The following is a 72,089-nucleotide window of genomic DNA, read 5'->3' on the forward strand; positions in this document are numbered from 1 at the left end:
CTGCTCTTCACACGCAAGCTTCTTAGCTAGCTAGCTACCTCTGGTCCAATGTTAAACCAACTCTCTGAAGTTCAAGGACATTCAAAGTTCCTCTATAGAATCCACTCCTCCTTAGATATAATTCTGTAGGTCTAATTCAGATTATACATGTCATAACAAGATGCCCAGCGATTCAAGCCAAGTCTCCTTCTTCCACCCTCTTTCACTCACTCCCCACCTGCAAAATTTCAGTCGCATCTCGCAACGTGCCCTAAACTTGCCTGTCCATCGCGCATGGAAACAACTAGCTATAGCTTGCCCGCTCAATAGCAAGCTGCTCTATCCACACTGTTTGGTAAAGTAATTTTAATGTTGAGTGAATGTAAGAAAAAAATATTTCAGAGGTTTAAAAGGAACAGAAGGGAACAGTATAAGCCGGTACTTTTTTGGGGTTCAAACTAGTTCAGAACTTTATTTTGCAGGTGGGAACAATGTAATCTCTATGCCTATAAACATGTCTGCATGTTCAACTAGTCTACCCTAATGGTATTATGCTGGCACAGTTCTACTGTCATTCATACTGTGTTCAACTGGATCCTGGACTTCCTGATGGGCCGCCCAATGTGGTGAGAGTAGGTAACAACACGTCTGCCACGCTGATCCTTAACACTGGGGCCCCTCAGGGGTGTGTACTTAGTGCCCTCCTGTATTCCCTGTTCACCCACGACTGCGTGGCCAAACACAACTCCAACACCATGTCAACACAGTGGTAGACCTGATCACCAACAATGATGAGACGGCCTATAGGGAGGAGGTCAGAGACCTGGCAGAGTGTTTCAGGACAACAACCTCTCCCTCAATGTGAGCAAGACGAAGGAGCTGATCGTGGACTATAGACAAAGGAGCTGATCATGGACTACAGAAAGAGGGCCAAACCGGCCCCCATTAACATCAATGGGGCTGAAGTGGAGCGGGTCGAGAGTTTCAAGTTCCTTGGTGTCCACATCACCAACAAACTATCATGGCCCAAACATACCAAGACAGTCGTGAAGAGGGCCCGACAAAACATTTTCCCCCTCAGGAGACTGAAAAGATTTGGCATGGGTCCCCAGATCCTCAAAAAGTTCTACAGCTGCACTATCGAGAGCATCCTGACCGGTTGCATCACTGCCTGGTATGGCAACTGCTCGGCATCTGACCATAAGGCGCTACAGAGGGTAGTGCGAATGGCCCAGTACATCACTGGGGCCAAGCTTCCTGCCATCCAAGACCTATAGAATAGGCGGTGTCAGAGGAAAGCCTATAAAATTGTCAGAGACTCCAGTCACCCAAGTTATAGACCGTTTTCTTTGCTACCGCACGGCAAGCGGTACCGGAACACCAAGTCTAGGACCAAAAGGCTCCTCAACAGCTTCTACCCCCAAGCCATAAGACAAATCGCCACCAGACAATTTACATTGACCCCCCCTCCTTTTTGTACACTGCTCAGTCCCTCCAGGATTCTGCGATTCTGCGAACGCATAATGCAATGCAAAATCAACCAATCAGCGCATATTATTCGACAGCTCGCAATTTTGACCAATCCCCGCACATTAAGTGCATAAAAGGTCCAATCATAATCGGATACGTAATCTCATTTGGCAACAAAAATAACAGCTAAAGACCAAGCGAAACAGTTTCCAAATGTTTTTGGAAACAAGAGAAAGTCGACAATCAACAGTCACTTGGAATCAGCAAAGCATATGAGAATGTCAGAACAGTTCCCACAGCAGCAGCAGCTCTCCTGAAGTGGTACCACTGAAGTGGTAGCAGGGAAGACTGTGGCAAGCACTGAAGAAATCAAGGTGAGTGGTGTTTTAATCAAACTTTTACTCCGCTAACCTTGGCTTTAGTAGGGTGGTCGGCACTCTGTTCTCCCTAGTCTGTCTATGGAGAGCGCTTTTCAAAGCACTGAGTGCAATTTGTCAGCTTTGCCGTTTTATACTCTGTAAAACTTCATACGGATCCCGAAAGCACCATCTTTCTGGATAAAAAATAAATAAATAGTAATACTGTTTTAAAAGTTCATTTCAACCACTAAACTCTATTTTTACGTTTTCTGTTCTTTATCTCCCTTACGACCCTTTCAGAAAAAAATCGCAATCTCAAGTATTTTGAAGACAATTTATGCGAAAGAAATGTCAATCATCAAATTGAAAGCGATTGATCAGCTTTGAATCTTTGTTTTTTGAGAGAGAGAGAGAGAGAGAGAGAGAGAGAGAGAGTGTGAGTTGGAGGTGTATCTCGTGTTGATAGCAAACCCCAAGCCTGATGGTGAGGAGAGGTGTGTGTGAGTGAATGTGTGAGTGGATTATGACAGAGCTGTTTGTTCAGGAAAATAAACAGAATTGAGAACTTTAGATGCCATGCTTAAAATCGTCCTAAAACTGAGCACATATTACTTTGTGTTGCTTTATGTGAAATTACCATGAAAAAACACATTGCAAAATGTATTGCAGAATTTCAGAAAAGCTGCCACAAAATCAAGCGTTTTTAGCTGCAGAAATCACCATTTTTTCCCTGCGAAATCCTTGAGGGACTGACTGCTGCTATTCGCTGTTCATTATCTATGCATAGTCACTTCACCCCCACCTACATGTACAAATAACCTCAACTAGCCTGTACCCCCATACACTGACTCCGTACTGGTGCTCCCTGTATATAGCCTCGTTATTATTGTTAGTGTTACTTTTCATTTTAGTTTACTTGGTAAATATTTTCTTAACTCTTCTTGAACTGCACTGTTGGCTAAAGGGCTTGTAAAAGTGAGCGTTTCACAGTAAAGTTGACACTTGTTGTATTCGGCGCATGTTGCAAATAAAGTTGGATTTGGATGACAAATGTGAGTGAAAAACAAACGTTGAAAAAGTCAATTGCTTAGAGACGTTCTTAGATTACTGTGTGTCTGTCATTCGAAATTAAACAACGTGACAAACCATGTTTGTGGGCATGCCTCATCTAGCCAGCAGGGTGATATCTGCATTTGCTATGAATGCTGGACTTTGTTCCACTGCGAACAGATAAATACACAGGAAGTCAAAACTTCCCGATTCTACCAGTGAAATGACAATGTGCTCGTTCTAGCTTTTGGTTTGGTAAATGTTAATGTTTACGAGAAAAACGTAATGTGGTTAATATAGTAAGGACTATATGCTGTGGCAGAGCCATGGTGAAATTCCCCTTTAACTTGTATTTTTTCATTTGGTACATGGGAATTTAACAGCAAAAGTTATTTGTATGTGCACTACGTCATCAACCGCAGCCTTTTATCCAGAAAAAGTACTTTTGATGGAAACACATCTGGTGGAAGAATGCGCAAACTCTTTTATTCAGAGTCTTGAATATTTGGATGAAAATCTATTGCAAATAGGATGGAAACCTAGCTCGTGAGATGACATATCAGCCAGTAAATAAAATAATAACAGGATATTTACTTTGTATGATTAATATAGCCTGTGTGTTTGGAAGATACACTGTATATAGTTTCATTCATAAAAATGTGAAAATTGCCCCTCAGTGCTGTACATAGAGGAGAGTGGGGTAAATTGAGCAAAAGGGTTAGTTGAGCCACCCCGTGTTTCTAGGAAACCATTGTTAGGTTCTGAACAGAGTATAAACTCAAACGGACGACTAGAAAAAGCTCAAACCACGTTTATTCAACAAACTGGGTGCTTCAGCTGCAAGCACACTTTGCACATGATCAAACAGGCATTTATATGTCAAAATGAGGTTAGGGGTGTAACTTCTCCAAACTGCTATCTGTTGCCCAATACTGCCTAAATGTTGCGCTGTTGCTCTTTATCCGATCACTACTCCATGATGTTCACAAGCGACCTTCTGTTCACATTAGTGAACAGACTTTGGTTATAGTCTCTGTTCCCCTTTGCTCTCACAGTAACTTTCCATAAACAAAACTCTTCCTAACCCTTCAGTTATCAATAACATATACATTCATTATCCACATGACATAATTGATAAGGCCTTATATAGTTATAGGAATAAGTATATTCAAGTTAGAAGTCCATACACAGAATTAATCATGTGACCAAATATTTAGGACAAGCCGAGGACATCATTTCATGGAGTCTGTGAAGGAAGAAACCACATGGAAATAATGGTTAGCAAGTTAGGTACAAAAAACAGATTTTCACAAAGTCAAATTAATTTATTGTGTTATAGGTTTCATGCTCGTATCTAAACCAAAGTAGATAGTTTAAAATGTGTTTTGTACATCAGTTAAGATACAATGTGAGGTCCTAAACCTACAGTATATACAAAAGTATGTGGACACCCTTCAAATTAGTGGATTCAGCTATTTCAGCCACACCCGTTGCTGACAGGTGTATAAAAGTGAACACACGACCATGCAATCTCTATAAACAAACATTGGCTGTAGAATGGCTTACTGAAGAGCTCAGTGACTTTCAATGTGGCATCGTCATAGGATGCCACCTTTCCAACAAGTCAGTTTGTCAAATTTCGGACCTGCTAGAGCTGCCCCGGTGAACTGTAAGTGCTGTTATTGTGAAGTGGAAACCTCTAGGAGCAACAACGGCTCAGCCGCGAAGTGGTAGGCCACACAAGCTCACAAAATAGGACCGCTGAGTGCTGAAGCGAGTAGCGCGTAAAAATCATCTTTCTACGGTTGCAACACTCACTACCGAGTTCCAAACTGCCTCTGGAACAACGTCGGCACAATAACTGTTCGTCGGGAGCGTCATGAAATGGGTTTCCATGGCCGAGCAGCCGCACACAAGCCTGAGATCACCATGCACAATGCCAAGTCTCGGCTGGAGTGGGGTAAAGCTCGCCGCCAGTGGACTCTGGAGCAGTGGAAATGTGTTCCCTGGAAAGATGAATCACGCTTCACCATCTAGCAGTCCGTTGAACGAATATGGGTTTGACCGATACTAGGAGAACGCTACCTGCCCCAATGTATAGTGCCAACTGTAAAGTTTGGTGGAGGAGGAATAATGGTCTGGGGCATTCATGGTTCGGGCTAGGCCCCTTAGTTCCAGTGAATGTCCCCGTACACAAAGCGAGGTCCATACAGAAATGGTTTGTTGAGATTGGTGTGGAAGAACTTGACTTGCCTGCACAGAGCCCTGATCTCAACCCCATCGAACACCTTTGCGATGAATTGGAACGCTGACTATGAGAAAGGCCTAATCACCCAACGATGTTCCAAATGTATTAAAAAAAACGGCCAAATCGGTGTCCAAAAATACCGATTTCCTATTGCTTTGAAAACGGCCCTAATTAATCGGCCATTCCGATTAATCGGTCAACCTCTACTCAAGGTAGTGACCTATGTGCACAAACTTAAAACAAGCAGTGATCTAGCCCCCCTTGAGGTTCTTGAGAAAGCAACCAAGGAAGTGAGAAGTTCATTTGAGCAGCAGCAAGGAATGAAAAAATTGACTGTGACACTGAAAAGGTACATTGACAAAAAAGAAAACGAACATGTACATTTTACAAAAGAGAGGCTATGGTAAAGTATGTCTACATACATTCTGATTATTTCCAGCGATACACAAGATCCTGAAATATATGTAGATATCTTTGTTAGGAAGAGTATTATATTTCCCTTGACGTAGTGATGCTGAATGTTTTTAAAAAATGGTTCAACATACCCAACTCTCCCATAGGTCAAATAACAGTCCTAGGGCCAGTTGCAGCATTTGCAGCTGTCACTGAAGACGAGGCCAGCGGGGCAGCTCTGGATCCAGGTGATGCCGTTAGCACAGTTATAAAAAGAGCTCGGGGAATCTGCTTTGACATACAGTCCACCAGCCCTGCCTGCACAGAAACTACCACTGGCCTTAGTTTTGGCCTTGACTGTGGGTGGTTCCCCTGGTATTGGGGTGTGTGTAGGTGGCAGGGGAGGTCGTTCTGGGTGAAAAGACAATTTAATATGTCTATTCAGAATAGCACTCGACCACAACAAAAAAAAACATTGACATGTTTGTATATATTTGGACAAGTAAGAAAGTTTAAACGTGATTTACCAATGTTGAGGAGTTTTTGAAGATGGCTGATCAGGGAATAGTTGCCGTGTCCACATGACTGTCCAGCAAAGTCATCCAGGTCTAGATTCCAAACCATAGCCCCTCCAAAGCCATTTTCCTTTAGGTAGCCGACCTTAGGAAGGGAGAGCATAAGAAAATAACAGGAGTATGTATTTGAGTCTTTTGCAATTTCTTAGCTTAGTTGAAAAATAGATGTTTGGTCCAACATTTTGGAATATAACCCAGGAATACTGCTGCATACCTTTGTGTCATAGCTCTCCCTATTGTCAAATCCTACCCACTGATTTCCTTTAGAGGCATAGGGAACCTTTTGATCCTCAATCCACTGGAAACTGGCTCCTTGGAGGAAAGTACAGATCTGGAAACATGAGGGGCAACAGGTTACCTCAATCGAAAAGTTAACTATCAATTTGATACCTTTCAAAGTTCACATAAAATATGCAATTAAGCCTTGCTACCTCATAATAAGACCAGAAACCAGCTTCCCTGGTGAAAGGTCCAGCTGCAGCAGCACCGTTGGCTGACGCTCCGACCCCACTATCTACAGAGGCGAGCTGGAATGAACGTCCATACGTAGCAAATCCCATCATCAGCTTCTCAACAGGGGCTCCCTGATCGCGCCAGTATTTCATGGCAAAATCCTGCCAGAGAGATTGCATGAATGTATACAGTACTTTCTTTACACTCACATTTGATGGGCTTTATTTAACATGTAGACTAGAAGTGTGATTTATGGCGTTTTATTCATTGAAAAGCCCCTTTCTCACTGTGTTGAAGTAGATATGGTCTCCTGTGTCATGGGATCCCTGGTAGAGAGGGCTGTTGTGTCCTGTGAAGGTCTCCCAGGATCCATGGAAGTCATAGGTCATCACGCTAATGAAGTCCAGGTATCTAAAGACAGAAAGGTCATTTCCATATGATTTCAGCTTTAAAATTATATCAAACTCAGCAGTTTCTCTTTTTTAGTGATAAAGACATGAATGTCTCATGGTAGGGTGGGGTATGCAAAAGTGGTCAACTTTGAGCACCTCTAGCTCCTAAATGTTTTGGCATTCAGGTCCAAAGTCACTTTCTGAACACTTCCACCATGGGCAAACATGAATGAAAGGTTTCGTTGAAATCAAAAGAGGTGCAGTCAAAACGTCAATGAAATTATATGGAATGACCCAGAAGACAAGTTTAATTAATACACATCCATTAATCCAAATGGGATCCTGTTCACTGTATTATGGTTTTCTAAAATGTGGCTACGGTGGTTATAATGTTAAAATCCATATTTACTTAGCAATTTCTGCAATTTCATAGCCAGAATCAATGGTCCCTTTCCCAGCAGCCACAGCAGCAGTAAGCAGCAGCCTGGGGCGGCTGACTGCCTTGCCCTCAGCCTCAAAGGCCTCGAGGAGCTCCTACAAAAAACAACAGATGTCTTTTTACTCATATGGCATTACATGTATTGCCATATGGAAAGGTCTGAACATCCCTAAATAAAAGTCTAGTAGCATTGTTTCCCAAAACTAGCTACACCCCGGCTCAACCATAACCCTAGCCGTAATCCTAGCTTCATGTCCACATCCTGGCCTAACCATAACCCTAACCATCACCTTGCACAACAGTGTGAATCTCTGCTTGTCCTCTGGAGGGCTTCCCCGTGCTCCAGGGTACTCCCAGTCCAGGTCCAGCCCGTCAAAACTATGCCTCCGAAGGAAACTGATCGAAGACTGGATGAACTTCAGCCGATTGTCAGGTGATGAAACCATGATACTGAACCTAGGGAGAATTAGGGATGCTCAAACAAGTTGACATTACTAAATGTAAAAGATATTATCAATCCTTCAAAAATATACTACCTTTTACCTATGTAAATATAAGAAATTAGATATCTCACTGTTGTGTGCCAAACTTCCATCCACCGACAGCCAAAAGTGTTTTGAGCCGAGGATTTCTGTTAGATGACAAAAATACAATTACTATTGTCAGTAAATAATTACCCCTGAACATCTCAGAATGTCTTGGTAAAAGATGCAAACCTGTCTTTAAGTCCATTGAAGGAACTGTAGAGGGTCTCATCATTCCACTCATAGGTGGCAAGCTCATTGGCAGGGTTGATAATGGAGAAGGCGTAGATCAGGTGAGTACACAGGTGAGGGTCAACATTAGCTGGCAGGAACTTCCCAGTTCCAGGTCTGTACTGGGACCAGTTGGTAAAGTAGCAGACCAGTTGGGAGGTCGAGCCTTAGACAGGAACAGAATGTCTATCATATTTGGTTTTTGCAGAGTCACAGTCAGAATTTCCCAGGGGGACACAACTTCATCGTAGCATCGTTCTTATATATCACCATTTTTAGATGACTGATACAAACAAACATAATTCTCTTGATGAATACTGAGTGACAATTCAAGTTTTAAAAAATCATAAAATGTTGATGTAATAATGTGTGGGAAATGTCATAATGTTTTTTTTAAAGTGGAAACTCACCCAAGTGGCACAGGGCGAAGCACAGACCTTCAAAAGCACATATTTAGAGTCAATAAAAATAAGAATTTCACACAAACAGAATATATGTGAACATATTAAGAATGTTTTTACCTGCAAGTAAAGTGAGCTTGCTCATTGTGCCTGCTTCTCTGCTAGATAGGTCAGGGGGCTTATTTATGTCCGTCTTAAAAAGAGGAAGAAGAAAAAGGCGAAATGACAACCGTGATTTTTTGTTCCACTCTCTATGACTAATTATTAACCCGGGTAAATCACCTGACTTTCCCAGAAACAGTTCTGTCATTGTATTGGAAATATTTCTACAGTGGCTTGTGAAAGTATTCACCCCACTTGGCATATTTCCTATGTTGTTGCTTACAACCTGGAATTCAAATGTATTTTGGGTGGGGGTTGTATCATTTGATTTACACAACATGCCTACCACTTTGAAGATGCAACATGTTTTTTTATTGTGAAGCAAACAAGAAATAAGACACAAGAACTGAAAACTTAAGCGTGCATAACTATTCAACCCCCCCCCCCCAAAGTCAATACCTTGTGGAGCCACCTTTTGCCGCAATTACAGCTGCAAGTCTCTTGGGGTATATCTCTATAAGTTTGGCACATCTAGCCACTGGGATTCTTGCCCATTCTTCAAGGCAAAACTGCTCCAGCTCCTTCAAGTTGGATGGGTTCTGCTGGTGTACAGTAATCTTTCATTCATACCACAGATTCTCTATTACCAGAATGCTAGCAGAATTAGCACAGGTAATAGCAAATTTCCATGTAGGCTACTGGCTAAATATGCTAAAGAGCGCAAACTGTAATAAACAAATTGCAAATACAGGTAATCCAGGTCATAAAGTTATACATATATGGGATAGGAACTACTGAATGTCATTTAGCTAGTAGCCTACATGGAAATTTGCTATTACCTGTGCTAATTCTGCTAGCATTCTGGTTATAGACACCCATTGGGCTTTTTCACATTTTTTAGCGCACCATTATGTACTAAGCAGTAATTGTCGCTATTAGTTACTCTTCTGCCATTTCTCCATTATTATTTGGAGTGTCATCACCAGTTACAGAAAGTATTTCATTACCAAAACATAACAACATTTAACTCAAGTAAGCCTAACCAACATGATTGTAATACAGTCATCAGCAATGTTCCTTCCAAGTTGTGCAGTAGCCCCGAGACTGCCCCCATGCAGAAGAAATATCAGCCCACGGAGAGAAGCACGAGAGTGAACTTCACCCAACTTTCTAGAGTTTTCCCTGTTAACAGTATCAACATTTCCCTTTTCTGTGGCAATAGTGATCGAGTCAACGCAATATGAGCCACTTTCAATGCAACATACCGAAGCAAAACTAACTATGCAAGAGATTTTGTTGCAGGCAGAACACATCAGAGTAGGATTCTATTGCATTGACACACATGACTGAGCCCGTACTAGTTTAACATCTCACTGGCATCCCATTTATTAGACTAACAGATAGAGATACAAATGAATGGTGCTTAGTGTGTGTGTTAAAGTATGTACAGTACCAGTCAAAAGTTTGGACACACCTACTCATTCAAGGGTTTTTCTTTACTTTGACTATGTTTTACATTGTAGAATAATAGTGAAAACATCAAAACTATTAAATAACACACATGGAATCATGTAGCAACCCAAAAAGTGTTAAACAAATGAAAATATTTAATATTTGACATTCTGCAAAGTTGGCACCCTTTGCCTTGATGACAGCTTTGCACACTCTTGGCATTCTCTCAACCAGCTTCATGAGGAAGGCTTTTCCAACAGAGTTCTCACATATGCTGAGCACTTGTTTGCTGCTTTTCCTTCACTCTGCAGTCCAACTCATCCCAAAAGATCTCAATTGGGTGGAGGTTGGGCGATTGTGGAGGTGAGGTCATAAGATTGCACCTAAATCAACCATTTATCGGATCATCAAGAACTTCAAGGAGAGCCGTTCAATTTTTGTGAAGAAGGCTGGGCACCCAAGAAAGTCCAGCAAGCGCCAGGACCGTCTCATAAAATGGATTCAGCTGCGGGATCGGGGCACCACCAGTACAGAGCTTGCTCAGGGATGGCAGCAGGTGTGAGTGCATCTGCACGCACTGTGAGGCGAAGACTTTTGGAGGATGGCCTGGTGTCAAGAAGGGCAGCAAAGAAGCCACTTATCTCCAGGAAAAACATCAGGGACAGACTGATATTCTGCAAAAGGTACAGGGATTGGACTGCTGAGGACTGGGGTAAAGTAATTTTCTCTGAATCCCCTTTCCGATTGTTTGGGGCATCCGGAAAAAAGCTTGTCCGGAGAAGACAAGATGAGCGCTACCATCAGTCCTGTGTCATGCCAACAGTAAAGCATCCTGAGACCATTCATGTGTGGGGTTGTTTCTCAGCCAAGGGAGTGGGCTCACTCACAATTTTGTCTAAGAACACAGCCATGGATAAAGAATGGTACCAACACATCCTCCGAGAGCAACTTCTCCCAACCATCCAATAATTGTTTGGTGACGAACAATGCCTTTTCCAGCATGATGGAGCACCTTGCCATAAGGAAAAAGTGATAACTAAGTGGCTCGGGGAACAAAACATCGATATTTTGGGTCCATGGCCAGGAAATTACCAAACCCTAATCCCATTGAGAACTTGTGGTCAATCCTCAAGATGTGGGTGGACAAACAAAAACCCACAACTCCAAGCATTGATTATGCAAGAATGGGCTGCTATCATTCAGGATGTGGCCCAGAAGTTAATTTACAGCATGCCAGGGTGGATTGCAGAGGTCTTGAAAAAGAAGGGTCAAAACTGCAAATATTGACTCTTTGCATCAACTTCATGTAATTGTCAATAAAAGCCTTCGACACTTATGAAATGCTTGTAATTATAATTCAGTCTTCCATAGTAACATCTGACAAAAATATCTAAAGACACGGAAGCAGCAAACTTTGTGGAAGTTAATATTTGTGTCATTCTCAAAACTTTTGGCCACGAATGTAGGCCTCCTTGCTCACACATGCTTTTTCAGTTCTGCCCACAAATGTTCTATAGGATTGAGGACAGGGATTTGTGATAGCCACTCCAATACCTTGACTTTGTTGTCCTTAAGCCATTTTGCCACAACTTTGGAAGTATGCTTGGGGTCATTGTCCATTTGGAAGACCCATTTGCGACCAAGCTTTAACTTCCTGACTGATGTCTTGAGATGTTGCTTCAATATATGCACATAATTTTCCTTCTCATGATGCCTTCTATTTTGTGAAGTGCACCAGTCCCTTCTACTGCAAAGCACCCCTACCACATGATGCTGCCACCTCCGTGCTTCACGGTTGGGATGGTGTTCTTCGGCTTGCAAGCGTCCCCATTTTTCTTCCAAACATAACGATGGTCATTTTAGCCAAACAGTTACATTTTTTGTTTCATCAGACCAGAGGACATTTCTCCAAAAAGTACGATCTTTGTCCCCATGTGCAGTTGTAAACCGTAGTCTGACTTTTTTATGGTGGTTATGGAGCAGTGGCTTTTTCCTTGCTGAGCGGCCTTTCAGATTATGCCGATATAGGACTCGTTTTACTGTGAATATAGATACTTTTGTTCCTCCAGCATCTTCACAAGGTCCTTTGCTGTTGTTCTGGGATTGATTTGCACTTTTTGCACTAAAGTACATTCATCTCTGGGAGACAGGACGCGTCTCCTTCCTGAGCGGTATGACGGCTGCGTGGTCCTATGGTGTTTATACTTGCGTACTGTTGTTTGTACAGATTAACGTGGTACCTTCAGGCGTTTGGAAATTTCTCCCAAGGATGAACCCGACTTGTGGAGGTCTACAATTTCTTTCTGAGGTCTTGGCTGATTTCTTTTTATTTTCCCATGATGTCATGCAAAGAGGAACTGAGTTTGAGGGTAGGCCTTGAAATACATCCACAGGTACACCTCCAATTGACTCAAATTATGTCAATTAGCCTATCAGAAGCTTCTAAAGCCATGACATCATTGTCTGGAATTTTCCAAGCTGTTTAAAGGCACAATCAACTTAGTGTATGTAAACTTCTGACCCACTGGAATTGTGATACAGTGAATTATAAGTGAAATAATCTGTCTGTAAAGAATTGTTGGAAAAATGACTTGTGTCGTGCACAGAGTAGATGTCCTAACCAACTTGCCAAAACGATAGTTTTTTAAGAAGAAATTTGTGGAGTGGTTGAAAAACGAGTTTTAATGACTTCAACCTAAGTGTATGTAAACTTCTGACTTCAACTGTATATTCTACTGCGTTTTGGGAGGTTGAGGATGGGTTTTTCATATGTCCTTTGCTCTTTTCATATTGCGCCATATTGCTACAATGTTACTCATAGCTGAGGACCACATAATACTTTCTTATGGCTCTGGTAGCTCTACCACTTGGCCATTTTAAATCTTTATCCGGAGGCTATGCTTTTACAAGAAACTCACATGAAGCATACTGAAAAATTGAGATTAAGATGTAGTTGGGTTTTGCAGATTCATCAATCAACTTTGTCATTCAGACGTGGCCATATTATTTCGAAACACTGTCCCATTCAAACATATTTCAACTATAAGCGACCCCAATGGCCGCTTTATCATATCATAGTATCATGTTGTTCCTTTCACTCCCCGAAAAGTCACTTCCACCACTGTTGGAGCTCATTGAATCATTTGGAGAACTCTCTGGGTACACCGTAAACTGCCCCCTAAAGGCAACTTAAACCTAGACTTTATTAAGAATATACCTTTTAAAATCGCAAAAGACAAAATCAAATATTTAGCTGTTGCTCTCCCTAAGGATTCAAAATGTATTTATAAATGGAACTCAACGTGATAGAAAAGTTGAAGCACAACATTGAGATCTGGAGAGTGTTGCTTTTTTCTATGATCGGCTGTGCTAACGCTGTTAAAATGGTTACGCTCCCCAGAGTCCTTTTTATAGCTTTCACAATCTGCCTATGTTTTTAACTAAAGCTTTTTTCCAAATCCTTGGATTCTATATCATCCTGCCTTTTGTGGAGGGGAAACAAAGTACACCCACCATATCTCAAATTTTTTTTTTTAAAGTTGAGGGGCCTAAGCCTGACACATTTTCAGTATTATTATAGCAGCAAATGTTAGAGCCCTGGTTTATTTGGCAGCATGCATGTCCTGGTGTGGTAGATCCCTCTTTCCCTCCATGGCTCGCTATTGAACAAGATACACACAACACCTCTCTTCCCCCGCTTATTTTTTCATGAATGAAATCCCCTACAGGCAATAACTTTATGCAAAAAAAAGTATAATTGGTATCAGCACACATATTCCTTATACAGTAGGTCAAATATCAATAAAGCATGGTGCTGATTTCTGAAGAGCAATGCTGTCTTCAGTTTTTCCTTTCTGTTTTTTATTTTTTTCTGCCTTCTGTCAATGTATTGATGTATTGTTTGCTGTTAATTATCTGTCTGTTTGTAAAACTGAAAATGTATGAATATAATATTTTTTGCAAAACTGAAGTACTCTAGCAGTACTTAGTCAAACTGCTTATGCTGGTCAAATTAGCTTTCGAATTTCCTGCTTCAGACAAAAGCTAATATTTTACTTAAAACATCATTTTTGTATTCATTTTAAATAGAAGTGGGATAGTAGCCATTAGTGGGATAGTAACAGTAGAAGAAGTGACTGCAGTAGTGGTGTAAATAGTAACTGTAGTAGTAGTAGTAGTAGTAGTAGTAGTAGTAGTAGTAGTAGTAGTATTGACTGTGGTAAAAGCAGTGTTGGGGGATGACGGTGTTATATATATTGTCTTTACCAAATTCATGCTGTAACTCGTTTCCTGTTATAAATTGATTGCTCAAAGTAGCCTTATGTTCTGAAACGATGTTGCCACAGTAAGTAAATTCATTGTGGTTATGTCAGCCTTCTAATGTTTTTTTGTGTTTTTTTACAGTTTACTGTCCAACTTCGATTAAACGGTGAGTCTCAAATAGCGGCCTGTCCCTTTTAGTAGCCGGGCAACGGCACACATTTCAGCAAATAAACACCTATTTGAAGTAAACGGCTGGTCTAAATGAATTGTTACCATTAATTATCATGAATTGTTTACGAGGTTTACTGTTTGCTTTGTTACATTAAAAAAATTCAGTAGTGACTCAAAAAAACAATATGGAAATTATCCATTTTTGTCGACAGTAAGACACTGCAAGCATTAAACTATTAACTATGCAAATGAGCAAAAACTGTGTCGATTAAGGAAATAGATGCCTGGCTCAAATAGAAGCCTGTCTCTAATAAGCACCTGTTGTGTTCAGTGATTTAATCAAATTAACGCCCGGGCTATTAATTGAATTTCGAGGCTGCAAGTAAGCCTATATTGTAGCCTAAAGTCCAGGCCATTTCAGAAATGTTCGAAAACATTTTCTTCAGTGATGGACATTTCATGTATCATTGCTTTGATAAGAACCATAAATATTTCACATATTGGTGTTTTATTAGGCTACAAGCTATTGTCACAGTGAGACCTGGTCGCACTATTTTAATTCTGCTTGGAATGATTCAATCCTAATCTCCGAACGCATTACTTTGATTGAAGGTAATTACTTTTCCAAATAGTTAATCCCAACATTGGGTAGAAGTAGGCATAATAGTAGTAGAAGTACTCTAAGGTAGTAGTATTGACTGTTGTAGATAGGTAGGCTCTGTGTACACTAGCACAAGATGCCACGCAGTGAAACACCGCTTCCCATTCATTTTCAATGGACGGAAAGCGGTGAGAAGTGGAGAGGGCACCACCTTTGCACCACCTTTGGGCGGTGCGAACGTGGCGTGGGAGGCAGTGATAAATATCAACTTTTCCCAACTTTATGCGGCGACCACTGGGCGATGACCAATCATATCGAGTGGTTCCTATGACGAATTTGGCGCTATGCGACCCAAGGCTGGGGACTTTCTTCAGCAAAGATGGCTGAAAAAATAGTATGATTGAAGTAAATGAAAGTGATTATAACGTCATAACGAATCATGGAAAAAATGTAGAGTTGAGAGCAATATGTTAGTTAATGTAGAGACAAACGATTATGCATATTTATTTATTCATAAAATTAATTTACAAAAATTGCGATTTAGCAAGCTAGCTGACTAGCTAACATTATTGTGCCATGGAGTATACAAATACCTGTATGCCTATGGATGTGTAGCTAGCTACAGTGCCTTGCGAAAGTATTCGGCCCCCTTGAACTTTGCGACCTTTTGCCACATTTCAGGCTTCAAACATAAAGATATAAAACTGTATTTTTTTGTGAAGAATCAACAACAAGTGGGACACAATCATGAAGTGGAACGACATTTATTGGATGTTTCAAACTTTTTAACAAATCAAAAACTGAAAAATTGAGTGTGCAAAATTATTCAGCCCCTTTACTTTCAGTGCAGCAAACTCTCTCCAGAAGTTCAGTGAGGATCTCTGAATGATCCAATGTTGACCTAAATGACTAATGATGATAAATACAATCCACCTGTGTGTAATCAAGTCTCCGTATAAATGCACCTGCACTGTGATAGTCTCAGAGGTCCGTTAAAAGCGCAGAGAGCATCATGAAGAACAAGGAACACACCAGGCAGGTCCGAGATACTGTTGTGAAGAAGTTTAAAGCCGGATTCGGATACAAAAATATTTCCCAAGCTTTAAACATCCCAAGGAGCACTGTGCAAGCGATAATATTGAAATGGAAGGAGTATCAGACCACTGCAAATCTACCAAGACCTGGCCGTCCCTGTAAACTTTCAGCTCATACAAGGAGAAGACTGATCAGAGATGCAGCCAAGAGGCCCATGATCACTCTGGATGAACTGCAGAGATCTACAGCTGAGGTGGGAGACTCTGTCCATAGGACAACAATCAGTCGTATATTGCACAAATCTGGCCTTTATGGAAGAGTGGCAAGAAGAAAGCCATTTCTTAAAGATATCCATAAAAAGTGTTGTTTAAAGTTTGCCACAAGCCACCTTGGAGACACACCAAACATGTGGAAGAAGGTGCTCTGGTCAGATGAAACCAAAATTGAACTTTTTGGCAACAATGCAAAACGTTATGTTTGGCGTAAAAGCCACACAGCTCATCACCCTGAACACACCATCCCCACTGTCAAACATGGTGGTGGCAGCATCATGGTTTGGGCCTGCTTTTCTTCAGCAGGGACAGGGAAGATGGTTAAAATTGATGGGAAGATGGATGGAGCCAAATACAGGACCATTCTGGAAGAAAACCTGATGGAGTCTGCAAAAGACCTGAGACTGGGACGGAGATTTGTCTTCCAACAAGACAATGATCCAAAACATAAAGCAAAATCTACAATGGAATGGTTCAAAAATAAACATATCCAGGTGTTAGAATGGCCAAGTCAAAGTCCAGACCTGAATCCAAACGAGAATCTGTGGAAAGAACTGAAAACTGCTGTTCACAAATGCTCTCCATCCAACCTCACTGAGCTTGAGCTGTTTTGCAAGGAGGAATGGGAAAAAATATCAGTCTCTCGATGTGCAAAACTGATAGAGACATACCCCAAGCGACTTACAGCTGTAATCGCAGCAAAAGGTGGCGCTACAAAGTATTAACTTAAGGGGTTGAATAATTTTGCACGCCCAATTTTTCAGTTTTTGATTTGTTAGAAAAGTTTGAAATATCCAATAAATGTCATTCCACTTCATAATTGTGTCCCACTTGTTGTTGATTCTTCACAAAAAATACAGTTTTATATCTTTATGTTTGAAGCCTGAAATGTGGCAAAAGGTCGCAAAGTTCAAGGGGGCCGAATACTTTCGCAAGGCACTGTATGTAGCCTATCTGTGTATGGACCCGAAAACGTTTGGTATAAATATTAGTTCAGGACCTAGCTATGAACCTCAGCTGTCATAGCTAGTTGTATCAACTTCAAAACATTATGAATGACATTAATGAAGCCTATGGATTGAGTAGAATATAATATCAAGGATGCAAGTAGTATATACATGCAGTTATTACCATGCATGAGATCCCCACATTGTAGCCGGTACATTTAATATACAGTTGTGGCCAAAAGTTTTGAGAATGACATAAATATAAATTTTTCACAAAGTCTGCTGCCTCCGTGTCTTTAGATATTTTTGTCAGATGTTACTATGGAATACTGAAGTATAATTACAAGCATTTCATAAGTGTCGAAGGCTTTTATTGACAATTACATGAAGTTGATGCAAAGAGTCAACATCTGCAGTGTTGACGCTTCTTTTTCAAGACCTCTGCAATCTGCCCTGGTATGCTGCCAATTAACTTCTGGGCCACATCCTGACTGATGGCAGCCCATTCTTGCATAATCAATGCTTGGAGTCTGTCAGAATTTGTGGGTTTTTGTTTGTCCACCCGCCTCTTGAGGATTGACCACAAGTTCACAGTGGGATTAAGGTCTGGGGAGTTTTCTGGCCATGGACCCAAAATATCGATGTTTTGTTCCCCGAGCCACTTAGTTATCACTTTTTCCTTATGGCAAGGTGCTCCATCATGCTGGAAAAGGCATTGTTCGTCACCAAACTGTTTCTGGATGGTTGGGAGAAGTTGCTCTCGGAGGATGTGTTGGTACCATTCTTTATTCATGGCTGTGTTCTTAGACAAAATTGTGAGTGAGCCCACTCCCTTGGCTGCGAAGCAACCCCACACATGAATGGTCTCAGGATGCTTTACTGATGGCATGACACAGGATTGATGGTAGCGCTCACCTTGTCTTCTCCGGACAAGCCTTTTTCCGGATGCCGCAAACAATCGGAAAGGGGATTCATCAGAGAAAATGACTTTACCCCAGTCCTCAGCAGTCCAATCCCTGTACCTTTTGCAGAATATCAGTCTGTCCCTGATGTTTTTCCTGGAGATAAATGGCTTCTTTGCCACCCTTCTTGACACCAGGCCATCCTCCAAAAGTCTTTGCCTCACTGTGCGTGCAGATGCACTCACACCTGTCTGCTGCCATTCCTGAGCAAGCTCTGTACTGATGGTGCCCCGATCCCGCAGCTGAATCAACTTTAGGAGATGGTCCTGGCGCTTGCTGGACTTTCTTGGGCACCCTGAAGCCTTCTTCACAACAATTGAACTGCTCTCCTTGAAGTTCTTGATGATTCGATAAATGGTTGATTTTGGTGCAATCTTTCGGGCAGAATATCCTTGCCTCTGAAGCCCTTTTTGTGCAAAGCAATGATGACAGCACGTGTTTCCTTGTAGGTAACCATGGATGACAGAGGAAGAACAATGATTCCAAGCGCCACCCTCATTTTCAAGCTTCCAGTCTGTTATTTGAACTCAATCAGCATGACAGAGGGATCTCCAGCCTTGTCCTCGTCAACACTCACACCTGTGGTAACGAGAGAATCACTGACATGATGTCAGCTGGTCCTTTTGTGGCAGGGCTGTATGCAGTGGAAATGTTTTAGGGGGATTCAGTTCATTTGCATGGCAAAGAGGGACTTTGCAATTAATTGCAATTAATCTGATCACTCTTCATAACATTCTGTAGTATATGCAAATTGCCATCATACAAACTGAGGCAGCAGACTTTGTGAAAATTAATATTCGTGTCATTCTCAAACCTTTTGGCCACAAAGGTGCAGTTCATGTATGAATGTCTTTGAGATAATTTTTCAATCATATCCAATACCAGGAGTATCAAATTCCAGCCTTTGAATGATGCTGTGTCTGCATGTACAGTATGTATTACAATTATACACTTCAACAGTGTTTATCAATCTTGGCCCTGGGACATCAATGGTTACACATGATTTAACTAGTTAAAGGCTGATTTGTAATTCATATATACAATAATAGAATTGACAGTACACTACACTTCCTATGCGTCATGTAAATACTCTAAAACCGGTTCATCTCAATATCTAATTTCCTTCATCTGCATTGATCTGATAAACACAGGATAGGTGTAGTATTTCATCAAATGAGAGACTTTTCCATTTCAACCAGTAGAGAATGTGAAATGCTTTACTGAAAGAAGTTCATTATCCAAGTGTTATGAATACATGCACTATAAATGTTATAATTGTAAGTTCAATCTTTACTTCAATGCACATCTGCTTTGCCTTATAAAAACAGAGGAAGAAAGAGGTGGCAAGAGAGGTGTAAAAGACAGAAAGGGAAAGAGGTAAGTACATAGGAGCAGGGAAGGCAGAATATGGTTAATGAATCACATTGCTACCCGAATATTCTCTCAGTTCATCAGAATTACATAATAGTGTCTCTAGTCGGCCTGAAGGTTATATTAAGAGAGGGTGAGGTGGCGATGACGGGACTGGGGGTTGGCATCCTCTCTCACATCAAAACATACCTACAGACGAGAGACAGATGGAGAGAGAGAGAGAGAGAGAGAGAGAGAGAGCATGTTTTTTTTTTATTCCGACACTGTCAGTCTGACACTGTCATAATTAGGAGGTGAAATGCAAAACTGACCTTGGATCATTAACTCTGGGACTACTGCATCTCTATCTGTATATCAATGTAAAGCATATTTTAATCATACTTCCTGTTGGAAGTGGATGCAGAGTACTATATGCTGAAAAACATGAACGGACAGACGAGGACAAACAATATATCATAATTATAGAAATAATGAAGTGTCTTACTAATTTCCATGCTTGACACTCTTGCATTTTCTATGAAGGTAGAAGGAGCCACAGTTGTACACCTGAGCCTGCTTACTGCACAACACAATCCATCAATCAGATTGATACATGAGTGTGTAGGTGTGGGTTATAGGGTGTCTAATTATTCAAAATAAATTCAATTAGGGTGACGTAAAATAGCCTAAGACAAAAACAAAAATGTGCAACCCTTTGAGTCCCCAGGACCAGGACTGAGAACCACTGCTGTTCATTGGGACCTCTTCATCTGCAGACAGGCTTTCAACGCTCTTTGTATCTGACAGAACACCTCATGAGAAACAGACTTCATTATATTCAAATTAGACCGCATTGAATATCATGTTACTATTACATCCGTCCTCACTTCTAGCCTACTTTGTCACTTTGACAGTTGGAGCTGCTGTCCTTTCACCCTCCTCCATGGCTGTTAGCTAGCTACCTACAAATGCATTTGTAGTTTTTTTACAGTGATAAATACATTAAGATAGCTAGCTAATATGAAGTTAGGTACAGTGGGTAGAACAAGTATTTGATACACTGCCGATTTTGCAGGTTTCCCCTACTTACAAAGCATGTAGAGGTCTGTAATTTTTTATCATAGGTACACTTCAACTGTGAGAGACGGAATCTAAAACAAAAATCCAGAAAATCACATTGTATGATTTTTAAGTAATTCAGGAGGGTGATTGACCGTCATCTTGAACTTCAAATACTTATGTCATGCAATAAAATGCATGACATAAGTATTTGATCACCTACCAACCAGTAACAATTCCGGCTCTCACAGACCTGTTCGTTTTCCTTTAAGAAGCCCACCTGTTCTCCACTCATTACCTGTATTAACTGCACCTGTTTGAACTCGTAACCTGTATAAAAGACACCTGTCCACACACTCAATCAAACAGACTCCAAACTCTCCACAATGGCCAAGACCAGAGAGCTGTGTAAGGACATCAGGGATGAAATTGTAGACCTGCACAAGGCTGGGATGGGCTACAGGACAATAGGCAAGCAGCTTGGTGAGAAGGCAACAACTGTTGGCGCAATTATTAGAAAATGGAAGAAGTTCAAGATGACGGTCAATCACCCTCGGATTGGGGCTCCATGCAAGATCTCACCTTGTGGGGCATCAACGATCATGAGGAAGGTGAGGGATCAGCCCAGAACTACACGGCAGGACCTGGTCAATGACCTGAAGAGAGCTGGGACCACAGTCTCAGAGAAAACCATTAGTAACACACTACGCCGTCATGGATTAAAATCCTGCAGCGCACGCAAGGTCTCCCTGCTCAAGCCAGCGCATGTCCAGGCCCATCGGAAGTTTGCCAATGACCATCTGGATGATCCAGAGGGAGTGGGAATGGGAGAAGGTCATGTGGTCTGATGAGACAAATAGAGATTTTTGGTCTGAACTCCACTCGCCGTGTTTGGAGGAAGAAGGATGAGTACAACCCCAAGAACACCATCCCAACTGTGAAGCATGGAGGTGGAAACATCATTCTTTGTGGATGCTTTTCTGCAAAAGGGACAGGACGACTGCACCGTATTGAGGGGAGGATGGATGGGGCCATGTATTGCGAGATCTTGGCAAACAACATCCTTCCCTAGGTAAGAGCATTGAAGATGGGTCGTGGCTTGGTCTTCCAGAATGACAATGACCTGAAACACACAGCCAGGGCAACTAAGGAGTGGCTCCGTAAGAAGCATCTCAAGGTCCTGGAGTGGCCTAGCCAGTCTCCAGACCTGAACTCAATAGAAAATCTTTGGAGGGAGCTGAAAGTCCGTATTGCCCAGCGACAGCCCCGAAACCTGAAGGATCTGGAGAAGGTCTGTATGGAAATCCCTGCTGCAGTGTGTGCAAACCTGGTCAAGGACTACAGGAAACATATGATCTCTGTAATTGCAAACAGGTTTCTGCACCAAATATCAAGTTCTGCTTTTCTGATGTATCAAATACTTATGTCATGCAATAAAATGCAAATGAATTACTTAAAAATCATACAATGTGATTTTCTGGATTTGTTTTAGATTCCATCTCTCATAGTGGAAGTGTACCTAAGATAAGAATTACAGACCTCTACATGCTTTGTAAGTAGGAAAACCTGCAATATCGTCAGTGTATCAAATACTTGTTCTCCCCACTGTAGCTGGTGATATTTTATTCACTTAGCCAGCTATCTATACAGTATGTAAAGTTGGCTAGCTAGCTACGTTAGCAGCTCATTTGAGTTAGCCTGCACTGTAGCTAAACGTAAACTCACCCCATTCCGTACAAATGTGCGCAACCTCAACATTCAAACAAGGCTACAAAGAAAACTAAAGGGACTGTAGCGACTGTGTTTACTTCAAAATCGGGCATGTGAACTAGGTTTCTATTCAAGCGTTGATCGACATGGTAATGGCTCTATAGTATTGGAGAAAAGTTGAAAAAAACGGACCCTCCGTTACATCGTGACGTGTCATGTCATAACGTACAGCACGCATAAAGCAACTATTTCTGTCTTACAATCTCTCTCCACCAGGTGGAGCACTTCTCTCATCGTTTAAAAACAAGAAATGGACAGTGACTGGGTAAGGGGAATACCTAGTCATTTTTTTCGTCATCATTGCATGAGATCATCATTCTCAAAGCCGCTGTTTACTTCTAAGATCACTTTAGCACCGCCCTAAAAACCCAATTCAAATTCGACACAAACCTTCAAATAGGTGTGTAATGACACATTATATAAACTCTTTATAGTGTTTTATTTACATTTTAGAGGCGATAAGGTGATAAGTTGGACAGATCGAGAGAAAAAAAGCAATTTTCCCACACAACATCTCTCCTTCTCACTATCACGCATTAGTTTCGCTTCCCCACCCTCCATTTTTAAAAAGATCCGACGGGGCTCATTGCCTTGCTTGAATTATGCAGAAACGGACAGCGTTTAGGTCATGTAATGTATTCTGTTGGAAAGGGGAGAAATTGTGCTTTACAATGGTATTGACATTACAGTTGATCTGTAAGTATTACGTTTTGGGGTGCTAAAATAAGGGCAATTGTACGGACCAAGGCGATGTACGAGTTTACGTGAGTTTACGTTAGTTAGCCATAGTTGTTGTTTTTTACATTTTCGAAGTGTATTTACTTACTTGAATAGGTTTTCCCAGCCATGTGGATGATTGGAATCAGGGCAGCAAAGTTTGTTTGTCACCAGAGCGTTTTAGGGCATATTACTATTGATCTATTTACCCATTTAATAACCAGACCTTCATACAAACTTGCTATGCTGAATTCTTGATGCACAATCGAACGTGCTGCCATATGCTCCCAGCACGCCCACAAGCGAGCCACACTTGGCGGCCTAAACAGCACGCGCCAATTTACCACTTGCTAGTGAACACGAGCCGTAAGTGACGGACTTACCATTAGGCAGAAGAGGCAATTGCCCCTTTAGGCCTCACATCATCAAGGGGCCACGTGAGCTGGGCATAAAGAAATAAAATAATAATAGCAATAAATTATTACTCCGCTGATCCAAACTTCTCACAGTAGCTGGACAAAGACCCAATATAATTAGAATGTCTACTCGCTGTTATACTGCTCCCAGATCGACCTACAGTGGCAAGAAAAGGTATGTGAACCCTTTGGAAATACCTGGATTTCTGCATAAATTGGTCCTAAAATTTGATCTGATCTTCATCTAGGTCACAACAATACACAAACACTCTGTTCAAGGCATGGTTCCCATCAGGCAACGCTTCTTGTGAATATCAATCTCAAATTTTGTTTGAGTGTTTTTTACAGGGCAAAGCAGCTCTAACCAACATCTCCAATCTCGTCTCACTGGACTCCAGGTTCGCTGACTCCTGACTCCAATTAGTTTTTGGAGAAGTCATCAGCCTAGGGGTTCACATACTTTTCCCAACCTACGTGGTGAATGTTTAAATTATGTATTCAATATAGACAAGAAAAATACAATAATTTGTGCGTTATTAGTTTAAGCACACTATGTTTGTCTGTTGTTGTGACTTAGATGAAATTTGATGACCATTTTATGCAGAAATCCATGTAATTCCAAAGGGTTTACTTACTTTTTCTTGCAACTGTATGTTTTATGAACATAATCGGAACCGTCTTACAGATCAGATGACAATCACACATCACAGAAGTTGCATTGCAAAAGCACAACGGACGTTGTCACCATAAAACCAGGAAGGTGAATCATTCTAATAAGTGTGGTTGTAATACCATTAAACAAAAAACAAGCAATCAGTATTTATTTATTTTAAACAACTAAATGTAACGTAAAATGTAATGATATAATAAAATTGCCAGCATAAAAAAGACACGCATTGCTGTTGAACCAGCGTTCATTATATTAGACCTAAAACAGGGCATGGGTTTTGAACATAGGAATTGGATAACAAGGCATTTTTACAGGTTACAGATAACTTCTGAATACGAGGTTCACCGGTATTCATCAAGGTTGTCGTCTTTCGTTTCATGATGGACATGGGCACGTAGCCGACATCATGGAGGGGGTTTTAAGCACGTCCAAAAACAGGACCTGCATGGCTAAAATAATGTGGGCCTGTCTACAATACATAGATGAAAAGGGGAATGTGGGCTCACTGTTTAACTCCTCTCAAACGTGATATTTTAATAAAGCTTTGGTGATTAAAATTGATTTCCAAGCTGTCTCAGGAGCCAGTCTTGACTACTGCTTTGGGGCAGACAAACAAAAGCCTTCATTGAGAGGAGGGGAGGCTGTGCTTGGTTTTTAATCATATCAAACTAAATGGGGAAAACAAATGTTTTTTTTATGTTTCTAAATACGAAGTATACATGCACCAAAAGCACGTTAGGCTACTTTTATTCCATGAGCATATGGGCAGTGTGCATCACAGCTGGATAGGCTGTATTTCCAGGGTCAAAATTCATGCCATAAAAAAAATAGCTTTTGGATGGTCTTAAATATCCTCATCAGCACTGCCTGAAATTGGCACTTTGGATCATGTTTTTAAGGACACACCTCTAATATTTCCACCCCACCCATCTGAGCACAAGCGAGCTGATATAAGACGGGTAAATTGCCGAACCTGGCGTTAGGGCCGAAAAATACTCTTTATCGACAGCGCCCGAGAAGGGAAGCATCCTCCGTAGGGGTGTGTACAGTAAGTATACACATTTGTTACAGCCAGACTTTTTTTTTTATCCCTCCGCAACAACCACTTGACCTTTACTTGAAGATAGGCACATCTAAATTCCATCTCCCGCATTCACCTTGGAGAACGTTTTAGGGCTTTGCCAAGGATTTACAGATAAAGGGAGAGCTCACACCTGGGCATCTCCTTCTGTGTCAGGGGCTTGGAAGTCATGCTACGGAAGAAAGCGTTCACGAAACAGTATCCGGCGGACTAGAAAGGCGGGTCTTTTTCATAGTCATGGCCGTCCTATGGGTTCACATTTCAGTTATTGGTATCTGCTAAATGTCAGAGCGTACTTAATATTTATTATTACGTGTCTGCGGTGGCCTTTTACATGTGACATGAAGAGGTATGCATTACCAGGAGGTATAATTCATAGTCATTGTGCTACATATTCACTGTACAGTGTCACCTAAATAAGGCCTGGGCCCATATCCACGAAGCATCTCAGAGTAGGAGTGCTGATCTCGAATCTGTACATATCATCTTAATCATAATATTCTAAAAGGCCAAACTGATCCTAGATCAGCACTCATACTTTGAGATGCTTTGTGGATATGGGCAATGTGCAACAAAACACGATACAGTAGAACACAGTATCATAGAACCACAAAGCACAGCACAGTTAATTTGGGGATTGCTACAGGTACAGCCCTGTATAGACCTACTCTGAGGGGTAAATGTCAGTTGACATCTACAACCTAGTGCATACATGTTGAATAATAATGCCTCAATCTCCATCCTCTCACCCACAGATCTGTACCCGGTGTCCACCTGGCGTGGCATATACCCGCTGGCAGGTGAGTTTAATTAGAAATCCTGACATTTCCATGTGAATGCAGCATGCCCCCCCCCACCACCAACCTTCTGAAACAGTACTTACCTAACACGCATTATACAAGTCATCATCACAACACACAGGGGAAACTATCCGGGGCCAGGGTAGGCTTCTTTCATCAGAAATGGTTAGTGCCCAACTGCCTGCTGCGTCTGTTGGCTTATTGAACACATGGCAGGCAATGGGGTTCAAATGCTAAGCAGACAGAAGCCTTTGTAAATGACCGTTGTAAATCGATGGTGGAGAAGAGGAGGAGAGGGAGGACGTGGGGAGGGATGATGGCTTTGAGAAAGGCCCAGGGGGGAGAAGCATTTATTTAATGGTTATCATTACCAAGTCTATAGTCGCAGTGATGAGGTCTCTTCTCATGTCCTTATAGGCCTACACCACTGCATGTTGCCTGTTGCAATTATTATGGTGTCTTAGCCTCCTTTATAGTGCTTAGGAATGAGAGAGCGAGGAGGATAAATGGAGAGGGGGACATATAGAACGAAACAGTAAAGGAAAGCGAGAGGGAGAGAAGATAGAGGGATAGCAGAAGGGGACTTAGTAAGGGAATAGAGAGATAGAAAAGAGAGAGAGATTGGGAAATATAATACTGTGAAAAATAAAGTAAAAGGTCAAATACAAGGTCGTATATATGTATGAGGAACAGAAGAAGTGTACAAAAGCTTAAGAACATACACAGGTACTTTCCACAGGTGCCGGAGATGTAGGAAATCGCCAACACATGCTCTCACATTGCGCATGCACCCGAGTGATTTTATTTATAACAAAGTATCCAACCTTGGGTCTTCATCAAGCATCCATATCCCAGGTGGGGGGTGGAAGGTCCTATATACAGGGGCAGTACTCAGTGAGGTAAAAATATATAACATTGGTTCACAATGTATCGAAATATATGATCATACACAAGGAATGTGATCAATATATATATATACATTTTTAACCTTTATTTAACTAGGCAAGACAGTTAAGAACAAATTCTTATTTTCAAGTCAGCTCAGGGGGTTGAACTTGCAACCTTCCGGATTACTAGTCCAACGCTCTAACCACTAGGCTACCCTGAAGTCAGAATTTACATACAAAACACGATTATTTGGACATTTGGAACTATAAAAACGGTTTTAAGTCAAACTCCTCGTTAAGGCCAAGAGGAGACAGTGAGTCGAGCCTGTGGACCCGGAAAGATTCCCTTTTTAAGAAGTTCCCTCTCAATGTCACCTCCCCCTGCGTGACATCTTGACCATTTCTATTCCTATGTATCTCAGAGAAGTAATAGGATGTCCAGCTTGTATAAAATGAACAGCAACTGTTTTTTTTTTTGTGTGTCACCTTTCCGTATATTGCTGTGGTCCAGGTCTTAAGGCTTCTACAGGGTTTTCCCTATGTAAGATAGTCCACATGGACATTTCAACATGTAAACAACATTGGTGGACATGCAGGTAATAAGGCCTTTGATCTGAAATCTTTGTCCTGTGTGGGGGTGGGTAAATGAGTCACATTTGTGCGTGAAACTGCATTGAGTACATTGGCCACGTTTGTAATTACCCTCCAGAACCTTGTCCAAGAAAGTTTTCCTTTTCTCTGGTGGATAATCACCGTTTGGGGTCTTTTAAAGACCATACGTGGGGGATATTTATAGATGGGTTTCAATTGTGGGTCAGTATCAATAATGTACCAGTGCTTCCTGATAATGTCCTTAAAATTCTTTCCCCAGTGGTATCGGGTGAAGGATGAGGGGTTGAAGGTGTTTGGTTGAAGGCTTTCCAACTGTGTTAGCCCATCAAAACAGTCATTGGCATGTTTTACCCAATTGTCTTTGTACCCCCTTTCCTTAAACCTTTATGTGAGGTCCGTGGCCTGTTTCTGGTAAGAAGCATCAGAGCTGCATATTCTTCTTATGTGGCTTGATCTGACTTCCAGGGAGACTTATAATTGGACGTGGATGAACGCTGTCACCTCTAAGGAGGGTGTTCATGTCCATAGGTTTCCTATAGAGGGGGAGGTTTTGTCCTAAATAACCATCACATCAAGAAAACTGATTTGGGGTAGGTCATAGTTAATGGTGAAACGAAGGTGCTCATTTATAGAGTTTCGATAGGCATGGAATTCCAAGAGTTCTTCCTAGATCGCTAAAATGGCATCCATATAGCTCAGAATTAGGAGAATATGGGAGAGAAAGGGGTTAAGGATTCAGCACCACCTTTCTCAAACATTCCTAGATATAGGTTAGCATAATTAGGAGCCATAGTGCTCCCCATCGCTGTTCCTTTGGTCTGGAAGAAAAAGTATCCTCTGAAGAGAAAATTGTTGGAGGTGAGTACCAGTTCAGTCCACTTAAGTGATAAGGCCAGAGAAGCCGGTGTTTGGAGGATATATTGGTTCGTCGATGTCTGGCAAACCGTGCCAATATATCCTCCAAACACCGGCTTTGAGGGCATAATCACTTTTATACAATGTGTTACCAACATATTTTTTAAAACAAACTTTAAAAAAAACATTTTCATGACCATGTTATTTTGATTAATTTATTCATCCCATTTCATCCTTCCACAAGATATAGTCCCGACACAAATCTAGGGTTGCTAGAGACGCGACCCAGTCATTCAGTCTTTTTGTTCTGTATCTATGGATGCGACCCAGTCGTTCGTTTTTAACTGGCTGGCAATGTTCTTATCCCTTGCTTGCTAGCTAGCCAACTACGGCTAACTTAGTCAAGTCAAAAATTGCAGCCAGAATAACAGTAAAGTAGCTGCATTTGCATTTGTTTAAACTGGTTACTAGTGACATTTATTTGGGTACATCCATAACATTGAGTTAATGAGGTGCGATTTCACCTGGCATAGAAAATGTGCTCACTCTTGTCAGGACACTGTTGTTCAGAGGAGCTAGCCAACAACACAGCTACAGTAACACAATCACTGCAAACTGAAGCTGGAAATAGTGCAAATTAGCTGCGTTTCGTTTTACCTTTTTTCAATAGAATTTTTTTTGTATATATATCCATAAAAATAATGCCAGCTGATTCATGATTTAGACTGGCTCAAAAACGCTGCCTGCCTTTCTGTCGCGTCCCGACACGTTCATTACTACCGGACAGCAGGAGATCGAATTTGAATATTGAAACAATGTTGCAAATGTCGGAGCGACATACAGCAAGTTTTATACAAATCTCCGCTGTTGAAAACAAAATGTTCATCTAAAAGAAATGTGAGATAATATCTAGATGCTTTTTATAGTGGAGATCAAGTTTATAAATTGCCTGGCTGGGCTGATGAAACAGTGGATTGCACAGTCAGATGGAACAGAGTAAATAGGCATTTTAACGTCATAGATTTAGCTGGTGGCAACTTGTGGAATAGACACCAGCTGGAATGCGGTTTTAACCAATCAGCATTCAGGATTAGACCCACCCATTGTATAAAATACAATTAGGGCTAGGAAGAGCATTAGGGGGACGTTCATTGCGGTAGAACTTGAGGGCCTCTAGGCTGCCCTGATGGGGGATGTTAGTGAAGAAGTACTCAAAGTTGTGTCTCCATATGTCAGTCTCTCTCTAGCAGTTGGAGAGTTGATGCATGGCTAGGCTCAGTGACTGATGGAAATCCCTAAGGGTATCATCTCTGAATTACAGCACACTGCAATGGTGGATTCAAGTGTATGTGTGTCCCCACAAGAATAGTAGACTAAGACAAATTTGGCAAACTGGGGACATTTTGTTAGTCCCCACAAGGAAAAATACTATTTCTAGGGGTTTAGGGTTAAGGTTAGAATTAGCGTTGGAATTAGGGTTAGGAATTAAAGGTTTAGGAGTTAGGGTTAGGGGTAGGTTTAGAGTTAGGGAAATATGATTTTCAATGGCAATCAATTGTGTCCCCCAACAAGGTTAGTTAAACAAGACTATGTGGGTGCATGTGCGCGTGAGAAAGAGAGCAAGAGAGGGAGATAGAGAATGTGAAGATTACGAAACGAGAAGGAAGGAGAGGTGTAGTCTGGACATCTCCATTTGATGCATGTTGATTGCCATGCAGGTAGAAGAAAGAGTTCTTGAGTGCAGCTACAGTATAGTACAAGCATTCCCATTTACTTGCTGCACGGCTCTGTGGTTGAGCCAAGGTCTTTCCAGGTAGTGCATGACACACGCATCCACAGACACTGCAGGTTAACAGGCTGTATACAGCAGACGGTCAGTGCCTCCTACAGGCTGTGTGTGAGACGACCTGCAGTGTTACCAGACGGAGTAGGGGACAGTGAACAGGGCCTGCCATTTCTCACAGACATACACAAGCACACACACACATATATTTGTTCAATGCCAGGTGCCTTTTCACACCGTATCAATCAATTCAAGGCATACTTAACCTCCCCTATTTGTCCATACACTTTCTTCCATCATTCAATAATGATTTCCTTTTAATGTACAACCTGGTATTTTATTGCTGGTACATTTGGTCCTTGTAGAGCACTTACAAGCTCTCAGGTCCATTGACAGGTGGTGAGCAGGAGAGAGAGAGAGAGAGAGAGCGAGAGAGCGAGAGTTGACCAAGATTAGTTGTTCCTGTTTACTCTCTCACGCACACACACATTGCACACAAACACACTTTCTCTCTCTCTTTCACGATTTGAGATAACAAGTGACATGCTCAGCCATCATAGAGCCAGAGCAATTACTTGGCAGGAGTTTTGTCAGGCCTTAATAAAAAATAACATGGACAGGATGAGGACTGGAGTGATGTCTTTTCTCATTCTCTTCTGTCATCTATTTACTGCACTTGTAACTATTGTGCACTGAACAACAATATAAAACGCAGCAAGTGTTGGTCCCATGTTTCATGAGGTGAAATTAAAGATCCCAGAAATGTTCCATATGCACAAAAAGCATATTTCTCTCAAATTTTGTGCACACATTTGTTTACATCACCGTTAGTAAGCATTTCTCCTTTGCCAAGGTAATCCCAGCCACCTGACAGGTGTGACATATCAAGAAGCTGATTAAACAGCATGATCATTACACAGGTGCACCTTGTGCTGTGGACAATAAAAGGCCACTCTAAAATGTGCAGTTTTGTCACGCAACAAAATCCTGCAGATACCTCAAGATTTGGGAGGGTGCAATTGGCACACTGACTGCAGGAATGCCCACCAGAGCTGTTGCCAGATAACACAATGTTCACTTCTCCAACGCCGCTTTAGAGAATTTGGCAGTACATCCTACCGAGCCTCACAACCACAGACCATGTGCATGGCATTGTGGGGTGATAGGTTTGCTGATATCAAAATTGTGAACAGAGTGCCCCATGGTGGCGGTGGGGTTATGGTATCGGCAGGCATACTCTACAGCCAAAAAACACAATTGCATTTTATCGATGGCAATTTTAATGCAGAGATACCGTGACAAGATCCTGAGGCCCGTTGTCGTTTCATTCATCCTCCACCACCACCTCATGTTTCAGCATGATAATGCACGGCCCCGTGTCACAAGGATCTGTACACAATTCCTGGAAGCTGAAAATGTCCCAGCTCTTCCATGGCCTGCATACTCACCAAATGTGTCACCACCCATTGAGCATGTTTGTGATGCTCTGGATCGACGTGTACGACAGCCATTGAAGAGGAGTGGGACAACATTCCACAAGCCACAATCAACAGCCTGATCAACTCTGTTCGAAGGAGATTTGTTGTGCTGCATGAGACAAATGTTGATTAAACCAGACACTGACTGGTTTTCTGATCCACACCCCTACTTTTTAAAAAGGTATCTGTGACCAACAGACACATATCTGCATTCCCAGTCATGAAATCCATAGATCAGGGCCTAATTAATTGTTTTCAATTGACCAATTTCTTCTCTTTGAAATGATTGCATTTATACTTTTGTTCAGTATACTTCCTGCCTGAGTCTGTTAACTTTAGATATCATCAGGGATAGCAAAGAATAAAGGACCACATTTCCACAGTCAGCGGCCTGTTTTGAATGAATCGGTTTGTGTTGCAAATGTATTGCCCTTCATGTTTGGACGGAAGTGTCTCTGGCATGTAGGCCTACTGGGCTAAAATGCTACTAGCGATCTCTTGCTCTGTCTCGCTCTCTGCGGCTTTCCAACAATTCTGATGTCTTTAGTGGGAGCCACTGTGTGTGTATGTGTATATAAAGGGCTTGTCGTGATCAGTGATGGAGTGTCGTAATGTTTATCTCCTATTTGATTGTCCCTCTGCAGTGGGCAGGATGAAGACACAGCTGCACAGACACAGAAACGCAGTGCCCGCTGGTTATACAAAAGAAGTACACAAACACACACAAATCTACCATCTCAAGTGAGTCACCAAGGCTCTGTGGGCACTGACTGTTCCTTCAAAATGTACACCATTTAAACATGTTCTATTCCAAGTATGCCAGTCCTTACATCCCGTCCCTCTACTTACTTATCTTAGTCCAAGTCCACATCAGGAAGTCTTCGTCAATGGGGGGGTATTAGCATTGTTGAAAGTACACTCACACAACAAAGCACCACATAGGATGCAGATGGTCAATTATTAGCTTTTCACATTTACCGTTTTAATACGAATCGTTTACCAGATATTTTTTTGACAAGTTGGTGCTTCTTTTGTTATGTGTTCAACAGTCACATACGGTATTGGGGATATTTTCCAGCTACACAATTGGGGTGAATTGAGACGAGGGGTCATTTTCCCCCCATATAATTCACCTTGAACTGAATGTTTTCTTGAACCGTGTAGATAAATAGTCGAGAGGGGTTCATTTGAAAGGGCTACAGATATCAGGACTGCGTTCAGTTGTCAAACATTGCAGATAGAAATGCCATAGAGCTGACTTGATTCCTTGTTCTACATGCCAGAGAGGTAGCAAGGAACTGAACAAAAAATGTCTCACATGATGATGTTGTCATCATCATGCAGGTGGACATACCAAAAAGGTGTAAAGAATATAGTGTCAGTAATATAGGTTACGTCATTATAAAAAAAGATAAAATGCCAACTCATCTGCTCTGAGCAGAATAGTCGCTGGTAGGTAAGTGAGGTTAAAACAGTCAGCAGTGCCACTGTGAAACTTAATTTGTGCCGTAATATAAGAAGTCCACAAGGTGGCAGCAAAGCCACACTTCTCTTAGTAGTGTGAGACCTCTTCCCAACAGGATCTGCCAACATGGGTCCTATTTGAATACAACTAAACTGCATCCTTCCTTCCTAGAAATAATCCCTGATCTGACTGGTTTTTTATTTATTTAACCTTTAACTAGGAAAGTCAGTTAAGAACAAATTATTATTTACATTGACGGCCTACCCCGGCAAATCCATAACCCGAACGACACTGGGCCAATTGTGCGCCGCCCTATGGGACTCCCAATCACGGCCAGGTGTGGTACAGCCTGGAATCGAACCAGTGTCTGTAGTGACACCTCTAGCACTGAGATGCAGTGCCTTAGACCGCTGTGCCACTCTGGCTTGGCGAAAAACATATTGCTTTCACCTATACTATCATTAAGCAATAATGCCCGAAGTGCCTTATTGCTATTATTGTTACCACCGTAATTAGAGCAGTATACGGTCTGAAATACCAAGGTTGTCTGCCAAATCAGCATTCAGGGCTCAAAACACCTAGTTTATAATGTTGAATAAGTCATGGATTATTTCACAGAAGTGGGAAGGAGGGATGTGTTTCTGAAGTATTGGAACAGGGTCATGCTTTCATCTCTTTATCATGATGCACTTTGACCTTTCCCATCGTGGCACCCTCCCTTTTGAGTCTGTATGGTGCTTGTCTTTAGACAGACAATGTTCCTGCCTCAGTCTCCTCAACAGCATATCAATCAATAGGCTCCTGCGATGGCTAGGCTAGACTTAGCAGTAGGCCAGCCTAGGTCCAAGGTAAGTGTCACTGTCACTGTATTGGGGTGCAGCGGTGGCTCTTGTAGGTGCCCAGGTGACGGAAGCTCCTCCCACATTGCTGGCAGCAATAGGGTGTGGCACCACTATGGATCCTCTGGTGGGTATACAGGTTACCAAGCTCCTTGAAGCGCCGCCCACACTGCTGGCACGCGTATGGGCTCTCCCCTGTATGCACCCGCTGGTGCCTCTTTAAGCCGGAGAGTACCGGGAAGCCTTTCCCACACTGGGGGCAAGGGAAGGGGCTCTGCCCGCCATTGTGCCCCAGCCGGTGACTCTTCAATCGGGCAGCGTGCCGGAACCTCTCCCCACACTCGGGGCATATGAAGGGCTTTTCCCCTGTATGGATGCGCTGGTGCTGCCGTAGGTTGCCCAAGTAGTTGAAATGGCGGCCACAGTCGCCACACTCGTAGCCCCCTTCCACTTTCTTCTCCCTCGTACCTCCCCCGCCTCCTCCTCTTGCTAGGCTCATCCCCCCAGACCCAGCCCCCATGCTCCCACCTTCCAGCACCCCCAACCCCCGCTTTGAGTTACTGCTACCCTCCCCCAGGGTGAGGAGTGTGGTGGAGGTGGACTGCAGGGCGCTGTGGGTGCCGGTGGTGTTGCCGTGTATCAGTTTGATGTGTTCCTCCAGGAACAAGGAGTCGGGGCAGAAGGTTCCACACAGCGGGCAGAGGTATGTGTGGGAGGGAAACTGCTGGCCTGTGAACCGACACATTAATGATTACAGTTATTGCACTCAGTCCACTAGAGTTCCTAAGCATGGAATTGAAGCATGCAGCAGCAATAAGGATTGGTCAGAAGGTTGTCAACACACTGAAACTTTTTTTTAACTTGTAATTTTGCTAAATAAATGGAGCAAAAGCAACAACAAAAAAATCAATGTGCAAAGATGAAGAACCTCAATGTCACAAATTAATGACCCTGAAGAAGGCACAGTGACACCGAAACGTTGGTAAATACCCATTAAATTGCTGGGAGATTACACATGGAGTGTGCAACTTTATTTTTGATAGTTCACAAATGAATGACGACATGAAATGAAAGCGTAAAGGTCTTCTCCCTCTCCCCTCACCTGGTTCTAGTCGATCCACAGAACTGTCCCCCTCCCCTCCTGAAGAGGCCTGGGGGGCCAGGGGAAAGTCAGGGGTGTGGGCGTCATGGGAGAAAGGTGCTGAGGGATGCTCCAATCCACCATCCCTTTTGTTTGACTCATCACCCTCGTCTTTCTCTTCTTCGTCTTCATCTGGTATTGTCTCACATTTAGGCTCCCTCATACCTGCATAAACAAACGCATATTTAGGCTTTTATGATGCTCATTTACAGAAAAGTTGAGTGGGCCTATACAGCCTTTACATAGACACATGCAATGGTGCAAGACTGGACAGCATCCAGCATATCAATTCCCAATGTATACCCTACTCCATGGCCAATGCACATAACAGTGATTGGTGAGTTTACCTTTCAAATCCGACGTGTACTCCACACCCGTCATCCATTCATAGTCGTAGATCCGTTTGCTTCCCGATGGTAGTATGCCGAATAGGTCATCCGTGTTCGAGTCCGACTCCTCATCCCCAGACCCCGCGTCAGGGATGGTGTCCGGCCACAGGTTGAGGGAGTGCGGCTGGGGTTCGTGGCGGCTGTCCCTGTCACTACCAGACGGAGGATTGCTCGGATCGCTGTCCGCTTCAGCCCCCCGTGAATTCTTATCTTTCATCAGATAATCGCAAATTGCATTGATGTTTTCTTTCTTTACGCCAGGCATGGCTGGTTTGGCTTTCTTGGGGTCGTTGCTGTGCTTGCTGCCCGAATGGAAGTCTGATTTTCGGAATACAGATGATGCCTCGGTGGTCATTCCGCTGGGGTACGGGTCCCTACCTTCTCTTTGTATCTCCAGCCTTGCTTTAAGGACTTCAATTTCGTCTGTTTTCTCCCGAAGCTCAATTTTCAGAACCCGTATCCTGACGGTGACAATTTTCCTGATTTCGGACAATGCTGTTTCGAGCACCACTGTTATGTTTCTTCCAAGGTGTTCGGTGATGTCGCTCACCGAGCAGAGTAGCTCCTCGTCGGGTTCGAATTCCAAGAAATCATCTTCGGCTCTCGCCGTAGGCCCCGGCGTGTCCATGAATGTGTTTTGGGGGTCGGGAGAAAGGCTTGTTTCGGTGAAACTGTGGTTTCTTTTGCGGCTCATGTCTTTGGAGGCTTTAAAGTTAGCTAGCTAACAGACTAGCTACTGTGGTTGGTTAGAAGGAGAGTCTCGTCAGCAACACTTAAAAAATAACTTCCGGGTCATGGAATTTCGGGTGAACGTTCAAAGTACAAGTACCCCACGTAATAGTAGAAAAGTGCCATTAATCTGTATTTATTTATTCATAATGTATGAAAAATATTTGTCTAAACCATTAACAATGATTCATATTTGTTCATATTTAAGGGACATTTGTATTACATTTGTGGTTTAGCACAAGGTCAAATAAATGCCCCCATATATGCATGACATAAACTGTCTTATAGAGGGAAAACGATTATTTGTTCCGATGTAAAAGTGGTCGGGAGTACTCAGTAGGGTCTGTGGAATCTATGTCTGGTGTGATTTCATTGGGCTCTGAATAATGTGGAGTGTTACTTGTGTTTTAATGTGGTCTTACAGCTTAAAACTCATATTGCCTTCAGAACAGCCTCAATTCGTTGGGGGCATGGACTCTACAAGGTGTTGAAAGCGTTCCACTGGGATGCTGGCCGATGTTGATCTTTTGCCTTGCCCATTCATCCTCTGAATGGCACACATACACAATCCATGTCTCAATTGTCGCAAGGCTTAAAAGTCCTTCTTTAATCTGTCTCCTCCCCATCATCTACACTGACTGAAGTGGATTTAACAAGTGACATATATAAGGGATTATAACTTTCATCTGGATTCACCTGGTCAGTCTATGACATGGAAAGAGCAGGTGTTCTTAATGTTTTGTATACTCAGTGTATTTGCCTTATTGAGAAACATGTATTATTTGTGCCGATATAAAAGTGGGATGGGGGAGTACTCAGTAGGGTTTGTAGAATCTATATATGGTGTCATGGGGCTCTGAATAATACAGAGTGTTAGTGGCCTTTTATTGCGGTCAAACAGTGTTACGCTTTAGTTACCCATTTGAATGTTTCTGAATGCTATAAGTGAATATTTAGAGCTGAACAAGTGAAACAGTCTCCTCACTTCAAAAAGGCCATTTCACAGTTTGAAGCATTGAATTCAGGGACATTTTCACAATCCATGGTTCAGGAACAACTTCATTACAGTAAGTGTAAAGGAAATAGTTTAGAATGAATCAACAAATGGCTGCACAAAGCCACATTTAGTCTAGTTACATATGACAGGAAAAGTAGTGTGTAGAGGTTCTCCACTTGGGTCTGAAAGAAGTCATCCCTTTTTGCACCACTGTCGAATGCAATCCATGTGATTCCTCAAAACATAAAGACATTCCCAAGCCAACTCAGGGGAAACTTGTCTTCATTAACTGAGGATTTTGATCAAATAAGCACTAGAGATTGGTTCAGGGATAAGATGTGCACCTTGATCTTGGAACTGTTTGCCAACAGTTCCAGAATGTTCTGAGAGGATAGATGTTCTACCTAAGGTACCTGGAATAGCACACAAGTGGTGGCATTTTGAGAATGTAATTATACTTGTGAATTTAAAAAAAACATTGGATGGCCATATCTATAAACATGAAAAATAGAGTATGCGGTCGCAATAGTATAACATTGAGTGTTAAAAGTAATGAACTCCTTAAAGCAGTATGAGAAGGAACTGGAGGTCATTCTTCACTGACTACAGAAATATCTTGTGCTACAGTATTTGGCATTACATGAAAAGGTTGTGGACATTGTTCTGAATTATGAATTTTCTCATCATTGTGGGAATTTCAAAGCTCAGGTAGATGGAGGTAGTTGTGGTCCCAATATGTGTTGGTTCACTAAAGCGGTCGTATTTGGAGATAACGTCAATGAATTAATTCACAATAACATGAGATGTTGTATTTTGCATTAATGTTATTTAAGAACGTGTATATCAGATTCATTGAGTATAAGGGTGAACATGATCCCCCTAAAAAATATATATATTATTTGATTAGTAGAGACCCCACTGAGTATTTCCTGCCCCACTTTAGATGAGACAGGTAGAATAGTTTTCTTTCTAAGAGCCAATATGTATTCCATGCACAGTGTATTCAAATTGGGAGCTATGGAAGGTCGGAGAACAAAGTGTTGCTGGATATTTTCTACACAGTCCTCCTCAAAAAACAAATCATATTTGGTTAGTAGAGACCCTATATTCTCACCGCACTTTAGCTGAGGCAGGTAGTAAGGTTTTCATACTACTATATTTGAAGCGTATATTGTCCAGGTGGCCATGAAACCTATTTAGCCATAGTAAAAGTCCAGCAACACTTGCTACGACCTAGCTTTCAGGTCAAGCTCACCTGTTTTGTATTCTAGGAACTCTAGTGAGTAGACTGCACCCTGTTTGTTTTGGACACACAATCAATCTTTTTTTCCTGTAGAGTGCAATTTGTTTGTGCAATACAATACAAGACTTTTATTAAACATTACATTTCAAAATTGAATCCTTGAACAATAGTAAATAAACAATAGTAATATTGTTGTTGTTTTTTACCAGTAGGATGTTATGTTCTTGACATTAATTTACTTAAGCTCCAACCATTTCTCAATGTGCTCCACCTTATAATATTCTTTATCTTATATTTTTATTTTATTTAATCTTTATTTAACTAGGCAAGTCAGTTAAGAACAAATTCTTATTTACAATGACAGCCTACGAACAGTGGGTTTTGTTCAGGGTCAGAAGGACAGATTTGTACCTTGTCATCTTTTTTTTTATACATAACTTTAACAGTTTTTGTTGTTGTTGATTTCGTACAGCTGTACGACTTTTATTTTAAAGGCAAAATTCAAAAAGCGGAAGTCTTAATGTGGATAGGATCCAGCTAGTGTTGCTGTCGTGACGCCGTGACAGTACGGTCAGAGTTTCTAAAGCCAGAGGCGCAACATCGCGAGACGCTTGTAAAACAGACCGAACAGACCAGGCTGGGGTTTGGGATTTGAGAAGACTGAGAGAAGTGAAAAGTATTCCTTAGTTGTTAATTACATTTTTTCGAAATCTAAAGGCACAACCTAGATTCGAGCGAATGTTTTAAGTAGTTGAACATGTTATTACTCCAACCTCGTGAAAGTGACAAACGGACACGTTTTCATTTTCGTTAAAAACAACTTTATATCGAAGGAGTGTCTTTGAGTTGACTGCCTGCACATGCGCTTTTTGGCGGGAGACACAGATTGTATAAGGAGACAAATATTTCACCGGATGTATAAATGTGAAGCATCCGCTGGCGTTTCCACTTATTACCAAATATGGTGGTGGGAGGAAGCCCAGTGGCTGGCAGTGGAAGAAGATGTAACTTAATACAGCTAGAAGGAAGTTACATTTTAAACTATAAATGTAATAACATGTATATAAGAAAATTATGTCAAGATGTTACTATTCCCTCTGCTAAAATTTACTGAAATGCAGCCCTAGGACAAGTGACCCGGAACAAAGTCTGGTTGTTGTCTGGCAAATATTGTAATTTGTAATATCTAATAAGGTGAAATAAGTATACAAACTCATTCAAAGAATCTACCCTGTAAAGACCTTTTATTTTGGGACTTTTCTTATGTCAGAAGATTTCGGAGTGAGTTAGAAGATTTTATTTTAAAAGAAACAACTATTAATGTTAATTTGAGAGACTCTGATATGATGTTTTATTTTGATCAAATGATATGGACACTGATTTAACTTTCATTGTTAATTTGTTTATTTTTTATGGTAGATTATTTTTTCATAAAATTAAGTGGGTGGAGAACAAACTCTTCTTCACATTATTTAAGATAGAACTGAAATATTATTTTGAAATTATCAATATGTGTAAAAAAAAAATTAAAAAAGCAATAAGTACCTTAAAACATTTTGACAAATTGAAAATGAATCTCGATATGAAAATGAAAACGTGTCCGTTTGTCACTTTCACGAGGTTGGAGTAATAACATGTTCAACTACTTAAAACATTCGCTCAAATCTAGGTTGTGTCTGTTAGGTTTATGTACTCTTGTTTGTATATTTTTGTTTTTGTATTTGTTTTGTTCATAATAAGAAAAATAAGAAAAAAAACAAGAAAAAAATAGATCCGAAGACGTGTTTCTGTGCATGAGCTTAGCTAGCCAATGTCGCCATGACATCGCCTACAAGTGTAAGCTGGGATTTCTATTGTAGAAGCAGTTTCTGCCTATCTTCATACGGTACTGTCTTTGGTACAGAATATGAACATAGGCTGAAACTGCTTCTCCAATAGAAATCCCCTGATTGCATCTGGGTTTAGACATCCAGTCATGCAGCACAGAATTCAAAGTGCAGATTTCTGTGCAAATGGGTGGTTGATTGTGGACTTCAGGAAACAGCAGAGGGAGCACCCCCCTATCTACATCGACGGGACCGCAGTGGAGAAGGTGGAACGTTTTAAGTTCCTCTGCGTACATATCACTGACAAACTGAAATGGTCCACCCACACAGACGGTGTGGTGAAGAAGGCGCATCAGCACCTCTTCAACCTCAGGAGGCTGAAGAAATTTGGCTTGTCACCTAAAACCCTCACAAACCTTTACACATGCACAATTGAGAGCATCCTGTCGGGCTGTATCACCGCCTGGTACGGCAACTGCACCACCCACAACCGCAGGGCTCTCCAAAGGGTGGTGCGGTCTGCACAACACATCACCGGGGGCAAACTACCTGCCCTCTAGGATACCTACAGTACCCGATATCACAGGAAGGCCAAAAAGATCATCAAGGACATCAACCACCCGAGCCACTGCCTGTTAACCCCTCTACCATCCAGAAGGCGAGGTCAGTACAGGTGCATCAAAGCTGGTACCGAGAGACTGAAAAACAGCTTCTATCTCAAGGCCATCAGACTGTTAAACAGCCATCACTAGCACAGAGAGGCTGCTGCCTACATACAGACTTGAAATCATTGGCCACTTAATAAATGGAACACTAGTCACTTTAAAAATGCCACTTTAATAATGTTTACATATCTTGCATTGCTCATCTAATATGTATATACTGTATGTATATACTGTATTCTATACTATCTATTGCATCTTCTGTGTATTAGGTATTTGTTGTGGAATTGTTAGATATTACTTGTTAGATATTGCCCCACTGTCGGAACTAGAAGCACAAGTATTTCGCTACACTCGCAATAACATCTGCTAACCATGTGTATGCGACCAATAACATTTGATTTGATTTGAGAAGTTCCTGCCATGCTTCCTGCCAAGTCTTTCTTGTTGTATTTTCTTCAAGCTTCCAGCAGGTGTCAGTGTTGACCAAGAAACCATATAGGCCAACGTTGACCTTTTGAATCCATTAGTCTTTCACACCCAACCTAAATACTATGATTTATTTACCAGTCCTTCCTGTCAGAAATATTATTTGGGTTCATCTCCACCACATAATGCTATTATGTAACTGTCCATGCCATAAAAGGGAGTCGTGGAGGCATTATAGGTCATTCTATATCAGGAGATATTTCCCAGTCACTGTACCAGAGTACCCACCCCCTTCTCCCCACACCATCCGGAAATAGCCACCAACCAAGTGTGAGTCGAGGTCTAATACATAGGCCTACACATATAGCCCGGTGGTTGGCCATACATAGTTTAATAACAAGCTAGGTTGATCCTACTGCTGCAGTTGGGTGGTTGCAGGTAGCCTAGCAGTTAAGAGGGTTTTTGGACCAGTAACCAAAACGTTGCTGGTTTGAATCCCTGTGCCGACGAGATTTTGCCGATGTGGCCTTGAGCAAGGCACTTAACCCCAATTGCCCTTGTAAGTCGCTCTGGATGAGAGTGACTGCTAAATTACTCAAATGTAAATATTTATGTCACTTTATGTCACTAATGTTAAATGCAATACGCTCATTAAGAAACATTTATTGACATCAGGTTTATATTGCCGTATGCAGGCTGAGTTTGAGATAGGAGTTTCACGTTTAAAAGTTGTCCATCTGTTACACCGATTCAACAACTGCCTGCTGCCCTCATGTGGGGGGACATGACAGGTAAACAGTGGTCAATAGAAACGGTATCTAGGCTACTCATACAGTATGTTAGCTTGTAAAATATCTCTTACCCAAGGCGATGTTGTGATACTCCAAAGGTCAAGTGTTGATGTCGTTCACCTCAGCACCTTCACTAAACACCCGGGATAGTTCAACCAAATGACAAAATCACATATTGGTTTCCTTACCCTGTAAAAAAAAAAAACCTGCCACGGCGAGACAGCAATCCATGCTTTGATTTACTTTACCGGGTCACTGTCCCAAGTGAGAAATGGGAAATGTATTGATTCAATACCATAAGAGCCTTACCCGTTGGAACCTATAATAGACTAAATGTGATTGGTCCATTGATCATTTAAGAGAAACGAATCCAACTGGTTCTCCTCAAGGCATCTAGGGGTGGAGATGTGCCATTGAAAGGATGACACGTGTTAATTGCAAAACTTTGCTTTAGCTCATAAGATCTAAAGAAGATCTCCTGACCCATCCTGGTAGTAGTCATTATGGAAGCAGGGCACTCATTTGAATAAGTTATTTTGGAGAGAGGGTATGCAATGCCGGAACCAATCCTCTGCATATCAAATAGTTCGGTGTTGTCAATACATGAATCAAATTCTGCTTACATAAAGCTGTCCTTTTGAGTTTTTGAGTTGAAATATTCTGTGAAATATTAATGTAGGGCTCTCTGTTTAACACATTGAGTGACTCATGCACAGTTGGAGAGAGAGAGAGAAACAAAGACATAGAAGAGAGAGAGAGCGAGTGTTTGTGCGTGTGTGTGTGTGCGTGTGCGTGTGTGCATGTGTCCAGGGGAGATTCTGATTGAGGGTGATTTGACACCGTTTTGTAACATAGGAACAAACCCACATGTCCTCTGTCAATGTCAGACTCACTATTAAAAGGTGACTCTGTCCACTGAGTGACAGGCCAGCCTGCTCCTGTCCTGTGACATTCTCAATGAGAGGACAGTTTTCCACCTTCTAGCCACCACAACCGTATGTCTAGCGCTTGGAACAATTCAACACACTCTCCTGACTTCAACCTTCCATGACAGACACTCCTCACACACACTCTGGAAAGGAAGTCACATGATCAGTGGTGTTACAGTTACAATATAATTACCAGTACTAGCATCCAATCATAATGGGTTTGCTACAGTTGGCCAATACGCTAAATGTGCTCGTCATGTGTATTAAGGCAGGTCAAATTAATAGTATTGTCTTACGTGTTATTATGATTTGTGCCCATTTTTGCTGATTGACAGATTTACAGGTTTGTTATAGCTTTATTCTGTGCATACTGTATGCTCAACAATAGCTACAGGCTTATAAATCCTTAGGAAGAAGGTGAAAGTCATTAAACAGTAGGAGGCTGATTCTTCTAAAAACATTTATAATTTAGGTAGTCACCTGGAATGCTTTTCCAACAGTCTTGAAGGAGTTCCCACATATGCTGAGCACTTGTTGGTTGCTTTTCCTTCACTCTGCGATCCAACTCATCCAAAACCATCTCAATTGGTTTGAGGATGGGTGATTGTGGAGGCGAGGTCATCTGATGCAGCACTCCATCACTCTCCTTCTTGGTCAAATAGCCCTTACACAGTCTGGATGTGTGTTTTGGGTCATTGTCCTGTTGAAAACCAAATGGTAGTCTGACTAAGTGCAAACCAGATGGGATTGCGTATCACTACAGAATACTGTGGTAGCCAGGCTGGTTAAGAGTGCCTTTGAATTCTAAATAAATCACAGACAGTGTCACCTGCAAAGCACCCCCACACCATCACACCTCCTCCTCCATGCTTCACGTTGGGAACCACAAATGCGGAGATCATCCGTTCACCTACTCTGCGTCTCACAAAGACACGGCGGTTGGAACCAAAAATCTCAAATTTGGACTCATCAGACCAAAGGACAGATTTCCACTGGTATAATGTCAATTGCTTGTGTTTCTTGGCCCAAGCAAGTCTCTTCTATTTATTGTTGTCCTGTAGTAGTGGTTTCTTTGCAGCAATTCAACCATGAAGGCCTGATTCACGCAGTCTCCTCTGAACAGTTGATGTTGAGATGTGTCTGTTACTTGAACTCTGTGAAGCTTTTATTTGGGCTGCAATCTGAGATGCAGTTAATTGCCCATTTCTGAGGCTGGAACTTATCCTCTGCAGCAGAGGTAACTCTGGGTCTTCCTTTCCTGTGGCGGTCCTCATGAGAGACAGTTTCATCATATCGCTTGATGGTTTTTGCGACTGCTCTTGAAGAAACTTTAATAAAAGTTATTGAAATTTTCCGTATTGACTGACCTTCATGTCTTAAAGTAAAGATGGACTGTTGTTTCTCTTTGCATATTTGAGCTGTTCTTGCCATAATATGGATTTGGTCTTTTACCAAATAGGGCTGTATACCCCCCTTCCTTGTCACAACACAACTGATTGGCTCAAACACATTAAGAAGGAAAGAAATTCCACAAATTCACTTTTAAGAAGGCACATCTGTAAATTGAAATGCATTCCAGATGACTACCTCATGAAGCTGGTTGAGAAAATACCAAGAGTGTACAAAGCTGTCATCATTACTTTGAAGAATCTCAAATATAAAATGTATTTAGATTTGTTTAACACTTTTTTGGTTACTCCATGATTCCATATGTGTTGCTTCATAGTTTTGATGTCTTCACTATTATTCTACAATGTAGAAAACAGTAAACAATTAAGAAAAACCCTTGAATGAGTAGGTGTGTCCAAACGTTTGACTGGTACTGTACATCACAGAAGACTGAACTATAATGAAACCGTTTGACATAGAAACACCAGATTTTTTACATGTAAAAAAAAAAAAAAAAGTAAATTAATTCTGAAATTCAGAAAAATATTAATAACATTCCACCTGTGAGGCCACTAGGTCATTTGACTGTAGGAAATGGCAACGGTAACACTTGGACTGAAAAGTTTAATAAACAAAACAAATAATAATAATAAATAATAATAATAATTAGTTAAAACAACTACATTTGTGTTATTTTTTTAATGTATTTTTTTACAGTGTACAACATTCTACCCACAGCTCTAGAATCCCCTGGGTCTCTGACATTGAACTGGATCAATTTCAAATCCAAATGTCCAAAGTTAAATTAATCTCTTTGAGGCACCCCAGTGACTGATGCCACAGGAGGTATTGGGGTTTCATATTGCAGTGGCTATGCCCTGCATGTAGTAGCCTATGTCCTCCCAATGCCTAATATCCAATTACAATTCTGCTATCTACTCCCTACTGTGCTGACTGGGTGGGCGTTGTACAGATTGATGTGGTCATGCAGAAATGGATTGGATTATTAGCCCAGAGAGCTGGGTCTGACACTCTAATGGAGTGACCTGATTGGATTATTAGCCCAGTAGACAGGGTCTTATGCTGTAACGGGGCAAGAGAGATATTTGGAAGAGTAATGGATTATCTAATATACTTTAAAGCAAGAAGGGAGAAGTAAACCATAGAAAGGACGACCTAACCTGAAAGAGAGATGTCTCGGTACTCCTGAGAGATATGTAGGCACCAATCAATCCTTATTGACTAGACAGAGACCTCTCGGCTCTCATCCACTGAAATATTATGAGACTTGAGCAGAAAACCATTAGCTCACCTGAATATACTGTATGTTGTCCATTGGACTATACATGTGTGTCCATCCCCTATAGAATATTTATGTCCATCTCAGGACCTCCATGTTCTGTGTCCATATACAGTATCTGATGCAGTGAGCTGGGCAGAAAGAGAGAGGCATGGTACAGGGTCTATTTTTACATAGTGGTTGGTTGGAATGACTCAGTTCACCTGTCAGTGAGCATCACACTGAGGTGCCCTCACAGTCTAACTACAGAATAACCTCAATGGGCCTGGGGATAGAGAGGAGAGGATGGGATAGAGAGAGAAAGTGTGTGTGTGTGTGTGTTTATGGAAGCGTAAACTCTTTAACACACATGGATCTCAATACAAACATCATTGATGAGTCCCCTGGATCGAAAGTGACAGAAGTGGGTCTGGTTTTGGGTTTGTGTGCTGTGCGTGTACACTGAATACCCAAGGTAGTGTGGGCACACACAACTGTAGGTGCTTGGGAGTGGAATATATTTACCTGCTTCCCATTGCCAGAGGGCAGAATCACCTGTAACCTCTGTAGGGTCACTGCTGTCTGAATGAGTTAGACCAACATTAATTCTGCATCCCAAATACTGTATTACAAATGGCTATGTAGCCCAGTAGAGAAACGACTGAATGGAATCTCATTGAAAACTCAATGGGACGTAATGGGAAGCCTGACTGATCAGTGAGGGGGTTACCCTTTGACATTTCAGCAGTGATATAAGTTTCAAGTTTCAGTTTCAAGTTTTAATTTCACATGCACAAGTGCAGTTAAAATCCTTTCTTGCAAGCTCTAAATCCAACAATGCAGTAATATTTTTTTTTAATAAGAAGAACACGATCAGTTCCAAGAACATATTTACAATGTGCAGGGATACTGGAGTGATAAGATGTAGATATACGGTGCATTCGGAAAGTGTTCCGACCCCTTGACTTTTTCCACATTTTGTTATGCTACATCCATATGAATCGTTTTCCCCCTTCTAATCAATCTACATAATGACAAAGTAAAAACAGGTTTTTAGAAATTTTTGCAAATTAATAAAAAATATATATATTAAATATCACATTTACACAAGTATTCAGACCCTTTACTCAGTACATTGTTGAAGCACCTTTGGTGCTTGTCTTAGCATGCTGTTGGTGAGTTTCTCCCATTCTTCTCTGCAGATCCTCTCAAGCTCTGTCAGGTTGGAATGGGGTGCGTAGCTGCACAGCTATTTTCAGGTCTCCAGAGATGTTCGATCGGGTTCAAGTCAGGGTTCTGGCTGGGCCACTCAAGGACATTCAGAGACTTGTCCCAAAACCACTCCTGCGTGGTCTTGGCTGTATGCTTAGGGTTGTTGTCCTGTTGGAAGGGGAACCTTAGCCCCAGTCTGAGGTCCTGAATGCTCTGAAGCAGGTTTTCATCAAGGATCTCTCTGTACTTTGCTCAGTTCATCTTTGCCTTGATCCTAACAAGCCTCCCAGTCCTGAAAAACATCCCTACAGCATGATGCTGCCACCACCATGCTTCACCGTAGGGATGGAGCCAGGTTTCCTCCAGACGTGACGCTTGACATTCAGGCCAAAGAGTTCAATCTTGGTTTTATCAGACCAGATAATCTTGTTTCTCATTGTCAGGGAGTCTTTAGGTGCCTTTTGGCAAACTCCAAGCGGGCTGTCGTGCCTTTTACTGAGGAGTGGCTTCCGTCAGGCTTCTCTACCATAAAGGCCTAATTGGTAGGGTGCTGCAGAGATGGTTGTCCTTCTGGAAGGTTCTCCCATTTCAACAGAGGAACTCTGGAGCTCTGTCAGACTGACCATCGGGTTCTTGGTCACCTCTCTGACTTGGGGCCTTCTCCCCCAATTGCTCAGTTTTGCCGGGCGGCCAGCTCTAGGAAGAGTCTTGGTGGCTCCAGACTTCTTCCATTTAAGAATGATGGAGGCCACTGTGTTCTTGGGGACCTTCAATGCTGCAGAAATGTTTTGGTACCCTTCCCCAGATCTGTGTCTCAACACAATCCTGTATCGGCGCTCTTCGGACAATTCCTTCGACCTCGTGGCTTGGTTTTTTCTTTGACATGCACTTTCAACTATGGGACCTTATATAGACAGGTGTGTGCCTTTCCAAATCATGTCCAATCAATAGAATTTACCACAGGTGGACTCCAATCAAGTTGTAGAAACATCTTAAGGATGATCAATGGAAACAGGATGCACCTGAGCTCAATTTCGAGTCTCAAAGGGTCTGAATACTTATGTAAATAAGGTATTTCTATTTTTTGTTTTTAATACATTTCCAGAAATGTCCAAACTCCTGTTTTTGCTTTGTCATTATGGGGTATTGTGTGTAGATTTCTGAGGAAATTGATTTATTTAATACATTTTAGAATAAGGCTGTAACGTAATAAAATATGGAAAAAGTCAAGGGGTCTGAATGTTTTCTGAAGGCACTGAAGCCATAAGACTGCTAAATAGTTAACAACATGACCCCACGGACTGAGTTGACCCTTGTATTTTATTTGTATTTTTTGTGTCTCTATGCACACTCACAGGACTCTGAACACTGACTCACATGGACACTCCAACACACATAGCGGTAAGGTGACGAGGCATCAGGCTATGTGGTAAACAGAGTAGCAGCAGCGTAAATGATGATTGTATGTCAGTGTCTGTGCGTGTGTGTAGAGTCAGTACTAATGTGTGTGCATGTTATGTGTGTGTGAGCAAATTAAGTGAGAGTGTGTGTGTGTGTTGGAGTGTCCCTGTGCGTCAATGTTCAGAGTCCTGTGAGTGTACATAGAGACACAAAAATACAAATAAAATACAAGGGTCAACTCAGTTCGTGGGGTCATGTTGTTAACTATTTAGCAGTCTTATGGTTTGGGGACAGAAGCTGTTCAGGAGCCTGTTGGTGTCAGACTTGATGTACTGGTACTGCTTGCCGTGCGGAAGCAGAGAGAACAGTCTGTGGCTTGGGTCGCTGGAGTCTTTAACGATTCTTTTCACACCACCTGATATAGAGGTCCTGGATGGAAGGGAGCTCAGCCCCAGTGATGTACTGGGCTGTCCACATCATCCTCTGTAGCACCATGCAATCGAGGGCAGTGCTGTTGCCATACAAAGCAGTGATGTGGCCAGTCAAGATGCTCTCAATGAACTTAAACTTTTTGAGGATTTGCTAGCCCATGCCAAACTTTTTCAACCTCCTGAGGGGGAATAGGCGCTGTCGCGCCTTCTTCACGACTGTGTGCATGTGTGTGGATCATTTTAAGGCCTTAGTCATTTGGACACCAAGGAACTTGAAGCTCTAGACCCATTCCACTGCAGCCCAGTCGATATGGCTGTGGGTGTCCCCCCCCCGTTTCCTGTAGTCTACGATCAGCTCCTTGATCTTACTGATGTTAAGGGGAGAGGTTGTTGTCCCAGCACCACACCACCAGGTCACTGACCTCCTCCCTGTAGGCTGTCTCATCGTCGCCAGTGATCAGGCCTACCACTGTCGTGTCGTCAGCAAACTTGATGGCCATGCAATTGTGAGTGAACAAGGAGTACAGAATCACACACCCCTGTGGGGCCTCTGTGTTGAGGGCCAGTGCGGCGGAGGTGATGTTGCCTACCTTCATCCCCTGGGGTCAATACACACACACGCACAAATACTTTAGGCTCAGAGAGGGTGAAATCAGAGGCCCATCCACAGCTAAGCTCAGAGATCGGAATCATCTGAATCAACACACACACACACACACACACACACACACACACACACACACACACACACACACACACATGGCAGTGAAAGATTAAGATCCTTCCTTTAGAGAGGAAGTACACAGCGCATCACTTCCACATTTTCCATCACAACAGGAGTTACCAGGTGACTGCTGCACAGGAAACACACTCCTCACAACAACACACCCTGGAGGGAGCCATAGGAAGATAGTATGTTATTTGGTACATGTGTTGGATCGAGAGTATTTGTGTCTGATATGGCATGCATACGATAATGTGTGACTTTGTAATGGATGTTTTGGAAGGACAAACCAAATACTGGTTTGTATCTGTTCAAACTACTGTATATAAAGTGCAATTTTGGGATGCAAACTCAAAATGTAATACATTTCAACTCTATATCTGAAATGTTACAGGTGTCTTCTTTTTTGTTAAAGCTCGTAACCATGTGTGTGAGGTGTATACTTTTGTTTCAAAGTAGATTTGTTTAAGTTGGTTCTGAAGTGTCTGTCATATATCTGAGAGACATAAGAATGGTCAGGAAAAATAAATTGTAATTTTTTAATATGTATTTAACCCCTTATAAACTCAGAAAAAAAAGAAACGTCCTCTCACTGTCAACTGCGTTTATTTTCAGCAAACATAACATGTGTAAATATTTGTATGAATATAACAGATTCAACAACTGAGACCTAAACTGAACAAGTTCCACAGACATGTGACTAACAGAAATGTAATAATGTATCCCTGAACAAATTAGGGGTCAAAATCAAAAGTAACAGTCAGTATCTGGTGTGGCCACCAGCTGCATTAAGTAGTGCAGTGCATCTCCTCCTCATGGACTGCACCAGATTTGCCAGTTCTTACTGTGATATGTTACCCCACTCTTCCACCAAGGCACCTGCAAGTTCCCGGACATTTCTGGGGGGAATGGCTGATCCAACAGGTTTCAGGCGTGCTCATTGGGATTGAGATCCGGGCTCTTCGCTGGCCATGGCAGAACACTGACATTCCTGTCTTGCAGGAAATCACGCACAGAACGAGCAGTATGGTTGAGGGCATTGTCATGCTGGAGGGTCATGTCAGGAGCAGCCTGCAGGAAGGGTAGCACATGAGGGAGGAGGATGTCTTCCCTGTAACGCACAGTGTTGAGATTTCCTGCAATGACAACAAGCTCAGTCCGATGATGCTGTGAAACACCGCCACAGACCATGACGGACCCTCCACCTCCAAATCGATCCCGCTCCAGAGTACAGCCCTCGGTGTAACTCTCATTCCTTCGATGATAAACGTGAATCCGACCATCACCCCTGGTGAGACAAAACCGCGACTCGTCAGTGAAGAGTACTTTTTGCCAGTCCTGTCTGGTCCAGCGACGATGGGTTTGTGCCCATAGGCGATGTTGTTGCCGGTGATGTCTGGTGAGGACCTGCCTTACAACAGGCCTACAAGCCCTCAGTCCAGCATCTCTCAGCCTATTGCGGACAGTCTGAGCACTGATGGAGGGATAGTGTGTTCCTGGTGTAACGAGGGCAGTTGTTGTTGCCATCATGTACCTGTCCTGCAGGTGTGATGTTCGGATGTACCGATCCTGTGCAGGTGTGGTTACATGTGGTCTGCGACTGAGAGGACGATCAGCTTTCCGGCCTGTCTCCCTGTAGCTCTATCTTAGGCGTCTCACAGTACGGACATTGCAATTTATTTCCCTGGCCACATCTGCAGTCCTCATGCCTCCTTGCAACATGCCTAAGGCACGTTCGCAGATGAGCAGGGATCCTGGGCATCTTTCTTTTGGTGTTTTCAGAGTCAGTAGAAAGGCCTCTTTAGTGTCTTAAGTTTTCATAACTGTGACCTTAATTGCCTACCATCTTTGCGCTAAGAAGCATGGGAAACAGTGTTTAAACTCTTTACAATGAAGATCTGTGAAGTTATTTGTATTTTTACGAATTATCTTTGAAAGACTGGGTCCTGAAAATAGAAGTCCATTTTTTTTAATGAGTTTATATACATACATACATACATACTTTCCGGGACCTTCAGACAGTCTTGTAGCCCAACTTGTAAAGACGCTTCTAACAGATGTAGGCAGATCGGCTGTACTGACTTCAGACAAGTCCCAAGACGCTTGTGGGGGTCGTAGAGCAACAACAACAAAAAACATACAGAAATCATCCCGGTGTGATGCGTTTTGCATCATACGGGATGATTTCTGTATTTCGAAAGTTACATAACTTGATTGCTGACAAGCAAAACATTTTTGGACTATAGCCCTATTCGGAAGGGATTCGTTTTACTGGGGGTGGTGGGTTAATGTAATTATGTGCGCGCGCACAAAACACCACATCTGTAATTTTAGTCCCATTCGAATCTGCCATGGCAGTAATTTTTACATGGTAGGACAGTAACAATTCCAGACAAAACTACCTACTGTTTTTTTTGTTGTCGAACTCCAAGGTCCTCTGATAATAATAATCCTGTGAAAATCGACATCCCTGTGTTTTGAGAGAAATGTCTGAGTTTGACAGGAAAACAATAACTGATTTGATAAATTGCTCTGCATAGCCTATATGAAGGGTCTACATGTATCACCTTTCACAGTTAATGATTTCATTTATATGTTTTGGGCATATTAATTCAATATTGCCAAATGCACCAGTAAAACATATTTTGACTATTTAGTGTAACCCTTGCTGTTAATAGATGGCAAAGCAGCATACAGCATACAGCTGACCTAAGACGTTTGGTAATGATGAATTTATGGTTTAGAAACTTGGGGACCAAGCTCCAAGCTTATCGGTGTAGCCCTGTTATCGCCTCGATTTATTCAAATATCTTCACTCCTAGAAAAAAAAAACTCCAGGCTTCCGGCATAACTGTCAATTTATCGAGAAACAAATAAATAATTACAGAGGGCAGTTTGGATAAACTAATCCCGTCCGAATCGTCCTCTGGAATAACGGACATTCTGTGGTAATAATTACATAATTAACTGTCTCTAATACTACTCGTCCCGTGCGAATAGGGTTTATTCCAACAATGGATTAATGAAAGAAATACCAAAACATCGTTTTGGGGTGGCGTTTTCCTTTGAATTCGGGTAACACTTTGACCAAAAGTTGAGTAAACCAAAAAACAAAAAGGCTGTGGAACCAGTTACTTAATAATATTTAGTTTTACCGTGTAATCTATTGCCCTCAGCTCGTGTTCAACACACACATACATAACGTAACCTACATGTCCATCTGTCTCCGTTACTGGTGATAGGGGCGGGATCATCTCTCATCTTCCTCTATGTACACTATAGCGTTAGGGTACTGCACATCCCCCTGCCTCTGACACTTTCACATTGGCGAAGGGAGAGAGAGGCCTGTCAATGTAACTACCCCTTGCTAGGTCCCTGACCAAAAAAACCGGTCACCAGCTGGGACACCAGCCCCCCACCCATTCAGTGTCCCCAGTGACAAATTGGGGGTTGAGAGGCTGAGGTTGACCTTCTTGAGTTACCCAACCCCCATGTCCCTTATAGGACCAGTCATAAAATACATGCTTCAGTAATAGAATAGTGCATGCAGGTATATGGGGTGTTTTTGTCTTGCATTCCAGCTCTTTCTTAGAGACTCTGCAGTAGACCAATACTGCTGATGTAAGTCTCACTGCCAAGTGCCACACAAATTATTGACCCAGCTGATGTTCAGCCAAAATGAAGTCAACTCTCTCCTTGAATTTATTCATTTGGATAAAAGGCTTCAGCGCAAGTGAATACAAAATGTTTGTCACATTGACTGTGCAGTCAGCTATGTGCGCATAGTTTGACATTGACGGAAAGGGCATAACACGTTTGTTTTGTTTGTTTGCGCATCAAAAATTATGCAGCTGCATGAATTTATGTTAGGATTGATTGGTGTATTCCCTCGCCATACAGAGCGAGCTGAATACGATGTTGAAATATGTCACAGGCACAGCTTGCTATTAAACTATTCTAACTCACTCCCAGCTGTGATCAGATTCTCTGTGATCAGTTTTGCGCGCGCGAGCGTTGTAGTCTCTTCTCCAGTCACAGCAGAGCAGCGTTGACAGAACGAGAAGTGGAGAGGGAGAAGGGGTGAGTGGCAGAAACAAGAAACAGACCATCTCTGACAAAATAGCGGCAGTGGCTGGCGAGGGAGAGCTTGTGCTGCTGCATCGCGCGCCCAGAAGTACACACGCACACACACACACACACACACACACACACACTTCGGAAAACGTCATTTCAATAGACTCGACTGGGCACCGACTCTACTTCACGCTGCAATCGAGCAACCGCACAGGACGTATGGGAGACAGCACCTAGATTGTAAGGCCGGACAGATACTCAAGGTTTCGGCCTGGGACGTTGACAGTGCAGCCACGGCTGCACCAGGACTGAATGGTAAAGAGACCCGAGAAACGTGACAGCAAGAACGGCTTGTGAATGAGACTGGAACATGGCTTCTTCTCCTGACCCAGTCACTCCAGCATCGATTGAAGGAGCGACACCGTCGCCCACTGCGAATGAAGAACCCACCACCAACACCCGTCAGGTGGGTTGTATACGCGGATTTAGCCCTAAGTTGTTGCAAGAAACAATGTTATTGAAATGTATCCTCGTGGTTGATGTGGAATAGCTCGCGTGAGGATGGTAGGGTGAAGGCGTTCCCCTGGTTACCAAATCCTCAAGGTGCTCGGCTCGAGCGCAGTCGAAAACAAAGTTGTCTTACAGTTTATTTGTTGCAATATTAGTGTTTAGTGTCAGTGGTTGTTAGCAGTGGCGGTTCTAGACCATTTCAACTGGGGGTGGCCAAGCTGGGGCAAGTTGTACTGTTAGAGGGGCCAGTTACATTAGACGTTAATGTTGTCACTATGTCTTCACTGCATTGCAGGCATCAGCAGGTAAAATACCATGTTCATAATCATTCAATAATTTATTTGCATTTTCTGTCTAATAACTGATGTAAAAAAAAGATAGCAAAAATTAGTTATGTAAAAATTATTTCATACTCCACATTTGGGGGCCACAAGGGGGTCCAAAATTGCTGGCACAGGAGCACTGCCCCCCCTCCAGAACCCCTAATGGCTGTTAGGTGCTACACTGTACAATGTACTCCCTCCTCGACTAAGGAATGTGTTAATTGTGATTTGTAGGATTCTGCACGTTGCAAGTAGGCTAGCCTATGCCTTTCGTTGGAGATTCATCACATCCAAAACAGACAGCCAAACTATCCAAAATGCACGGTTTCCATGGACAGTGTGTATGGTTGTTTACAGGTGACATTTGGATAGTGGATTTGTTTAGGCTTAGGTTTAGAGTCTGCTAAACAGGTCTATCATGGTATCAATGTCACTGGTTCTAAAAAGGGTTTGCTGGCAATTTGCCCGTGACGTCGTGTAGCCCGTTATTTTGCCGAGTGACAGACGCAAGAATGTCAAGCCTATAGCCCAGGGACCATCAACAAGATTCAGTCGGCAAGCCGCTGAATCGAGTGACCATCTTAAGCGGATGGTCAGGGGCCCGGAACATATTTACAAATGATTTATAAACAGCAAATTGACCGCAGGAAGCCCCGACACAATGTAATATTTGACTAAAACATTTTCATTTCAAACCTTCCTTACATAGGCTATAGATCACATAGGCCTATATCTTTCTATTATGTGTGGGGATACTTTGGAACAGATTTCCTACAATGAAATAGACTTTGAGCTGATTTGCACCACAGGCTATACCTATATCATGCAAATCAAATCAGTATTTACTCTCATTTGCTTCGGCTCTTTAGGCGTAGCCTACAAATGACAATTTTTTTTAAATTTTTTATTTTTATTTATTTATTTATTTTTTTACATTGTGGTCACCTGATTTGCATCTAGGTAGGCCGACACATTGTAGGGCTGAAAAAGGCTGCCCTGCAGCCCTACACTCTGACCACAGACTGCCTTTGAACTTATCACAAATAGCTCACACCAAAGTGTCAGTAATTGCCACAAGCAGTTATGGCATGAAACATTGATGTCATGTGTCCTGGGAGCCAGAGTTTTGTGCTGAGGGCTGAGACCGAGGGCTTTGCGGAAGTGCATCTGGTTTTAGTTGCCTTTCGACATTGTCTGTTATTTGGAACAACCTTTTAAAAGTACAGTATAGTGAAATGACATGCAATGACAACAATGCGAACAAGAAGCGTGGCTATTTATTGACATTACTATTATGTCACATGCTCAGTTCAGTGGGCCTGAACTAGGCCTTCTGTGTTAATTGCTGCCTATGGGAGTGTGGTTGTCAAAGATAGTTTGACAATGGGATTTTGTGTACAAACATGACACAAAATCACTGAGCCTGTAAATATGACAGATAATGGAATATTAATCGTCTCTCTGTTCTATCATTAGGTGAGGCTGCCTGCTGTATAGTACAGTGTGATGCTGGTGGAGAGAGAGAGAGAGAGAGAGAGAGAGAGAGAGAGAGAGAGAGAGAGAGAGGCACAGTGTCACCCAGGGGCAGGCACAGTGGCACAGTCACAGGGGCACCAGTGGTCAGCACCATGGCAGCAGATTGTTTGGCAGAGCAGTCTGTCGAGAATATGGCAGTGGGATTACGCACTAGCACACACACATGCACGTACTGGTGCATGCATGCACACGCACTCACACCCTCAGACACACACATTTAGAAATACTATAAGACTGTTCTTATTCATTTATTGTAATGGGTGTACCTATACCCAGGGCCCTATGGTAGGTCGTTTAACACCATGAGTAGGATTGTCTGACAGGGGATGGGATGGGCGGAAGAGGGAGGTAAAAAGACGTTTGTCACCAGATCTGTTCATGTGGAGGACATCTGCCACTCTTTCCGGCTCGGTTAAGGCCAGATTGTGACAAAATCCGGACATGGCCTCAGTGACATGTGTGATGTGTGTGAGTGTGCTTGTGTGTGCATGCACATGTGTGCGACGTATGTGTGTGTGTGTGTGTGTGTGTGTGGGGGGGGTTAGAGAGAAAGAGCCAGAAAGATAAAACAAGGGGACAGAGAGGAGGCAAGGGCAAGGGGGCGACAGCGTGATAGATATCTTATGATGAGTGTGGTAATATCATTGTGTTGGTGATGCTGGATCAATTATTTTTCGAAAAGAAGGCGGTTGTTTTGCAGTGGTCTCCATAGCAGCCAATCTGATTCCATTTCCTCAGTGGCTAATTGATGAGGAGAATGGGAAGGAGCTAGAGAAAGGCATACATGATTGATAAGGAGGGATGTTGAGAAATGAGAAAGGGAATGGAAGGGGGGAGAAGTGATGGATGAGAATGGATAGGGGGAGGGAGAGGGAAAGAGAGAGAGAGAGCGAGGTTAAGGGTACAGCCTTGTCTGTATCTCACCTCAAGACGACTTTTGAAACGATGTCATTGAAATCTCAGAGTCGATTCATGCTTTTAGCGGAACGCAGATCCCCCCCACCAGTCACCACCCCACACAGCCACCAGGGACACAAGAGAACAGTCACAGCATGGTCTCTATGTCCCTTCTCACCCAGCCACAGTCTTTAAACATGACCGCTACATAGACTGCCATGTGGAATAAATATATACTACTTCAGATTATATTTCTTCCCATGCATTATTTAACATAATAAATACATAACAGGTTGACGATCAGTTATGGAACATCAGCTGTATTTGCAATATCTCCAGTTGGAGTCAGGTGCAGGAGAGCAGAGATGAGAGAACAGGCACACTTTAATTGGCAGAAGCAAATCAGTCGGACAAACAGCGTCTCAACACTCCAGCCGAAGGCAAAAGCAAATAGCGCACTGGTCACACAAAATGATGTACAACAATACAATACCACGGTTCAAAACAATACCCGGAAAATAACAGCACAATAAACGTAACAAACAATTACACACACAGACATGGGGTGGAACAGAAGATAATATACACGCAGAGTGATGAGGCGATGTAAACCAGGTGTGCGGGAAAACAAGACCAAACAAATGGAAAATGAAAGGTGGAGCGGCGATGGCTAGAAGGCCGGTGACGTCGACCGCCGAGCACTGCCCGAACAAGGAGAGGATGGAGTCGTGACAACATGGAATAGCATTGGTGTATGCTATAACGTAATAGTCATTAAGATCAAAGACATGTTTTTTCGATCAGAGTTAGGGTCGATTCCATTTCAATTCCTGTCAGTCTAATTGGACAAGGTCTTTTCATAATGCAAATAGAAACCGACCCTTTTCCAGATGGAGTTGAGCCCAATAATGATCGGAATAACTATTTTGTCAGAGAGTTTTTGAGTCCAGACAGACAGGTGTGCTATAGACAGAACAGTGCTGCTGTGTGTCAGGTTAAATTAGTGAATACACTCTCTGTCTTCCACTCTGTCTCTCTCTCTCTCTCTCTCTCTGTATCTCTCTCTCTCTCTCTCTCTCTCTCTCTCTTTCTCCCTGTCTCTCTTCTTCTCTCTCTCTCTGTCTCTCTCTCTCTCGCTCTCTCTCTCTGTCGCTGTTTTGCCCTGTAGATGTTTTGCAAAGTCATGCTTCCCTCTGCAGTTGCCACTATGTGTACACATGTGTGTGTTTGTGTGGGTGTGTGTGCTCAGTGGACTCCACATATGCGTGCACAGTGGACCCCATACCCATGCTACGAGTGTGGGTGTCACACCCTGACCATAGTTTGCTTTGTATGTTTCTATGTTTTGGTTGGTCAGGGTGTGATCTGAGTGGGCATTCTATGTTGGATGTCTTGTTTGTCTATTTCTATGTCTGGCCTGATATGGTTCTCAATCAGAGGCAGGTGTTAGTCATTGTCTCTGATTGGGAACCATATTTAGGTAGCCTGGGTTTCACTGTGTGTTTGTGGGTGATTGTTCCGGTCTCTGTGTTTTGCACCAGATAGGGCTGTTTTTGGGTTTCCACGGTTATTGTTTTTGTTTGTTTATTCATGTCTCGTGTCTTAATTAAAAAACATGAATAACCACCACGCTGCGTTTTGGTCCACCTCTCCTTCACCTAAGGAAAACCATTACAGTGGGTTTATGTGTCAATGTTTGTGTGTATATTTTATCAGTGTGTGAGGCCATACTTTCTGACTGGGCCATTTTTCAGTCACGTCATTATCTGTGTTTTTGGTCTCCAGCTCGCCTAATGCAGCGTATCCAAGGAGACGTGAGGGAGAGTGCGTCGTATGCTACGGTTGCGTGTTTGGACCATATTTCGGGAGCTTTAGTGAGTTCAGACTCGGGTTAAAGTGCTTTGCTCAAGGGTTCATTCTCTCTACTGCGGCCGGAGCCCTGTGTGCTCCCTCCTATGTCTCTCCAATCTGTGGATATGACAAAGCATTTCATTCTGAGTTTAGCAGTTGCCAAGACGATGTACGGTGCACGGCACGGTAATAAGGTGCAAATTACAATGTGCATGCATTTTTTTCCTTTGGTCTTCCTTATTTTTACTGTTTCATCCTCATCAGAATCCTGGCTATATATCACCAGATGTGCAGCAAAAATGCTTTGATTGTCCCTTGTCCTATGACATTATGTTAATGCGCCTCGACTAGCCTGAAAGTTACTAAAAATGGTGCAGACTTTAGCATAGGGTGTGACAGGTTTGTTGAAGATGACACATACTCACTCGACATATCATGTGTGGTATATACCACTGCTGAGTGTTAAGAGTACCCAGCTTTACTCTTGTCTCATGGGGCAGTCTCTATGGGTGTGCCACAGGGTTCAATCCTCGGGCCGACTCTTTTCTCTATATACATCAGTGATGTCACTCTTGCTGCTGGTGATTCTCTGATCCACCTCTACCTAGATGACACCATTCTGTATACTTCTGGTCCTTCTTTAGACACTGTGTTAACTAACCTCCAGACGAGTTTCAATGCCATACAACTCTCCTTCCGTGGCCTCCAACTGCTCTTAACTGCAAGCAAAACTAAATGCATGCTCTTCAACCGATCGCTGCCCACACCTACCCACCGATCCAGCATCACTACTCTGGACGGTTCTGACTTAGAATATGTGGACAACTACAAATACCTAGGTGTCTGGTTAGACTGTAAACTCTCCTTCCAGACTCACATCAAACATCTCCAATCCAAAGTTAAATCTAGAATTGGCTTCCCATTTCGCAGCAAAGCGTCCTTCACTCATGCTGCCAAACATACCCTCGTGAAACTGACTATACTACCGATCCTTGACTTCGGCGATGTCATTTAGAAAATAGCCTCCAACACTCTACTCAGCAAATTCGATGCAGTCTATCACAGTGCCATCCGTTTTGTCACCAAAGCCCCATATACTATCCACCACTGCGACCTGTATGCTCTCGTTGGCTGACCCTCGCTTTATATCCGTCGCCAAACCCACTGGCTCCAGGTCATCTATAAGTTGTTGCTAGGTAAAGCCCCGCTTTATCTCAGCTCACTGGTCACCATAGCAGCACCCACCCATAGCAGCACTCGCTCCAGCAGGTATATTTCACTGGTCACCCCCAAAACCAATTCCTCCTTCGGCCGCCTTTCCTTCCAGTTCTCTGCTTCCAATGACTGGAATGAACTGCAAAAATCACTGAAGCTGGAGACTCATATCTCACTCACTAGCTTTAAGCACCAGCTGTCAGAGCAGCTCACAGATCACTGCACCTGTACATAGCCAATCTGTAAATATCCCATCCAACTACCTCCTCAACATATTATTCATTTGATTTATTTTTCTCCTTTGCACCCCAGTACCGATACTTGCACACTCATCTTCTGCACATCTATCACCCCAGTGTTTAATTTGCCATACTGTAATAATTTTGCCACTATGGCCTATTTATAGCCTCACCCCCCTTATCCTAACTCATTTGCACACACTGTATATAGACTTTCTTTTTTATATTGTATTATTGATTGTACGTTTGTTTATTCCCATGTGTAACTCTGTGTTGTTGTTTGTGTCGCACTGCTTTTCTTTATCTTGGCCAGGTCACAGTTGTAAATGAGTTCTTGTTCTCAACTAGCCTACCTGGTTAAATAAAGGTGAATAAAAAATTAAAAAATGTTTAAAGTGGTGGTGCTGTTACTCCTCAAGGCTTGGTTATGAACACACAGTGAGAGCTGCCCGTTCATATAGTATTAGGGAGCACGCACTCTATTTTCAATACCACTTAGTATGCCACTGATGGCAAAGAGCTGGTAGGTGGGTATCGGTTTCATTCATTCATTGGTTCATTCATCCGTCCCTCCATTCATTCCTCTATTTCTCTCCCTCTCTCGCTCCCTCCTTATTAAATAAAGGTTCAATAAAAATAGAAAAATACCTCCTATTCTAGGAGATGACCAGTTGTCTGTGAGCTGTGAAATAGGCATGATGACTCTGAAACTGACCTGATGGAAAGATCAAAGAGTGAGCGGGAGAGAGACCGCAACAGAGGGTCAGTTAGGACAACGTCAGAAACCAATTGAAGCCTAAATCATTTAGGTAGGAGAAACACTGGACCAAAGTAAAACATCTGAGCAATGAATGAAAATAATCAAATAATATTGTCCTATAAAACAGTATTCTGGGGTAAACCCCAGGTTAGACAACGGGATGAAGGGATGTGAGATGAAGAGGATGACGATGATTATGTTGAATACCGTTATGGGTGAAGGTGAGGTCTAAAGTGGGCTTCCTCTATGAGGCACATTCACTTCACATTCACTTCCATTCACTTCACATTCACTTCACATTCACTATATTACTGTCTGCTGCTTGCTCCTACCCTGTTCTCCCACTCATGTATTCACTCAGAGACCTGTGGGTTACCACTAATAGCATATTTGTGTTGGTGTGTGTGATCAAAGTGGCTATTTAACCCACCCCCCAAGGCACAATGTTCCGAACATCTCTCACATTCGTAGAATGCCTTTGCTCTGCCCCCTCTTGAGAGCTGACGGCTGTAGTGTGTGTGTGTGCGTGCGTGTGGGTACGTGGAGAACGGTGCGGTATGTTAAGGGGAGTTCAATGTTACGGAATGCACTAACAACGATCAATAGCATCGTGTGGGAACCGGAGGCCCTTGTTGCTATGTGTGTTCGTGTCTGCCTGTGTGTGTCTTTGTGGATCGGTGCCTGAATGGCTGCCTGTGTGCATGTGGCCCCTGTGAAGCCCCCTATGGGACAAAGACAGTGCTTGTGTTTATGGCTGAGAGGCGTGCCCCCCAGGGGTTTGTCTCTTTCCCAATAAAATACAGTCAGGCATTTGATCGGACAGCTCTTTTTTTCTTAAGTCTCTCCAGGTTTTTTTGTCTGACCTCGAAAACATTCTTCTGGGGCTTTCTGGACGTCTGACAGCTTGGGTTTAACCACCAGTGACTGGCGTTTCTAGACTCATGGAGAGGAAAAGGCTGGTGTGGAGAAAGAGGGCTTTTACCATCCAGCTCGGTCTCTCTGGTCAGCCAGTCTCTTAGTCCCTCTTACCCTCCTCAAAGGTCTAACCTCAGACTCTTACGTACTTCAAATGTAATTTAAAAAAGTGTAAGTTGTGGAGTTAATTATTTTCTGGTGATTTAGTTGGATTTAGCTTAGAAGAACAGGCATCAAGTGCTCTTTGCGTTGACTATCTACATGAATGGAATCCAAGCAGTTTTCATCGAAAGTCATATGCGTAAAGTGTGTGTGGCTTAGCACCAGCAGAGGCTTCCAAGGAGTTTTGAAAAGTAGAGCCCAACATTCCACATTAAGCCTTCAAGTCTGTAAGTTAAATAAGTAAATCTTAGCGATTATTGCCTCTAACACTATAATAAGTATTACAGTAAAGTAGCTCAAAGGCTGCCTGCTCTGCTTTGGTTACCCTGAACAACAAGGTGCTAAAAACAGCCCCAGGTCAGTGCAGCAGATAAATTAGTCCTCAAATGCCACGTGCTGGAAGATCTTGCTAACAGGTCCAGGACGATACCAGTATCGCAATATTTTTTTCCATAGCAAAAATAACTTAAACACCTGCTGTTTGTAAAATATTGTGTGCTGTAGGTTGGAAAATAAATAAATGTGACTCTGGATGACAACATAATAGTGTTCATTTCCAACATTAAGGCTGTCAAACCCTCTTCGTGTTTTGTTGCCTTGCCACGATACTAACGAGTATCGCAATACTGGTATCGTCCCAGCCCCACTTGCTAGGGTCCTTGTCATTACAATATAATAAGTGGGCTGGAGTGACTTTGTGAGGTGTGTGTGTGGGGAAACAGAAGTGCGCGTGTTTACCGTGTCAGTGCTAAGACTCCCTTGGCGTCACTCAAAGGTCACACTATCTCACACTGGTAGCTCTGCCAGTCCTGGCAGACCTTGATAACCCATACCAGACATCAGAGGAATTTGGCTGCTTTTAAACATATTTTCAACACCTACTGTAAATTAGGCCTCTGTTATCAAGTGGACTGCAGGAATCTGGGCCATCAGTGGGAAGTGGTCACCCATCCCTATTTCCTATTCCATGCCCTTTAGGAGGCCTGGGGTGAACAGACAGCAGACAGTCAAGGTTTAAGGTCTTGGGTACTGTAGACTTCTGGTAATGTATCAGGTAGGGTGTGTCCTCCTAGCAAAACTGTCAGTTCCATGTTCACTGATATGCTGTACTGTTTTTTTGGATCTACGGCAGCACTTTTAACTACATAGGGCAATTCTTAGAGAAAATGAGTCGAAATATGTGTTGGTCTAGCTTCCAATGCTAATGAGCTAGTAGGAACCCATTGACAGCAACATGGTGTCTTTCAGAGGTTTTTGCAAGTGAGGAAAGCAACTTCAAAACCATCCTGCAGTGCCCTACAGAAATAGTTGATTGATCGCCTGGAAATTCCACATGCTGTAAGAGCTGGCAAAGGTCCTTATCATAACAGACTCCAGCAAGTGGACGTGATTATGACTTTGTGAAGTGTGTGTGGGAAACAGAAGGGCACTGTGTGTGTGTTTGTGTGTGTGCCTGTGTGCCTGTGTATCGGTATGCCTGTGTGTGTGTGTTTCCTGTATCAGTGCTAAGACTACATTGGCATCACTCAAAAGTCACACACACACACTCTCTCATGCTCTTAGCTCTGCCAGTCCAGGCGCTGGCAGTCCTTGATTGAACTGTTTTGTTGCCCCTGTTGGTGACAAGGTTCTTTCAGAAATGCTATCTTTTTTCGCTTTGCAGAAAGCCTTTGTTGAATTGAAAGTGGTACTTAATGCAGGTAAAAACTAAGTATATGTTACTTGTGGAATGATCACCAGAATTCTCTTAAAGTTGGATGGTGCCGTTACGGCAGTTCAGACAGCTGGTTGATTACCTTTTTCCTGTGGAATGTGTTGGTTTTTCAGGATATTGTTTCGTAAGTTACTTTTCTGAAATTGCATGTGTTTTTACTGCCTTGAAAACGGTACATATTGTGAATTTGTATGATTGTGGGAAGGCTCCCTTGTAAAAGAGGCCTGTGTCTCAATGGAATTTCCCTCTTTATATCACGTTTTTTTTTTTTTTTTACTATTAAAACACATACAGTACAGACAGACACCAGAAGAATTTGGCTGCTTTTAAACCTATTCACTTTTCTTTGGACTGGCCAATAAACCATACAACTAGATTTCAGTGAACAGTTTTTGGAATGTCATCAACAGTTTATTTCCTTTTTATCGCAAAGCTCAAGTACAGGCTGTGCTTTTCCATTGCATCATTATCCATTATCTCCTGCTGCAGTACAGCTAATCTGTCCGAACCTATTCTGCTGACCGTCCCAATCACAGGAGCAGGTGCACAGCATGCCTTTTTGCCTTTGAATAGCAACAAGGCCACACACACACACGCACGCACACACACACACACACCCCTCCCTGTATTAAGGCATTATTTTACGACCCTCCTGGATATCAGCGAGTGGTAATGGACGTGTGGCGGACCTTGAAGGGAAGGTTATGGGCCTTGAAGTGAAGGTTGTGAGTGGGAACGACCAATGTGTTTGAGCATCTATTATAAGAGGTTCTCTGTCTGCTCTCTGGAGCGTCACGGGGTCCAGGGATCGATGCACACCTGATGAGATGCGTGTACTATCTCAGCTGAGTAACCACTACGCAGTGCACACCTCTGACAAAACACTCCCATTCCGTTACTTCTTTGATGAAGTGGTAGTAGGATCCCATACCTGGAGCTTGGCCAAGGCGACTGGGAGTTCTTCCATTGCTCTGTCGTTCGATACATACTTTAGTCTCAGACTGCCATCATTGAAGTCGTTTGTGGGGACGAGGGGCACGAGGAGCGTGGTATAAAACAAAGTCATCAGCTATTGGATTGTTTCTAACCAATCAGAGTATCAAAGCCAATGAATTTTCAAACCGCCGCTTTACCCACGTGTGTTCTGGCTCTGGCCCAACTCGAGTTGGGCGGTATCCAGATTTTCATACCGTCATACCGTTTTTGTACCATCCTGGGGAATACGGTATTACCGAATATATATTGCACACAAGGGGCACAATATAGAAATATTTTTTATGCACAAAACAATTTTGCCAACAGGAGGGGATTGACTGTTTCTGCTGCAACCAAGAAGCTTGATCTTGAAATCTAGCCACCTGTAACGGTTTTCATGTGGTGAAGGAGAGTCGGACCAAAATGCAGCGTGTAGATTGCGATCCATGTTATTTTAATAAAGGAAAGACTATACATGAATAAACTACCGAAAATGTGAAAACCGAACCAGTCCTATCTGGTGCAAACACAGAGACAGGAACAAGGACACTAAGGACAATCACCCACGAAAAACTCAAAGAATATGGCTGCCTAAATATGGTTCCCAATCAGAGACAACGATAAACACCTGCCTCTGATTGAGAACCACTTCAGACAGCCATAGACTTAACTAGAACACCCCACTAGCTACAATCCCAATACATACACACCACATACAAAAACCCATGCCACACCCTGCCCTGACCAAATACATGAAGATAAACACAAAATACTTCGACCAGGGCGTGACACCACCCAGCTTGCAAGTTAGCAAACCAAATGCATAGCTGGAGCCCCGAGCTGGATATCATGTATCATGTTAGATTTCTTATACTGTAGTTATACTTAAAGATGCACTGTGCAGAAATCGCTCCGCCATTTCCTAGTTGCGAAAACTATAATAGTTTGCTTCATTTCAGTTTGTGACAAAACAAGCATGTATAGTGTAGAGAATAATTGTACCATCTAAACCACTGTGACATATCTTTTCAATAACCAAAAATATTGTATTTTCAGCTGTTTGAAGCTCGTGTACAAAATCGAAAGTAAAAGATGCAAAAACTAAACTTAAGACCAGGAAGCATAGAAATAGTGCACATAGAACAGTTCTACAGCTTCTTATACTTGCTTTCAATGAGAGTGACAGATCTATAACTTACATTTCCATGTGAATTTGGTCAGGCCGCACAAAAAGTGACATATTGCAGCTTTAATTTATAGTAGCATGCATGCATCGCGTGGCGGGGTGCCCCCAATACCGTCGGTATTTCGAAATACCCCGGTATATGGTGTAAACCACGAAGGGCCGAGTGTCCGCGGGTTTTCGTTCCACTCTTGTACTTGATTGATGAATTAAGGTCACTAATTAGTAAGGAACTCTCCTCACCTGGTTGTCTAGGTCTTAATTTAATTGAAAAACCAATAACCATCAGACACTTGGCCCTCCATGGAGTAAGTTTGACACCCCTGGTATAAATGGTATATCGCCCAAACCTAGCCCCAACCCAATTGTTTCTGGGCCAATCAGACGGCCCCGAATGTCTTTGCATCGGGGAGGTACTCAGATCCAGACTCACTGCGGAGAAGAAACTAACATCCGTGGGTGTGGCGTAGCGTTTTGCTGGAGCAAGGAGTCTGGGTAGCCAGGCAAACTGGGAGTATGTTCTGGGATGTGTGTGCAGTAAAGGATTACTTGGCAGAAAACTTGGACATTTCTGTGCACTGAATGCATAAAATGACCACTCTGAGGATTTGAAAGTGATTTTTTTTCTCTCCTCCATTGTATCAGTTTAAGTGGAATGGATGGAATGCAATGATTAATGCCCAGTTGCTCCAAAGTTAAAAACAAATTATTTCAGTACTTGGTGGATATATTGTGTGTGTGTGTGTGTGTGTGTGTGTGTGTGTGTGTGTGTGTGTGTGTGTGTGTGTGTGTGTGTGTGTGTGTGTGTGTGCTCAAAGCGTCCATGCGTGTACGAGCATGCATGTGTGTAGAGTTGTGGACTAAAACTCAAGTCCACTGTTTCCCAATGCTGGCACAGGACACTGTCTTTTGTGTGTGCTACTTCATTAATCTGTTTTAGTGTGGTCTGTGTGACGCACAACACTGTTTTACATCTCAATAGCTGCTTTGCAGCCTTTGGTATCTGAATCTAAAGTCCTTTGAGGGAAACAGGTTTTGAGGCTTTTCAGATGAAAGTTAGTGCCGTTTCCTTGCCTACTTACAATAAGTAGGCCTGCATGTCAGCATGCTGTTGTCTTAGTGGAAATTCGATGCCAAGGGCTGTAGTAGTGTACCCAGCAAACTGGGAACATTCCCAGGGCATTAGCTAGCGTTGATGACCATCGTTATGCTTGGAGGAAAAAGTGGGATGCTTGCAAGCCGAAGAACACCATCCCAACTGTGAAGCACGGGGGTGGCAGCATCATGTTGTGGGGGTGCTGTGGGTTTATTGAAGCAACATCTCAAGACATCAGTCAGAAAGTTAAAGCTTGGACACAAATGGGTCTTCCAAATGGACAATGACCCCAAGCATACTTCCAAAGTTGTGGCAAAATGGCTTAAGGACAACAAAGTCAAGGTATTGGAGTGGCCATCACAAGGCCCTGACCTCAATCCCATAGAAAATGTGTGGGCAGATCTGAAAAAGTGTGTGTGAGCAAGGAGGCCTACAAACCTGACTCAGTTGCACCTGCTCTGTCAGATGGAATGGGCCAAAATTCACCCAACTTATTGTGGGAAGCTTGTGGAAGGCTCCCCGAAACGTTTGACCCAAGTTAAACAATGGAAAGGCAATGCTACCAAATACTAATTGAGTGTATGTAAACTTCTGACCCACTGGGAATGTGATGAAAGAAATAAAAGCTGTAATAAATTATTCTCTCTACTATTATTCTGACATTTGACATTCTTAAAATAAAGTGATGATCCTAACTGACCTAAGACAGGGACTTTTTACTAAGATTAAAGATGTATGTAACCTTCCGACTTCAACTGTAGCTACGTAGTTTATATATCAACAGTACTGCTACTGCAGCATAATGTGTGATTAACACTTGATAACACTTGATTTAGCCTACTTCATCATCAATATTCAGTCTGAATGGCTGATACCGCAGCAGAGAGAGGCAGAAAGACATAGAGAGGTACATCACAATTAGTAAAAGAAATCGAGTGCATTGCCATGCCTAGTACTCATGTTGCTCTTACGGTTGGTTATATATGCTTTTGTAATGATGTGCACAAAATACTCTGTAATGTCAAAGTGGAATTTTTTAAATAAAATGTGTAAAAAGAGAAAAAAAAGAGAGACAACTTATCTTGATTATTCAACCCATGTTAGTCAATATATGTTAGAATCACCCTAGGCAGCGACTACAGCTGTGAATCTTTATGGGTAAGTCTCTAAGGGCTTTGAACCTCTGGATTGTACATTATTTGCACATTATTATTAAAAAAATAATTCAAGCTCTGTCAAGTTGGTTGTTGATCATTGCTAGACAGCCATTTTCAAGTCTTAATGTAGATTTTCAAGCCAATTTATGTCAAATCTGTAACTAGGCCACTCAGGAACATTCAATGTTGTCTTGGTAAGTAACTCCAGTGTATATTTGTCCTTGGGGTTCATGTTATTGTCCTGCTGGAAGGTGAATTTGTCTCCCAGTGTCCGTTAGAAAGCAGACTGAACCAGTTTTTCCTCTATGATTTTGCCTGTGCTTAGCTCTATTTGATTTATTTTTATCATAAAAAACTCCCTAGTCCTTGTTAATGACAAGCATACCCATAACACATAAATAACACTTTGTATTCAGGACCTAAAATTAATTTCTATGCCTTATTTTTCTTCTTCTCAGTTTTACTTTAGTGCCTTATTTCAAACAAGATGCGTGTTTTGGAATATTCTTATTCTGTACAGACTTCCTTCTTTTCACTCTGTCAATTGGGATAGTATTGTGGAGTAACTTCAATGTTGTTGATCCATCCTCAGTTTTCTCCTATCACAGCCATTCAAAACTGTAGCTGTTTTAACAGGTCACCTTCTTCGTGAGGCATTGAAAAACCTCCCTGGTCTTTGTGGTTGAACCTGTGTTTGAAATTCACTGCTCGACCGAGGGACCTTACAATTATCTGTATGTTAAACACCATTATCGCACGCAGAGTGAGTCCATGCAACTTATTATGCGACTTGAATGGAAGCACATTTCTACTCCTGAACTTATTTAAGCTTGCCATAACAAAGGGGTTGAATACTTATTCACTAAAGACATTTCAGCTCTTCATTATTAATTAATTTGTAAAAAGATTGAAATTATGAGGTATATACAGTGCCTTGCGAAAGTATTCGGCCCCCTTGAACTTTGCGACCTTTTGCCACATTTCAGGCTTCAAACATAAAGATATAAAACTGTATTTTTTTGTGAAGAATCAACAACAAGTGGGACACACTCATGAAGTGGAACGACATTTATTGGATATTTCAAACTTTTTTAACAAATCAAAAACTGAAAAATTGGGCGTGCAAAATTATTCAGCCCCTTTACTTTCAGTGCAGCAAACTCTCTCCAGAAGTTCAGTGAGGATCTCTGAATGATCCAATGTTGACCTAAATGACTAATGATGATAAATACAATCCACCTGTGTGTAATCAAGTCTCCGTATAAAAAGGTCGCAAAGTTCAAGGGGGCCGAATACTTTCGCAAGGCACTGTATATATATATGTTTTTAATCCATTTGAAATTCAGGCTGTAACACAACAAAATGTGGGAAAAATCAAGGGGTGTAAATACACTATAAATAGAAAGGTATGTGGACACCCCTTCAAATTAGTGGATTCGGCTATTCCAGCCACATCTGTTGCTGACCAGTATAAAATTGAGCACACAGCCATGCAATCTCCGTTGACAAACATTGTCAGTAGAATGGCCTCACTGAAGAGCTCGGTGACTTTCAACGTGGCAATTAATCTTGGTTTGGCGGATGCCAGGAGAACGCTACCTGATCCAATGCATAGTGCCAACTGTACAGTTTGGTGGAAGAGGAATAATGGTCTGGGGCTGTTTTTCATGGTTCGGGCTAAACCCCTTAGTTCCATTGAAGGGAAATCTTAACACTACAGCATACAATAACATTCTAGACGATTCTGTGCTTCCAACTTTGTGGCAACAGTTTGGGGATTGCCCTTTCCTGTTTCAGCATGACAATACCCCTGTGCACAAAGCGAGGTCCATACAGAAATGATTTGTAGAGATCGGTGTGGTAGAACTTAACTGGACTGCAGAGAGCCCTGAACTTAACCCCATCTAACACCTTTGGGATGAATTGGAACGCCGACTGCGAGCCAGTCCTAATCGCCCAACATCAGTGCCCAACCTCACTAATGCGCTTGTGGCTGAATGGAAGCAAGTCCCCCGCAGCAATGTTCCAACATCTAGTGGAAAGCCTTCCAAGAAGAGTGGAGGCTGTTAATAGAAGCAAAGGGGGGACCAACTCCAGATTAATGCCCATGATTTTGGAATGAGATGTTCGACTATTAGATGTCCACATTGTTTTGGTCATGTGGTGTACTTTCTGAAGTGCTGAACCAGGTAGTGCTGAACCCCAAGGAAGAACCTCTGTTTCTGGGTAAGACCCAGCGAATCTACCCCTGGTGAATAGTAACTGACTGGATGAACTGAGTTGTATTCACTCTGGTCCTAACCTCAGCATACTGCCTCCCATAATCCTGTCTATATCTATGAAACATTTAGCAGAATATTTGAGTTAATGCTCCATCAAATCGCTCGGCACTCAAATCAAGTAATCCTCACTCCCACTACCCTCGCTCATCAATTTTACTAGGCCTTTCTATGAAAGGAAGATGTGGTTTTCCACGTGAGCTCACATTTACCCTAATTCGATTCCATTAAAACGTCCTCTCAATATGTCTTCGAGGGTAGAGGAGTCTGGAGATGGTACTTCTTTCCCCCTCTGCAATCTGGAGTGACTCGGTCTGTGAGGGGGACTGCCTGATTAGAAATTAGGTTAGCGTTTTGGAGGGTTAAGCAATGCTGTATTGGTATTAGCCGACTGTTTTTTTTTCTGAGCGCAGTGCTGGGTTTGTGAGAGTGGGGTATTGGGGTACAGATGCTGAGTGGGTATTCTGTCCTGCCTGGTTAATGGATTTATAGGAAATGCCATTGGTGTGCCTCCTGCCGATGCTGCTCTGCTACATACTTGTTATGAACCCGTTGGTAAGGTATCATTGGTTGAGTGAGTGTGTGTGTTTGTGTTTATAGGGGTTTCTGCGTGCCCATTTACTGCAGCCAGTCCGAGCATCTGCTTGCGTCTCTTTCACTCGGATTCTCTCCCCTCATCACTCCCTCCTTTCCTCTCTCTCGCTTCCTCAATCCCTGAAGTCTCAGCTTTCAGATCTGCTGCCAGTCAATACCACAACAGGGATACACATATCGGGATAGATACTGTAGCTCCAACACTTCCTCTGAGTCCAATCTTAACTAGCTTTTATGCAAATAGATTGCAGTACAACACGGTACAGGTTAAAGACTAGTTCTTCCGCGAAACGTCCGGTCCTGAATAATTCGTTTGAGCGATTTACGACGACAGTTAAGTGTGTTTTTGGGTATTTCATGGCTGTTGGGTGTGCCCATACACTCATATTACAGCCGTTGTTTTAATCACATCCTCATGTATTGAATTGACGTGATATGACAGGTCACATGAGAACAGCAGAGAGGTGAACCATAGCACGAGTCAACATCAGGCATGGCTAGTAGTACACTGTAAATTGTAAATGCTTTACAGCTCATTAAATGTGTTTGCGTGGCGAAATGAGCAGGAATTGCCTAACGAACGCGGAACTATAAATAAATAAACTATCATCTCTCTCTCTCCCTCTCTCTGTCTTTTTCTTTCTCTTTTCTGAAATCCCTCCTTCTGAGATGAAGCTGTTGACGTTCCCCAGTGGGGTGTGTGTATCCACGTCTCCACGTGTGTTGACGGAACACCGTCTTCCTCATGTGTTTTACTGCTCTGGCTTTCAGTGTTCTGGAAGAGGATGCGAGGACGCTGCGTGGTTGCAGCTGTTTTAGTTGCTGGTCATCTGTCCTAATTGTAATGCGCTCAGATTCAGATGCACTTAACCACAGGGGTTTGGTGTGTCTGAGGTTTGCCATGATGCCAGAATCCTTCACCACCATACTGTTCTG

General features: G+C 42.4%; 3 protein-coding genes across 9 annotated transcripts in view; 1 reads left to right on the forward strand and 2 right to left on the reverse strand.

Annotated features, from left to right (window-relative positions):
* Window positions 1-3,653: 3,653 nt before the first annotated feature.
* LOC112260087 (acidic mammalian chitinase) lies at window positions 3,654-8,739 on the reverse strand. Its single transcript, XM_024434921.2, has 12 exons — window positions 8,635-8,739; window positions 8,524-8,550; window positions 8,075-8,279; window positions 7,933-7,989; window positions 7,649-7,814; window positions 7,329-7,453; window positions 6,815-6,938; window positions 6,506-6,688; window positions 6,289-6,405; window positions 6,027-6,159; window positions 5,652-5,910; window positions 3,654-4,104 (listed from the first exon to the last, which is right to left on the reverse strand). Exons 1-11 carry the CDS (start codon window positions 8,657-8,659, stop codon window positions 5,681-5,683), a joined length of 1,392 nt encoding a protein of 463 aa, XP_024290689.1. The 5' UTR covers window positions 8,660-8,739; the 3' UTR covers window positions 3,654-4,104; window positions 5,652-5,680.
* Window positions 8,740-32,762: 24,023 nt separating this feature from the next.
* On the reverse strand, window positions 32,763-36,403 carry LOC112260088 (zinc finger protein 16-like). The gene is made up of 3 exons (XM_024434922.2): window positions 35,590-36,403; window positions 35,204-35,407; window positions 32,763-34,830 (listed from the first exon to the last, which is right to left on the reverse strand). Exons 1-3 carry the CDS (start codon window positions 36,323-36,325, stop codon window positions 34,124-34,126), a joined length of 1,647 nt encoding a protein of 548 aa, XP_024290690.1. The 5' UTR covers window positions 36,326-36,403; the 3' UTR covers window positions 32,763-34,123.
* Window positions 36,404-53,736: 17,333 nt separating this feature from the next.
* ank2b (ankyrin 2b, neuronal) overlaps window positions 53,737-72,089 on the forward strand; it is a 250,751-nt gene continuing 232,398 nt past the window's right edge. For 3 of the 7 annotated variants that reach the window (XM_042328476.1, XM_042328479.1, XM_042328477.1), the window contains exon 1: window positions 53,737-54,213. In XM_042328476.1, the coding sequence (XP_042184410.1) occupies window positions 54,118-54,213 (96 nt within the window). In that variant the 5' untranslated portion in view covers window positions 53,737-54,117. The remainder of the gene's footprint in view (window positions 54,214-72,089) is intronic. The other 4 variants (XM_042328480.1, XM_042328481.1, XM_042328482.1 and 1 more) reach the window with 2 other exon arrangements.

This window comes from Oncorhynchus tshawytscha, linkage group LG10 (genome assembly GCF_018296145.1).
Source record: "Oncorhynchus tshawytscha isolate Ot180627B linkage group LG10, Otsh_v2.0, whole genome shotgun sequence".
NCBI classification, from domain to species: Eukaryota; Metazoa; Chordata; class Actinopteri; order Salmoniformes; family Salmonidae; genus Oncorhynchus; species Oncorhynchus tshawytscha.

Bases quoted from the DNA above. Each gene is read 5' to 3' on its own strand.
- LOC112260087 (XM_024434921.2), bottom strand. From the start codon at position 8,659: ATGAGCAAGCTCACTTTACTTGCAG. The intron at 6,689-6,814 runs GTGAGAAAGGGG...TCTCTCTGGCAG, and splicing joins ACCATATCTACTTCAACACA to GATTTTGCCATGAAATACTG. The intron at 6,160-6,288 runs GTATGCAGCAGT...TCCCTTCCTAAG, and splicing joins GGGAGAGCTATGACACAAAG to GTCGGCTACCTAAAGGAAAA.
- LOC112260088 (XM_024434922.2), bottom strand. From the start codon at position 36,325: ATGAGCCGCAAAAGAAACCACAGTTTCACCGAAACAAGCCTTTCTCCC. The intron at 35,408-35,589 runs GTAAACTCACCA...TTGTTTATGCAG, and splicing joins GTACACGTCGGATTTGAAAG to GTATGAGGGAGCCTAAATGT. The intron at 34,831-35,203 runs GTGAGGGGAGAG...GTCGGTTCACAG, and splicing joins TGTGGATCGACTAGAACCAG to GCCAGCAGTTTCCCTCCCAC.